A 72,089-nucleotide genomic window follows, 5' to 3' on the forward strand; every position below is an offset into this window, starting at 1 on the left:
GAAGCTTGATTAGAGGTACTTTTGACAAAGCGGTAAAGATGTAAGGAGTTTTATTTTATCATGTAACTCTGAAACACAGCACAGCTCTCCCCAATATGTGGATAATCATCGCCGTAACCACCACTAAAATGCAATTGTCTCTCAGGGGACTGTGGTCCATGTTTCTCAGCATACTGCAACAGCACGTAACAGTTTAGGACAAGAATTAGCTAAACATATTGAGCTGCTGATGCTCCTTCCCAAGAAACTTTGGTTTATATGTTATTAGCGTAGAGGCCTCAAGTGAGAAGATAAATTAACAAAGAAACTGCCAACAAATTAAAAACAAAAGCCAGAGCTTCCTATGAAAAAGCTTATTGGTACTGTCTGAATCTGTCCTTCCCTTGAGTTTTCCTCTCTGCAATCCTGTTGCCATCCTAATCACTTTATATTTTGAATATTACAGTTGCTTCTTCTATGCTCTTACTAAATCCCAACTCTTCAAACTTCAGGTGTTGAAGGTAGTGAAGATAAATTATATACTGCCCTGGAAAGGAACTATATTCTCAGCAGCACTCATTTTCTTTACTTATAAAACAGGCTTAAGTTAATTCAATGTGACACCACCACCCTCCCCGCCAACAAACAAACAGTCGCCTTGTTTTGAACTCTTATCACTTTTTGCTCATTATTTCCTAGTTTCAACTGACTCTCAGTCTTAGCAGCTGTCCCTCATAACCTCATCCATAATTTCCCCCCCCCCTTTTCTTCCCACATGAACATCACAACTCCAAAACATAAAAGGAAACTCTTTTTTCTCCCAGAAATGCATTTCAAGAGGCCTTACACTTCTAAGTCACTTCAGTTCCTGAAAATTTGACTTCATATCTTCCCCCTTTTGAGAGAATACATTCCTTATTCAATATAAAAAAAGGTGAAATGTAAAAAATTTAGAGTACTCACAGGAGTGAAGAAAACACAGCTAGCACTCCAGCTGCTAAGGAACCACTTAAGCTACAGCTGCCCACCTCTCCCAAATTTAAAGGGTTAGCCTGAAAGGGGGTGGAGGGAAGGAGAGGATTTCTTCTCTCTAGGAAAGATGGATAAGAAATATGCAGACTTAAAAAAAATGGGTTTTTTTAAGAAACTATTACTTCTCTGTATTAAATGACAGAAACTGTTGAGCTCTTCAATTGACAGTCTTGCTCTTTGTTTTATATAATTTCCCAGTAAACAACATTTTGCATTTTGTGGTAATGTGCACAACAGGGACTCTGTATAGAAACATGCATATTCAAGCTCTTTATGTTTTCACTGGAAATTAGTATTGATCATGTTTTTTAAGCCAACATTTTTTTCAAAGAATCACAAGCATAGATGGAACTTGCACCCAAACAACAGCAGCAGGACACTATTCCTCTTGTTTGCAAGAAACAAGATAGTTAATAGACTTACAGTAAAAAATATATCTGTCAGTATAGCTCAGAGTTCTCAAATTTAAATGGGCATTTGTGTATAGTGATTTGGCAACCAGCTGTACAAATTCTTCACTTGCACACCCACATCTTAATTTACTGTGTTTATTAGGTTTAGATCTATGGGCATGTCCTTGTCTCAGAGTCAGCAATAATCTCCAATTTACATTTTAAATGAGTAAAATTGGACTAGAAAGATGGTACCAAGGAATAAAATGACTTCTATAGATTTACTTCTCAGGTCAATAATGGAACTGGGAATAACACCAAATTCTCCTGATCCCTGGTCTAGTGTCCTTATCACAGACCCAACTTTAATTTTAATCAAAGTTGTTGGAAAACAGAGCAACACTTTGAGCACACAGAGTCTAAAATCTGTGTGTCTCACCTGAATGCAAAAATGCAGTCAGATTTCAGGCTTCATATAGCCATCATATTTGTCTACAAAGGCTCGTGCACTTGTTATATACAAACGATAATTGCCATAACTGGGAAACGCTGATCTCTAACCTGAGTCTTAGGGAACCAAACTGAGCTGGGTGCAGAAGCACAAGGGCTACAGCCTGCATCAAAGGTATAATCGTCCTGACTAGCGTAGTAAAAACTATTTAGGTCACACCACAGAAGTACTCAAAAATCAACACTGCCCTGAATGTAAAATGAGACTAAAACCAATAGTTTGCCTGAACTTTGTTCACAAATTCAAATTACCAACAGTAGCGATGCCAGCTCTCACTGTTTTCTTTGGGACTGTTGTGATATTTGTTATTCTTCTTAAAATCCCAGCACCTGTGGTCAAGGGATTAGGTGATGATCTCTGCTTTCTTCTAAAATAAAAGTAACTTTCTCAGGTTTGAGGAAATGCTTCTAAATGTTGCCTGGGCATGGCAGGCTACAGACAAGTTCCTCCCGTGCTCCAGATTAGCCAGACACAAACCAGCTCTGAAGCAGAAGGCACACCACCAGAGTGCTGCTTAGCCTGTGTTACTAACTCCTGCTGAGGTGTAAGAGCTTGAGCTGTCCACTATTAACATTTTTGGAGAGCTGCTTTCTTGCGTCCTGTTGGCCTAAAGCATAGGCAGAGCAAATTCTTGTCTACCTGTTAAGACAAAAAGGCAGAGCAAGTGAAGAAAAAGGACCTCACCCCCCTGTTTTCTCCCATATTTGCTCCAGTCTCATGATTTTCTTACCAGGTGAGATGTATGTGGGATGCAGGATGCTTCTGTAGTCTAAGAGGTTGTGAAAACACACCTGATACTGAATATAAGAAAGCTTTCCAGTGCTGTCCTTTCCATGTCCTGCTCCAAGAGTGCTGTACGAATAGCGCACAGGATACGGCTCAATTTTTGGTCTTGCAATTTCAATCCACTTACACCTGTAGTGGGACTACAACACAATCACTTTTCTAAACCTAAGCAGCTGAGGGAAAGAGGAAGAAGACGATTTTGGCTACCATTTGATAGGCACTCCAAACAGATGCTGTTCACAAGATACATAAACAATATAAAATAGAGACAAGAAAAGAGGAAGCATCCTAAAAATATTTTTCGTGAGCAGTCATATGTGCAAAATTTGCTCTTAGTGTTAATTTTGCAAGGACTGGCTAGTAAAAGAGGACCTTACAGAAATCAAAGACTGCAGATGACCAATGGAAAGAAGAACAAAGTATGTCTTCATATATCTTATATTTTGCATTGTGTTTTCCTGGAAGGACCCATCTGAATCTGAATAGTTTTGTTTACTATGCTTCTAGAGTGAAGAGTGTGCATTTTCCTATTCAGTGTATAAACCAGGGCTTCCTCTTACCCATGAAACACTTTTTGGTTTTTGCTGTTTGAATCTCCCTTTAAAACAAAAGATTTAAAATATGAGAAAAAAACAGAAGTTCAGGAGTCAGATTCTAAATACTTGTCTGATCTTGGGATCTGTGACTTTCTTTCACTCTCACAAAAAACCTTGTGACCCCAGTGAAAATGGTCTGGGTTTTCATCTTTGTAAGCAGTTCAGAACTGATTCCTGCATGAAGTGATAATATGTATGTTAAACATGATCCACTCTGCAAAGCTTGACTCAAAGTTATTCATGTTCAAGGGACCATCATCAGAACAATCCTAACTCTCAAAGTTCAAATTCCAATTTTCACAATGTTTGGAAGAACCATATTATTTACCAATACCTTTAAATGCAATCCTGTTTCTGATTTTCACATAGAGCTTCGTCCTGGCACATATATAAATCTGTCTTTCAAATACTTTTTGCTCTTGATAGCCATTTAATCCAAATGAAATAAACCGGGCAATGCACAGAGTAGATTTTTACCTGCTGCTCTGAGGCCAGATGTGAATATAACCAACACTGGGAAAACACATTTTTAATTTTGCTGAACCACAGGACTAGAAATCAAATGAGAATCCCCATTCAGAGAGAGCAAACTTCCTTTTAGGACATGAAGTGGAGATGTATGAGGTAGGAAAAGTATATTTGGGTGTTGTCTGCCTTGATTTTACCATCTTTTATTTTTTCTAAGGAATAGCAAACTATCTGGCTTGAATTCTCAGCAAGTTAGGCTCACAAATATTACTGAAGTGTAATAGCTCCCCCTGCCAGGTTTAGATTACAAACTACATTTCACACACATGCGCGCGCACACACACACAGACACACACTCTCAAGAAATAAATTAACACCTAAGTTAGCATTTGCTGTCACTGCTTTACTCTTCAATGATTATTACAGCAAAAGAAAAAAATATGTGCACTTGCTACATAATGTGTATTAAAGTAATTTTATAAAACTTAGAAAGAAGTAGTTGTTAATATTAATTTGCATTCAGTGTGGGTGGGAGAAATACAAAATTATTCCAAGCAGAAAGGGAGAAATAAAATAAGTACAAAAGCTTACTTTTGCTTTAATTTACCATTTACTTTTCAATCTTCTATCAAATTAACCTATTTTTTCTCTTAAACAATTTCATGAATGGTAATTGTAGTCTAAAACTGTTGTCTGCTGGCACCCTAGGACCAAACTGTCTCTGTGTTGAAATGTGTTCGATCCATTTTTGGCTTCAGTAAAGTTGATGACAGAAGTCGAGAGCTAACAGCCTCAGCCTTCAAAAACCTATGCGTGTGACTGATACCAAGAAATCTTATAGGATTGTTTTGAAAGTCAAGCTATTCAACTAAAACTGTATCTGAAAGGGTAGAATTCTAATCTCTCATGAAGTCCCCAATCTTAAAAAAAGAGTTGACAACTCTATGGACACATGGAAATGTCTAGGAGTTAGAAGCCTATGGAAATCAAATCTGTCTTTCCAATAGCACTTATTAATGCAATCTTACAAGCGATGGATTATACTACACTGTTGCACTTGTTATTTTCTGGGAAGTCTACCAACTTTGATTCACTTTTACAAGAGTCTTGGAAGAAAGGTAAGTAAAACCACATTTTATAGGTAGATAAATTAAGAAAAGCTATTCATTTAAAAGTATAGGGTAATTTAATCTGATATATTTTATATTGTGTCTCTGATATACAGAGGAACTCCAACAGCATTGTCTGAAACACAAGGAAGTCAATCTTTGGAGTAAGCTTTATGTAAATTTAAATAGCGTTAATTTCAAGTAACATAGCATACATGGGACACAGTGGTATACACCAAATAAAACACCAGGCTGCAACTCAAGAACAAGGGATATTTTCCCAAATCTGGAACTTGCATACTGGATTATTTTACATATGTATTTGTTTCTTCTACAAAAGAGATATAATGCAAATGACTAGACTGAAGTCTTGAAAATCTGTGTGTGAAAGTATCTCAAAATAATAATATGTACTTATTCAAGAAAAAAACATTATTCTGCCATCCTCTGCTTCTCCCCCCACCCCTGCCCCGCCCCCTTCATCCCACCTTGGTTTATGCATTAATTTAAACCCAGCAAAATGTTTGATAATCTTGCAGTTAATTTACAATGAGTCAGTCAGGCATCCTTCACCTTCAAGGTAAATTACCAGTGTATATGATGAATGAATATTTTATTGCAGGCTGTTTATACCATAGCAGATTCAAAGTATTCAGGAACAATAAATGAGGTCCCATGGAAATCATGGGGTTGTTTAAGAAAACATGGTTATAATGTCATAAAAAAGCAGGTTCTTCAGTTTTTACCTTTTCAGCTCTTGCTAAGTCACTTATTTGAGATGCTTTTCACAACCCTGGCAAGAGATAAGATTTTCCTGTGAGTTCACCAAGTCCTTAAATTCAAAGTTGTATTCTGAAAGGAGTTGGAACCTGTGGTAAGGATGGAAGGGGAGGGTATGCCATGGCAGTTGTGTTATTGGGTAGCTGTGGGAATAGAAAAGGTGTTTGCTGAAAAAAAAAAAACCCTCCAGGAAACAGCAGTTATGATTTTAGGAGAGAATACACTGGAATACCCAAGTAAAGTTGGTGGTGGAGTCTCTTTTATTATCTCTGTAAAATATGTTAGAACGGAAAGTGTTTATATGAAACGAAAAGACCACTTTGATCTCACCGTGGTGATGGAGGTGACAACAGCAGTAAACAGTTGCAGAGAGTCTATCTGTCATGATTTTAGATGCTGAGCTTTAGGAATACACAAGAGTAGCTAAAACTGAGATGAAGATAAATGCACTTATTTCCTCATGGTTATTCCATTTCACTGTCTGTAGCGCGGGAATTCTCAGCTACAAACACCACCACATTCAGAAAAAGTTATTCAACAGGCACATATTTTTCAAGGCTGTCCATTGCTAAGCAGTGAAGACAAGGCCAAATTGTAAACTTTTTTTTCCCCATTGTTTCACTGTTATTCCTTTCCACACTTTTAAGGAGAAAAAGAAGAAACAAATTCCTTTCATTTAATGCTTTGATATTAAACCATTAAACACTTCTTCTGAGGCTGTGATCAATAGTATGAGTATGGATCCCAGAAAAAGCTGCAGTAAATTGAAGCTAAGGAATTTTGTCAGCTTGAAGTCTTGTGTCCTTTTTAAATGAAATGGTTTTTTGATGCCTGTTGCTATGAAAACCAAAGGCAAAGCTCCTGTTTGACACTGATTTTTAAATAGGGATATGTTTTGTCCATTTGACTAGAAGTTTGAGGAGTGAATACTGACTTTGAGTACTGCCAAATAAAGGAGCTCCACTTCCAGGAAATACTGGAAATAAAATTTTACAGCCAAAATTCCATACTCTCTATATCATTAGTCACTTTAGAACATCTTGCCTTTCCCTTCTGGCAGCTGGTTTCAAGAATCTACCTGGTAAGGCAGAAACTCATAAAAACCAAATGGAATTACCAAATTAAGCAGGCATCAGAGAGGAACCTTGTCTATTATGTGCTTTGTCTTTCATTATTAATAGCATTACAAAGACAGAGAATAAAACAATACATGTTGATTTGGGTAGAGGACAAGAAGCCAAGAATAAAGAAAACCATCTAAGTTTTGATGAGAGGTAAATGAAATGCATAATAATTTGCATATTATAATGATCTGCTTTCATCATGAAAAGACTTTAACTCTCTTTTGTATGATTAAAGTACATAGGTGTTAGAATATAGAAAGGTGAAATAGTCAATAGATGAACAGGAGGAATGAGTGCAGAGGTAGAGGACGAAGCACTGCTGTCCATGTCTAGAATAGATTGTGCTTCGGTTTGATTTGAGTTTATATCTGTACTAAGTACAAGAAATTTTGTAAATGGATAATTAGCATGTCCATTTGACAGCCTACATGATCTGCCAGTACATCTGAGGAAAAAGATCAAAGCAAAGAATTCACAGACTTGTGCATGCAACTATGAAGTTATTGTATGACGTTTTTCAGTTTAACTACAAATTCTACTTGTATGTAAAAATGGCATTTACATTTTTTGCAGAACTTCTTCTAAATTAACTTTCATTATTTATTAATTTAATCTGATGATGTCTTATAATTAGAACTGCTGAGAGATTGACTACCGTATGGCACTTTCCTATAATTAGAACTGCATTGTTCATGATTGTAGAAGTTTTTAATATATTCACTCACACCTCTGGTTGCTTGAGGAATGAAAAGCATGAAAAGAGCTAAAGACACTGAAAATACGATCACATGTAAATACACATAAGTGTAAATTCTTTTTCCTAAAATCTGAAAGAAATGGCAAGTTCCATTTGAGGGAAAGAGGAAAGAAGAGATAAGGGCAGAAGAATAAAAGAAAAGGATAATGACCTTCAAGTTGAGAAAAGGTATCTGAACTTTGGTAATGTGTTCAGTTCCATACAACAAGCATATGGACAGCTGCATTTTCATACACAAGTGTTAGTATTTGTGTTCTGTACTATGTTACTGCTTGTTTGCTGGCTCCTGAGCTGTCCCAGGCCCTTTTACACACTGAGCATGAAGGTCCTTTTAACATTGTACAAGGCATTTGCAACAGACGTGGAACCAGTCACGTAGCCAGTTGCTACTGCTCCGCGTACAAAAGGTAACCAATAAACACAGCAACCTATTTACTTTCAAATATTAATCTGTATCTTCAAACAACCTTCCTCTTCGGTTTTTATACGTCTTGGTCATACCTCATTTTTAAAGGGGAATTATGCTGCTACATTTCTCTTGACTTACAATTCAAACACAAAATTTCACAAGTTTCCATTGGCATGTCTTTGGCTGTCGCAATAGGCAATAAAAAAGTGCTACTTTAAAATTCTCACATGGAAAATTAAGCAATTATGTTTGTTACTGGCTAGGAGTTTGCCCATAGTTAGTTATCACAAGTGGTAAATCATTAATACATGTTAACTAGATTACGTACAAGGGACATTAGTCTGTAAACTCTGCAAAACAGGCTGTGCATCAGAACATCACTGTGTGGTTATGAACACTGTGACTTTGTGCCCCTAAGAGGTAATAATGGTTACAAATATAGGCCAAGAATAGTCTATTTTAAGTGATTTAGATGGCAAAAAGTGATTCTGACATGGAAAGAAACAGTAGTAAAGTGAATGCTAACCCAGACTGTGTTAAATTATACATACACATTCCTTGGAGGTCTGGTTATGTAGCTGTGCATTTCAATATAGGAATAATGACAAATGATAGTTGCATACTATAGTAATCATTGCTTTTTATTTATAGTAGTATGCATTACCTCCATTTTATATTGGAATAACAAAGGCATAGACCTGGTCACTGACTTTCTCCAACAGCTCTTTCAGCCAAAGAATGGCAGAACGAGAAATGACTCCTTTTAAAAGGAAAAGAAATCACGGAGTAAAGAAATCGCCAAGCTCTGTCTCTAACTTGACTCCCTTTATTAGATATCTGACATATTACTTTGTGCATCTGAGATTTTAATGAGCCCAGCAAAGACAAAAGAAAGATGTTCTGTTCTCACTGACCTCCCTGGCTACGACAAATCCCTGAGGTGCAAGGCAGGGAGGTGGGAAGAGCAACTGAAGTTTTTCAAGAAAGCTAACATGCTGGGATGGCAAGGCAGCAAAACCTTCCGCTTTCCAGATGGAGCATTGTTAATATTCTGGATTTGTGGCACTGCGCTATTTTGTAACAAATAAAACCAAGCAATAAAAAATGAAGTTCATTTGCCATATGGCTGTTTATTTCTCTGTGCTACAGCTCAGAGATAAGTAATGTATGGTTTCTCAATATGGCACATACACACACACACTCACCCCAGGTGCATACAATATAGCACACCTAGATTAACACAAGCCAAAGTCCTTTTGATTTCATTGAACATGTGGCATCGTGGCTTAAGGGATTTTCTCCTTCAGTTGAAGTATAAGATACATTTGACAGCCAGGACAGGAAAAGATGCATTTAGGACTGAACAGAAGAGTAAAGGGGGAAGAAGCAGGTGGATGTAAATGCACAAAAGATAACACACATGGTTGGTTGTTCAACATTTTCTATCTGAAATTAGTGCTCAGGAATGATAGGATTCTGACAACCCAGATGAACAAAGATTTGTCTAAAGACAAAGTGAAACATGATCAGCAACATCCCTGGCTCACCACCATCAGGAGATTTGACTGGATGCAAATTTATGGTACCCAATAGAGAATGACTAAAGAATGTCAATACTCCCATTACACCTCAAACACTTACAGTTGTGTTCGGGAAGGGAGTGAGGGCCGACACGCATGATCCCCCTGGCTATTCTAAGTCTGTAGCACAAGGAAACGCCTGTGTTACAGGCATTTCATGGCCTTCGAAAGTCACAAATAGAAAAAGCAATGTCTACCTAATGTTAAGTTGATCTCCAGAGCTTTCCTATTCAGCACGGAGCAGCCACAGCCTGTCGGTCTTTCTCCTCTCCGCTCCTCTCCACTCCTCTCCTCTCTGCAGGTGTGCATTCTTGTACGCCGCTACATGAGTATAAAATCATGGTTGAGGATACCAGCATTACATTGTAGGTCATCTTATCCTTGCAATAGAACAGTTCAAATCCAGAACAGGTAACTTAGAGCAGATACTCAACCTTTTATCTTTGTTAGTCCTGACTGGAGGTTTTCTGTCTTACTTCTGGGGCATGACTGAGGTTCTCATCTGGAGCAGGAACACTACACCATTGCCCATAGACACAGAAGTATACCGGGGGATGGTCCCAATTCCAGTCTCACAGGACACTCATGTAAAATTCTGGCAATGTTAGATGACTGAGGCTTACCTTGTGCTGACCATATAATGCTCATGCAAAAAAATATATGAACTGAGAAGTTGACTCCCAGAGCAATTATTCTCATATTTTCTCAGTGCTGTTCATTTAGGACAGTCATTTAAGAAAATCAATGATAATATATAATATCCTTTAAATGCCTTTGCAATCAATGAAATCCCAAGAAGAGGCCTAAAATAAGGAAATAAAGATGTGGTGCCCACAGCAAACCCAAAAAAAACTTCTTCCCCCCCCCCCCCCCCCCCCGAGATGAGACCTTAGAGATCCTGTAGATTTCACTGTGCAGAAAGTTCTGAGTAGGCATCAAGAGTAACTTGAGGGGAAAAAGCATGTGGCTCATCCATTTTAATTCTGGATAACAAGGCAAAACTTATCTCCTGATAGCTCTCTAGCTATTCTGTTGATAGGAACCTCAGTACAAAGCACTTACGCATGCACTTAATTTTAAACCCAGCAGTAATCCTGATTGAATCAAGACGTCTACCTTTGTGCTTAAAGTAAAGCATGTGCTTAAGTACCTTTTTGTATAGGGGCCTTAATTACATTATGTGTGTGAGAGGATATGATAATTTTAGTTGGCTTTCCCAAGAGAGCCTTTAGTTAATAAAATAACTAGGTTTAATACTCCACAGAGTCGTATGGGAACAGAATTCTGCTCCTCCTTCTATAGCCCAGCACAGGGTAGACTGTAATTTAATTGTTGGAAGCACAGAAAGTGCTGAAATCCTGTATGTCTTAATATTGTACTGCAAGAGCATGTTTGTTTCTATTATGGAATACCTTGGGAAATCCACTGTGCAATGCTACCACTAGTTATTCATAACAGCTTTTGAATTTACTGACATTCAGTACCACACTTTAGCTGCTTTACTGGATCAGATAAGGGAGAAAAAGATCTAATTAACAGGATTTTTTTAAAAGTGAAAGAATTAAAACAAAAACAAAAACAAAACTCTTGTTCTTTCCCACCAGAATCACCTGCTCCAGTGAGGAAAATTGAGAATAATAAAGAGTAGACCAAAATAAAACTAGGGCAGATAGGTTTGCAAATAATTCCTTCAAATACCTTTGTTATGATTATGTTTATGATCTGTTTATGTGTGCAAAACAGTGTGTAAATTCAGCCCATGAAGTGCATGACTATGAGAGACAGTAGTGAGCGGGGGAAGAACTGTTAAACTCATTGTAGATCATCAGACATCATTCCCCTCATAAGCAAAATTGTACAGATATCAAGGTGTCCATTTCAACCTTTGATTCTCCACTATAAGTCACCAAAATATTTCCTACAGAATCAGCTGCTCCCAAAACTGATTATAAGCAACCTTCAAGGTAATAATCTGAGCTGGGCAACTGCAGGCAGGTGGAACCCAAGAGCCAGGTTTTTACCTGAACCTTACACTGCACAATTTACACTGACAGCTGTGGAGTCTAGTAGAGTTTTTTCCTATTTGGTGGGCATATTTCAAGAGGTCATATGTGCATAACATGAGCTTTTGCATAACATTACATTAAGTAGCGCAAACCAGAGCTTCTTAAAAGTAGGTTCCCATGTGGTAACTGACGATATGCCACTGACTTCAGAAGGTGCAAATTCCAGTAACTGTTTCGAAACAACTAAAAAAAAAGCTCATTCGTATCAGATGAGGATCTGACTTTCATTTTTCATCACTATATTTGTTCTCAGGAGGAAAGATGATTATGCCTAAATGGCAAAGAGCAACAATTTCTACTACTTAATTAATACGTACTTCGGGTTTATACCATAGACAGGTTTCATGCTATATTAATTTGACAGCATCACAGTGTGTTTTTGCTTAAAAGACAGTCCTCAGCTGGAAAAAAAGAACCAAAATGTTTTGAATAACCAGTAGAAAGATATTAAAATAATAAAAAAAAAATCATAACAAATAAGTAAGCATGCAACATTCTGTTATTTTTTGACAGATTTTTTTAGTAGAAAAAATCATCTTTTACCTCAAGGTAGAGAATGAGATTCTATCCTACTATTGTAATTTAGCATTAAGATTTACAAAGCTAAAGATTAAAAAAAAAAAAAAAAAAAAAAAAAAAAAGTCCATTAGGAATTGTTAATGATAATAGTGGCTTCCTAGAGTTTTCTTCTCTGTTTTCTATGGGCTTGCTTCACAAAGGGGTTTAGGCACCTAACTACTACCTTACGCACCCAACTTGCACAGTTTAGCTCCTCATGGTCTATCATCAGATGCCACCTTTTGGCCATCAGCTTGCCTGTAGCTCTACAGGAACAGATATTCCACATAATTCCTAATGCTTGGGATGCAGTGATTTACACTCATTCACCCTTCTCAGTGAAGGAGGAATGACTTAACAGCAGTGACATATTTGTGTGGGTTCCCATACAAACCCGAGGTAGCTGCCACTGTGGACCCCGCAGGTGTGCAGTGTCAGTGCAGGTCTGGGCTGCAGTCACTTCCCAGACTGCACCGCAACAGAGAAATTACTGGTTTAATAGCTACATGTTCAGAAGTGTCCTCCCCAAAACGTGGGCAAAGCTGACTGCTTTTCCAGCAGCATGTTAATAGTTTTGTGGGTGTACAAGCCCTCACACATGATTTTAGGGGAGAGGTTTGATAAAACGAGCCTCAGTGTTATTCAGGAAATTGCAGTTAAAAAAAGTGATTTTCAATAATGTTATTATTTACAAGCTTAACCTTGTTTCCGTCTGAGTCAGCAACAGACATCCAATGATTTCAATACTGGAGGCTAAAGCACTCAATACCTTTCAAACTGTAAGGTCAGAACACATATTCTTGATGTATAGATGTATAGACCCCCTGCTGGCGAGGGAAAGAGGGGAAGAGATGAAGGTCTATAACATATACGTTCAGAAATTCGAGACCTCAGTTCATCTGCACCAATTTTCTATTTAAATAGGTACAAATTCCTAAGCAACAGAGGAACTAAGTTGGCAAAGTACACTTATATTAGCCTAAATTCAGATTAAGTTCAGATATATGTAACAAACAGCACCCAACTTCAATCACTTGAGTAGTTAAAGTACTTGAATGACTTAAATTTAGACATATGCTTAAATCTCTAATGAACAGAGCCCAGACTGGCTTTTTTGCAAAGTTTTACATTTCACATTTGCCTAAATACTGACTTAGGCTCCAGGACTTAAATCTAGTGAATAATTTTAATTTAGAAAAGACAGAGGTAGAAAGAGGGAGGAAATTCTTTCCTTCTTCTGAAAGAAGATGGAAAATCATAGACCAAAAGGGACCCTGGTATTCCACATAACACTATCCTCCCCCTTCTACCTTCACTGAAGTTTACTTACTGCCATTCACTTCACAGGAATCAACTAATTTGAAAGGTGTTATTACAGCGCCGTTCAGTTTTCTGATCTTCAGACTAAACAAGCCCAGTCCTCTCAAATTTTGCTTGTAAGACATTTTTCTATAGGTCTTTGATCATTTTTGTCACTTTCCTCTGGACTGCCTCTGCTTTCTTCACATCTCTTTTAAAATGTAGTAACCTGAACAGGAGATGAAAGTTGAGGGCTTTACCAGAAGATTGAAAAGATTACTTACCGTGATTTATATGTGACACTTCTTTTTATACATCCTAGTACAAGTGGTTAAAATTATTGATTTATGTACAGATTATTATCCCCTATAACCCCAAAACCATTTCTGGCAAATCTGCTGTGTAGGCAGCCCTCCCTCATCTCCCATTTGTGCAGAAGCCATGAGTTTGGTCGGGAAGAATCAAAATAAGCATAGAACCTTGGTCTGGGCCTTATTAAACTACCTCTTATTTTTCCAGACTACGATTCTAATTTACTGAGGCTGTTTTGAATTCTAATCCTGTACTGCAGGGTGTTTGCTACTTGTCCTGACCGGGTATAAACCACAAAAATTATTACATGTGCTCTATTCCACCCTTCATTACTGAAAACGGGGAATAATACCAAACCCAGGACAGGTCAAAGTATGACTCCTCTCTTTCTTTTCTGCATTGCTCCTGTTTAACAGAAGCCCATTTATAACTATTTTTTTTAAAATTCAGTTTTCTAACTTGATGTGCTTACAGTACCTGCCCATTCTGCATTTTCTTGGTTTATTTATGGTAACATCTTTCAAATCATGTCAGAATCTGATGGTGACTCACAACTACTTCATTCCACAAATCCCGTTACCCTGCCATTGAAGGAAACGTGATTGGTTTGACAGATTCTTAGTCTGATGTATCTGTCAGTTGTTACTTATCACTTTTACATCCTTTGCTTACAGGTGGGTTGAGTATTGCTCCTTATCTATTTGGCCTAGAATTCCTTTATCTGCAATTCTCCCCTGTTTAAAAATCAGATACTACGTTTGCTCATTTCCTGTATTCTAGGTTTCCAATCATTCTCTCATTTTCCTATTCACCTGTTCTGGATTATTTCAGCCCATGAAGAAATAATAGGAAAAGTTCACGTTTGTCAATGTGATCTCTAATTTATTCTTCGCTCATACGAGTCTCTTATTTCTTTGTGCTGGACATCTGAACTTTATTTTTAGTGAAGAATATAGCAAAAAAAACCCTTGGGAATTTCAACATCATCTTTTAGCCAGTCCAGTAACTAATGAAGGGACTAATGGGGGATTTTACTGATCAGAATCAAAACTAGCAGAATCTATCCTAAACATACCCCAACAACTTAAGCAAAGGCATGAGGTTTACTTTACTGTTTTTCCTATTAACATTAATCCTGTCCTTCAAATCATCCTGTCAGTGGATTAAAAAAAAAGCTTTGTGTATTTGATCTTGTTTTGTTGGTGTATAAGACAAAGAAGATATTTTGCATTTCAAAGAAGACACCTTATTGCTGAAGCCTGGTACTGGATCACAGTAGTGGGACACCAGTTTAGTGCATTCACGGTACACCAGTTCACAATTGCATTGCAAATGTGAGCACTTACTCAAATGAGCCCATTTGATCTCATTACGGTATGGACACACACATATACAAATATATATAACAAATTGTATACTGAACACTTGAAAAAAACAAATTAGCAAGAAGATGAAATAGCTTGAAAGCTATTTCAAAAACACCTTCCAACATCTGTAAAATTATTAAAATCTTGGAAAAAAATGTGTTTATACTTTTTCTTAGAAATACAAATACAGTAATCATAGTTCTGTGCTGTAGTGTTCCTATCCTATTATAATAAATATTTTACATCCTTTTTTTTTTTTTCCACTTTCTCATTTATTGACCCCTATGCAAAAGTGAATTTAACATGAAAGCAGAAACATCAGTTAGGCAAGGTTCTCATTTGCATTTGGTGGGAACAGTTGATATATGCTCCATTGATGGCTTCTCTACATTCATGTGTATATTGTAACGTTTTAGTATATTTTATGAACAAAGGCAGTATACATGTCAAAGTGTTGCTATAAACTTGGGTACGCTGTAGGGTTTTTACTTTTTCAGCCTGATAAGCAGAGAAGAAGAGAGGTTAAGGAAAAGGAGGGAAAGGATCCGTAATAAAGGGGTCATCCAACACCTTTGGGTGTAGGGCACAAATGGAAAGTGTTAAATTTGCCAAAAGTAAAAACCAAATAAAACCCCATGACTGTAACTCTGCACTATCACCCTAAGTTTCCAAGCCCACTTAAGACTGCACCCTGGAAACAAGGAGTTCATAAATGTTAAATTAGACAGACTTTGCTCTGTGATGCAAACCATGGCTGTGACCTAAAGCAAGAATATACAATGCCTTTCAGTTAGAGAGTCTGTCACTCTCATTCCCTTTGATGCTCTTCCTTCACTCTCAGGAAGAGAGCACAGGGAGTTAAGGTTTGTGGCCTGCTCCCCTGTTGTCCCTCATTTTACAGGCACTGAAATCCAGATGAAACCTCAAGCCGCACAAGAAACACACACACAAAAGCCCGTTCACTTTCATCAGTAACTTTTTCCTCTATGAAAGTTTCTATCAGAGAGCCAGTGAGCCTTATTATACAGTCATCCAGCTCTAGTTACCACATAGTCATTCAAAATGAAGCATTATAAAGACTCCCATAAAAGGTTTCTTCATCTGAACGAACACTCGCCAAGGTCCTTTCTTCCTCCCACTTTGAGGTGCAGTAGAAGTGAATAAGTCTCTGCGGGCGCTTTGGCTCCTGTAGATCACAGGGGCCTCTGTGGCCCCTCGTAACCTTCTCGGTTATCTTTACTCTAGCGACAGCATCCCTGTATAGATAGGGAAGGCTGAGTCAGCAGCTTAGACCTATCATCCCTTTGTTAAAAACTTGTCCATAAATATTAGCTGTAGGCCTATGTTTAGTTACCCTGTAGCAAACCTCTCTGTGGCAAAATTACACATCTTTATCACATGCCTGGAGTTTCTGGATAAAGGTGGTACAAAGCTTCCAGTCTCTCCTGTAACTAAAAATAGTTAAAATCAAACCAGGAAACCGGACTTGGATTTGGTCACAACTACCTAAAACACGTGCTGTGGGGGGCTGACCCTAGCAGAGAGAGAGGTGGTTCACGGCCTCCTGTTCCTCACTGAGTATAACACAGCTGGGCCGTATTTAACTTACCAAGGGCACGGGGCAACTTCAGATACCAGCTTAAGATGTAAACTTGGGGTTTTTCTGTGTTTGCATCCTGAGTGGACTGCTATCTGTATTGTCTATTCTTTGGCAAAGGTACCAAGAGCAATAGCATTGCTTTTTGGGACTCATGGGAACCTACTCCGTAGCGTTAGAGTACATGGCAAAACCTCTGGAGCTCAGTCTATGCTAATGCCCCTACTGCTGCTGCTGCTTGGAGGAAACAACTGGAGATGAATTACTGGTCTTAACTTCCCTAATTAAGGAAGAGCTGGAGGGAATACATCATGGGCAGTAGGAAAGAAACTGAAGAAAAAGAAATTTTTCTGGTTTATGCTTCAAATGATTCATGACTTGCGATACATCATATGCAGTCCTGATTCAACAAGATTCTTAAGCAAGTGTATTGCTTTAACTTGTGACCCTCTCTGAAAACTATGGGAAAATTGAGTAGTGCTTCACTTCAAAAATGAAAGACTAAGTGAGAACAGAATGTAGACCCAAGAGGAACTGGGTTTGTTATATTGTTTTCACCACTTTTTAGAGACACTTTTTTCACATTAGTCACTTGTAGCTGATCCCCTTCAGTGGAACTAAATATTGATGTGTCTCTCAGTTCAGAAATATGTCTTGTTTCACCATGACTTTAACAAAGTTTTTAGGGATGCAGAGCTCACAAACAAAATGGAATTAACCTACTCTGAGCTGTGGTCATCTCTATGTCCACCTGAATAGATGAGATAATCTCAGGGTCTGTCATATATAAGTAGCATCTATATGGCATTGTTCACAGAAAAACAGACCTAGAACAGAATTAGATTAATGTTTTCCTTCTCTTCTGACATAATTTCTACAAAACTTGTACCTTGCTGAAGAAGGCTTCAATTCAGCGCTCCTACAGGGAAAAGCACCTGTCCATGTCAGGTACACCACTCAAATGTAGCTCTCTCTGGGAGAGTATAGCATGTACTGACAGACATGGGGTACTGTACAACAGTTGGTCATGAAAAAGATGAGAAAACAAGCTCTTGTTGGAAATGGAGGAAGAATTTAGAGAGGCAAAATTCAGGAAGATCGTACAGTGTAATTCCTTACATTTAAAGAAACCATAACTGTGACACCAGGATTGCAGTTCATCTTGGAAATAATAAATGAGAAGTGGTCAGGAATCATAAAGCCTACTACTGGGTGTGGAAATACCATGTCCCTTAGCACACAGGGACGGTGTGCTAACTTCTTAGGAGGATAAAGGCCCTCTATTAATTTGGGCTTTTGTTCCGATCCCCAGAGCAAATCCTACTGGAGTAGCAGAGCATTTCTAGGGAGGGTGTCTTGCTTAAACTGATAATGCCATTTTCAGCAACATTTTAATTTTTTATATTTCTGGATATCAACTAAATCTCCTTGCCTAGATAAACGCGTGAAGACATCTTCACCTAACAGTATTTTTTGGGGGTGACCTGTTTTTTATGATCCTTTAATAGACTCCAGAAGTTCTAAGAAACATTGAAGGATCATAATCATCATCCTACTTCCTCCCTAAAAGAGTCTCAAGAAATATCTGTGACATGCAAAAAAAGCTTCCATCTTTAAATATATGAAATATGTTCAAGTTCTTCTAAGAAATAGAGCATTCCACTTGGGTTTTCATTTAAATATGATTTCTGAAAACTAATAAAAAAATTAGAAATGTTGATGCACAGAAAAATGACAAGTGAGAAAAAATTTATATAAAAATATCCAAAGGGTAGCACAGGGAACTAAATGGGGGGAAATTACTTTCACTTCGGAAAGAGCATTATGTAGGCAAGGCAATTTTATTAACACGGTTGGATAAAATATAAAGGGTTTTCCTAATCTCAGAAACTTCAAAAGAGACTATTTTGGAGACAATATTAATATCAAAGCCAGTTGTCACTATTATTAAAATGTTCTTTGCTCTTCATTAGTCACAAATGATCCCCTCGACTCACAAAAAGGTACTCGGTAAATTAAAAGCTTTTATGTAACACTCCAACAAAAGTTGAATGACTCCAGAGTTAAAAGGCAACTCTTGTGTCTGCCAATATTCAAAGTGGTACCCAATTTCTTCCGTTTTTTAAGGTAGCAATTTCCTTAGGGTATTTATTCAGTTATAGATCTATTAAGAGACTGATTAGGAATGGACGATTAATGAAATGCTTTGTCGTTCTGAGTTCTCACAAGCAATCATTAAAGGCCTGATTTTGCGTTGTGGGCAGCCTGCTGGTGCCATGTAAAATCCCTCTGGAGGATAAACAGGTCCATCCATCTACAGGGCTGTGTGAAGCCCGGATTTATGTCTGCGTGAGGGCAGAACAGTAATTCCTCGCGCTGGGTACTTTTTCTAACGCACTATGTCTAAGCACTTCAAAAGAGTTTGTTTGCCGTTCGCGTTAGCCAAAACACAGCTCATCCCTCCAGTGGGCTGCATTGTGTGACTCTTAATCGCTGCTTAATTGCAGTCTCACACTGCTGAACTTAATGGGAACTTCTCACCGACGTCCATGGTGAAAGACTGGAGGATAGGATTATGAGATTTTCTTCATGTAAAACTGAGAAATACCACACATGATGCGGTGAAGTTATCATACCTTGCCCACCACTGAATGCATGTGGTAGCTTGCTTGAAATAATGGTCACGGTACCTAGAGATTTCCTTCCACTGAGCCGTATATCTTTCAGAGGCTGGGATTTGGGGACTGAGGATTCACTGCTGTTTTTCACTGCAGTCATCTGTATCTCCATTTTCAGATAGTGCTGTTGGTGGCACCTTTTTTCTATTGTATCTTTGCTATGCGGTCAGGTTGGTGACAGAACAGTGGATGCAGCACTGAGAACCAGAGGTCCAGGATAGTATGCCTGCCCTGATACTGATTTGCTTTGTGCCTTCACTTAAATCACTTGCCCCTTCATGCCTCAATTTTTTTATTTATAAAATGGGAAGAGAAATGGTGGGCTAAGGCTGAATTAATACCTTTAGTCTGCAATTGAAAGGTAATATCGTAGTACAAAGTATTAATTATTGTATTATATCTCTCTCCTTTTAATGGATTTATATTTAATTCAGTTACAGAGAGATGCTTTGTTCGCATAATAACATTTTCTACTGCCTTTGAGGCTCGTAGGAGCAAGCTTGTGGGAAGGAAACTGGTAAGTGTTTGAATTTAGAAATGCTGCTAGTTTCAGTGTATTTAAAATGCTGTTGAAGTCGGGACGATTTAAATGTGTGAGATTTCAAATGTCTCATTGACACACATCGCAAATTCCTTCATTGCCTGAGGGAGCTACAGCAAAAGGAAAAGTTGGAGTCTTTTAGTTTCACAGTTAAGGCAGCTTTTTTTAAAGTGAGTTAATGATGGAGCGTTTGCCTGTGTGGTTGTAACAGAGCAATCTGTCACTGTGAGAAGACTCCTGGGGTGACTACTAAGACATGTTAACTAGCAATGGTACCTCCATTTTACATGACCCATTGCTCACCCCAGTGTAGCAATATACTCTGGCCAGGTTCCTGTGTGAGTAATGTGAATGGATCCATGTTTCTAACAGAGACACAGGCCAAATTCAGCTTGTAAAAATTAAAGGTAAGGGAACTATGCTGATGAAAGCAAGTTGAGGGTCTGTCCAATGTTCTTTTTCTGTTCTTGTCCTAAGCATTCAGATAATGTTGCTGTGAACAGAGGTGCATCTGTTGTGTTTTGTCATGGAGTTGGCTCCCTCTCACTTTCCCTTTATTGCACACCTCACAGCGCACTGCACTCAGGACATATTGTACGTACACACTCATTGATCTTTACTCCATATGATGACAGGTACAAATTTGCTGCCACTGCACCTTATGCTAATGTTCAAATGAAAATGAATAGTATACATTGCAGCACTCCAGGTTGTGCTTTACCTTCCTGTATGCCCATATGCATTTATTTGGGAATATGATGGTGACACCAGCCTTCTGGGCCCATCTCTGTATCTCAGCTCCAGAACAGCATGAGATTTTCATGTATATGAGATCCCCTACATTAGGACTTGTTTTCTTGGCAAAGGAACCAAGGATTCTGGGCTGGAAAAAGCTACAGAGAGGTCTGACAAAATTCTCAGCCTGGGCATAGAAGAGTCAGGACCATAGTTTACACTAAACACAGATACTAGTCTATTTGTTTCAAGGTTGCATTTTGTGTTTAAATGAGACTGTAACAATCTTTTAGTTATGCTGGATTGAACATGATTGACATGGACTCTGCCATTCATGTCTTCCATGATAATGGAATATTAAAGTGGATGCGCTGGACATTTGGCACAGAAAAAAGCCAAAGTGAAACAAGAAAATTGGTCTCCTACCTTTCCACATTCATTTGGTATGTGATGCAATTGTAAATGGTGTATGGCTGGAGAAAGCAGATCTCAAAAATATGCAGGGATTTCCCATGTGAAATTCTCTGTTACAGTCAACAACCAAGTCCCCCATTTGATTCACCAAAGCCAGAATTTCAGCTGATGTCTATGTACAAGTAAAAAAGCCAAAGTCAGAAATGAAACAAATGCAACGTATCTCATATACTGCTCCGACTCCCAGAAGAGGAAACATCCTGTATATCTAATATTTTTTCTGGTTTCTGAACTGGTACTCTGGAATTAAAGATGCTGGTTGTGAATGACGTTTGAAATGAGACGACCCTAACCCAGATCTCAGACAAAGAATACAGATGGTGCTTTGTGGCAATGCCAAAATGCAGTCATGTCCAGCTTATTCTGTCCTAGGTGACTTGGAGCCAAGAATAAATATCCTAATACTCTACCAGGACAACAAAGTCACCACACTTACTAAATGCTTCCAGTTTGACAAGTATTTTTCTGTCACAGGCTGTAGCTGTGACTCAGTATTGTGGGTATCTTTGCTGCTAGTTCAGCAACATGAATATTCAGGCACAGCCAATGCCAGGTTCTAGATTACCTGATGCTGTACTTCTGTCCCTGTAAACTGAAATTCAGGATAAGGAGATTCCTTCTTGCGTCATCTCTACTTTGTTTCTGTCATGATCCTGTTCAAGGACTGGAAAGTGATTTTCTTTCCATGTCACACTGCTCTACATCCAAAGAAATTATTTGTTCCATGTGCAGCAATTAACAAAGTGTCATTTTATGCAGAATTTTGTCCCATATCCTCTACAGATATCAACCTCAACAAACTCATTTTCTTTCCATCCCTCTCTTAAGAGCCCGTTCTAAACTCATTGGCACATGTCATCCCACTTGCCCAGTTCCTCCCTGTGAAATGACGATGTTTCCCCAACCTGCCCTCAAATACCCTCTTGCTCCATGTAGTCTATTCACAGATTCTCCATCTACTTTGTGTCCCCTACCTGAGTTTCTTTGTGGCTCAATAAGAGACAGCCCATGCCATGGCTGATCTGGTACATTAGGCACATTGACCGATGGATTCGCCAGCCAGCTGTGATGAAACAGCAGGGATGGCTGCTGTTTTCGCCATCTTTCCCTCAAGGAAATAACTAAAACCACTACTCTTCCACCATCATTTGTGGAAAATACCAACTACCAGAAGACCTGAAGGAACTGAGGCCCCTATCCAGTCTCAGTTTTGAATGAAGTTGGCTCATAGGTGTGACTGACAGAGACATGAATCTATTTTTATTTTTAGTGACTTCTCTAAGAAAAAAGATCAAGTTGCAGTATGGTTTAGTCAATGGGACTTTGAAAAGAAGATCAAGGACCTTTGTCATTTTGCCTCAGTTTTTTACGCCAGCCTTAATCTGACATAACTAGTTATACTCTATGTCTTCTGATATGGAGCTGATACATGGCATTTGTTTGTGTAGGACTGAGTATTAACGGGCCCTGAACTCTGCTGGGACTTCCAGATGTCACTGTAGTAAAACTAAGTAAAAGTAACCTTACCAAAAGTTTCTCTAAGCTGTAACACTTGCCCACACCTGAAGGGAATGAAGGTACTAAGGTACATTACAAAATTACCCAGAGTATGTTGGAAAGAAAAGCAACGCTAGGGGGAAACTTGCGTTGTCTCACTCTTCGGTTTTCCCAGTGCAAGTTCTCTTATCGCTCTGGACCAGCCCATTACCTGGGCGTTAGGCATTGCTTAACCAGCGAAATCATCCCCGCTTTCTCAAAACCAGAGATACTTAATGCCTGTTCATACACCGCTTGGTTCAGGCTATCTTGCGTTCTAATGAACATATCACAGCAATAGCTCAGAGCTCCCCATATTTCCAAAAAGCATATGTTAAACAATGTAAGCAAAGAGAAACCATAACAGGCTTCACTTGTCCTAACAGTCCATCTGTTTCCTACTCCCCACTGAGCACATCTCTTTTCCTGGTTCCCTTTCAGGTGCACTCTTACCTTATGTAACGTGCTTTTTATTGGAGATTCATGCTGTGACCCTGTCAGAATTGCTACAGCAGGGGTGACCTCGGTAATGACTGTCCACAGCCTGCCAAGCTAAGTTGGTCAGTGTTAGCTGATTAAACTTTTAACAACATCCCCTGTGCGATAAAGGGCAAAATGACAACTTTGCCCATCGTCAAGGTGTCTGTATAATAAACTAATTAGTAAACCACACAGTCTGTGGAGCTTTTAATGAGTGCTATCGTCTGGCCTCTGTAATAAAAACCCAGTCTGCCCCCTTTTGGGATTCAATTAAGGCACAGACTGTCATATGCTTGGCCTGGCTGATCAATGAATCCATTCCGACCTTTGTCGGAGCTGTTTGCAAGGTCAGCGGCAGTAGCGAGGGAAGCCAGCCTGGTGGTGGGGAGACATACCCAACAGCACCCGACAGGCACCAATATCAGCTGCTAATGTCCTCCTGGTCGTTTGACATCAGCAGAAGTTTCTCTTGCACAAAGGTTAGCTGAAAGAGAACGGTGGCAATATGCTTATATATAAAATTATATATGTATGGGTACTGGTATTTCTGAACAGAAAAGTTCCCCTGTTATTTAAAATGTTCATTAGTGCCTTCACGTCTGCATATACCTAGGCACCTGTGTTTTTATCCTGCACCACCATAATATGCTATGAAATGTTTGCTCCAGCTATACAAACAAAACAAACACAAAAGAGTAGCCCTAGATTACACAAAACACCCCCTTTTTCAGGTCCTTGCATACCAATAACACTTATCGCTGTATAATTCCAGAAGGGGTTTATAACCATTGAAATAATCTTTATGACACTCCAGTGCAACAAGTAACTACATTTTAATTTTACAGACAGGAAAACTCAGGCAGTGACCAAATCAGATGCCCAGGCAGGACAGCGAAGGCATCTTTAAAAGTGAGGGTTTCAGTCCTTTCGCCTCTGAGTTGCATCCTCAGGAGGATAAACAGGAATCATGGGACTAGCAGACCAAAGGCAAAACCTGTAGTGCCATTATCATCTGTCCTGACTAGTGGCTAAATACCTGAGCTCCAGTCAAGCCTATCGATAGGCATATAGTGTGTCGACAGCGCACTGCCACCGCAGTAGAGCCAATGATGCAAGGAGCATTGGTTTTTATTACTGCTGTAGCAGCAGTATAGAACCAGTGTTGCCTCCAGACCTCACAAACAGAACTTTCTTCAGCAAACAAGAAAGCACTGCATTAGGTTATACGGCAGGGCCATTAGAGATTGCATCCTATTGTAAAATGTGGATGCAACCATATGAGCAAAAATCCAGTGGAGTTTGTGTCTTCACTCTTCCCAAGTGAGAATCCTAACCTCTAAACAGAGTGCTTTTTCTCTTCTGTCCTCTTCTTTCAGTTGAATTGAATAATCTTTGTTCTGCCACCTTCTCATAGTATTTTACAACCTGGGGGCTAAGGAGGTGTCTGAAAGGTGGTTTTTAACTGCTGTGATGCAAAAAAAGGAAAAAAAAAATCTGGTCTCAACTGTCCTACTGATTCAGAAACTGAGCAATCTCCGTAGGCATAATCCACATGGATTTATAGCCAGAGACCAAGATCTGTTGGTCTTACAAAAAACAGAAACACAAGGAGATTACAGTGATACAAAGGTGATGCCTAGTATTTGCGTTCCTGCTATTTGCATTACATTAGAGGTGGAAAACAAAGGAAATGCAGAACTATGCCTTTTCTAATTTAGGCAAAGTAGCACTTATCTGCTATCCCTTGACTATCCAGTTACAGCAAGCAGAGTTTACTTAGGTGTCAAACAAAAAGCCTATTAAATATATATATATATTCTTCTATTCTTCATTATCACTACTCCAGTGCCTCCATCCTGTGCCTCTCTGAGTCTCTTCCTATTTTTATCTAGCATTTCTGCATGCAACCAATCTTGCATTGTTTACTGTGTCTCAGCTGCCACTATGTTCCTCTCTTACCAGAGCTGTTACAAGTCACAAAGACTGGTGGTATTTGAGACAATTTTCTGTATACCAATTCCTTTCAGTAGACCAATTCCTTTCAGGAGCAATAAGCAGTTCTCCTATTGAGAACGTTTACTCTTTCCTATCCTAGCCCTGAATCAGCTAATTCGACGTTATGGATTCTGGTACAGCTTGGATACCTCTATTCAGTTCCTTTCGTGATGAACAAATCACATTATGAGTGTAGTTCTATCTAAACCCGTAGAGAGGACAGATGTATCCAGAGTCAAAAAATTATTTTGGACTATGAATGATATATTCCAGTGAGAACTTTGTGTCACCAGCCAAGTCCCTAGTCCCAGCTCTCCACTGGGGCAGCACACTTTGCTAGAGCTCAGGAGTACCCTGCAGTATTCCTTCAGTTATTGCATCAAAACTGCAAAGGAAAACACGCTCACAGCCCAGGCTGGTTCATGAAGGAGAGGGCAGGCTAAGTGCTAACTAAAGGAACATAATTTTGCATTTCTCAGGCAAGCTCAAACAGTTATTTTTGCTGGAGCAAGCCTTGCTTTTCTATACTAGTCTATCATGTACCAGCAGGAGGTTTTTGTATCTGGTGGATGTCACTCTGCTTTCCTCCTTCCAAACACAGCTATAGCAATTAGTTTCAGAATTTAGCCTGTTAAGATGATTGAGGGTGTAAGGAGTCACTGAAAGGGGATATTTATAAAAGAAAACTAAAGAAAGAAGAATAGAAAATACCAACTTACTGAAAATACATCTGAGAACTTTTTTCTTAATTTTGGAATTCAAGCAGGGAAAAAAAGAACACTTTTAATTGAATATTATGATTTTCTCCTGATTTATTTTTGCCTATTTGAGGCATTCAACATTTAAACCAGGAAATTACTGATTTTATAATATATTAAAAATAACAGAATGAAATCTGGATTTAGCCTTCAAATACCTCAGATGGAAGATAGACCAGCCTGTATTTGTCTCTGTGAATTTTTCATGGAAGATATTCATTTTGGTACTGCCTTCTACTGTTTCTAAGCATGTCTATAGGGCACTGGAATCTATTCCTTTCTGTTCTATAATTTTTTCCAAGCAAAAATCTGTGACAAAATAACATAGCTTGATAGTTCTAATTATGTTGCTCTGTTTTGTTGAACGAACCCTCAGATCTATAAGACAGGCTATACTATAAGTTATGCCTACATAATCTTACAAACCTCAAGATTCTCGATGGGTATTTTTACGTGTAGTAGTATATTATATGCTTATAGTGAAAAACTTAGACAATTTTGCAAAGAAATAAACAGTGGAAAAGTTATACATAGATGTAAAATAATTTTAAGATTAGAAAAGTTTTGTTGTAAACGTGGCTTAAAACATTCTGAATGTCATTCTCCCTTTCATTCTACCTCAATAATTTGAAGCTATGTTTGAGAGAAAATAAACAATAAAATATAAAATAATTTTATAGTGTTTCATTGTATAATTTCTGAGTTTCTCAGCTCTCTCGTTACATCAGCTGTTCATTTATAGTCCTAAACTTAGAAATAACAAACATATTATATTTAGACACTTTCAAGTTAATTCTTACCAAATGCACAAGGCTTTTATGAAAATTTACCGGACCAGACCCCACATTTAATCTCATAGTTTTACTAAGGAGATGACTGGGTGAAATCTAATGGTAGCTTTTGCCTATGATGAAATTTACTTCTCCTTGGATTTGCTGATGGCTGGAACAGCACTTAGAAATGGAATAATATGCAAGAAGGTATCATGGAGCTCTACCACTTGCGGCTCACCAGTAATGCCTAATAGTCACCCACAGACCTTGACCAGTCTGACTTTTGGGCTGGTGGAATTATCTTGAATATTCATCTGCAACATGACTGCACCCACTGCTAGAGATTGGAAGAAGGTGCTGAGAGTTCTGCAGGTTTCCACTGTACTTGACCATTTTTCTCTGTGGATCTTTCCTCCCCAGTCCCATGAAATCTAGCTCTTCTTCACGGTCATGAGGATTAAGTAGCAGATGAGAGAATAATAAAAAATCTTCTAGCTACCCTTTTGATTCACATTGCAGAATAGTGGAAAATATTGAGGAAAACTCTCTGAAGAAGCATACACATCAAGATCAACACAGTGAAAATAAATATCCCATAAGCAAAATATTTCATTGTTACTCTGCAGGGGTACTTTGCATCAGCCCTTACGCAGCTGTGGCTGTGCAAGAGGTGGTTTATCTGCATAGGTCCTCTATCCACAGAACACATCTGGGACAGGCAAAGCAGGTCCAGTTACTTTTGATGACTAGCATGGGAGATGTGATGTAGGAAGGAAGCATGGCAAGAGCATCCTGACTCGAGAGAAGGCAAAATATCTTAGCTAAATATAGATTAGATGAAGTCTTGAAGTTGCTCCAACTTTTGAGAAGGTCTGGAATGCCCTGACTGGTGCTCGGAGACTGCCTGCTGCTTGTGGTGTGCCATGCAGGTCCCCAGGATAAGCATAATCTGACTCCGTGTCATTCAAGTGACAGAAAGCTCGTTCAGTGATGTACAATGCACATTTCTTCCTTTTTCAGTGCTCTTTTCGTGGACAGATATTCGGTTTATAGAGCTAACATTTGACCACAGTTTCTTTGGGTAGAAGCTGAGCCAGAGGTTCCTGTGAATATTCATAATAACTAGATTATCACTAATCTCAACTGAGTTTGTTAATTTGGGATCAGAGTGGCACTTCAGTTCAGAAGTAGCCATGAGAATTGATCTAGAATTTTATCTGGCATAAGATTGATGAATGGGTAAATTGTGTGTGAGTGTGTAAACACAAAGCTTTTGCTGTCTTTATTTTTCTTTAAATGAATGTTGTGTAGTATTTGGTATGAACAACTCATTGGGAAGCTGCAGCTAGGTAAAAGGCAAAAAAAAGTAGAGGCAAACAAGTATAAAGGAATTGGAACTTTAACATACTCTCTTCACTCCAGTATTTCAACAAATCTCTGAAAGAAGGCTGCTCATATAGATTTACTGATAAAATCAGGAAGTTAAACTTTTTCTCAAGTTAGCTGTTGCTTCTTTACAAGAAAGCCTCAGATTTTGCTACTTCGGGTTCAGTATGAAGGAAATGCTTATAAGAGATTAATTTCTTAATCAAGGGCTTATGTACAATTCTGATTTAGCATTCTTGAAATTTCACCAATCATAGTTAAATTATATTCATCAGTCTGCTTTTTAGCTCCTGTGAAATAACTCTAAGTACAAGAAGCTGTGAATTTGTAAATCTTCAAGAATAAAAAGGACTGCTGAAAAAGATATGGGCTGTGATTTTCAGTGGTTTATCAACTGGTGTACTAACAGTTGCCTTTCTATTGAAAAGCTAAATGCCATATAAAAATTGACCGTTTAAACTTCATACCACCTCAACAGGCCGTATCACTGTCATCCTTTTAAAACAGAGATGCTAGGACTAGAATTTTCATAGGTTGGTCAACATATTTTCTACTCCCATGATAGGACATTGGAGGCCTGATTTTCAGAAGTACAGAACATCAACTCCAGCACAAATCTGTAGGTCAAGAAGCTGCTCAGTGCCCGTGGAAAAATCATGACCTGCAGATGCTTTTCAAATGTGACCTTAGTGATTGCCCAAAGCCAGCTCGTGAGACGTAATTGCTGCTGAAATAAAGAGTTAGTGACACTGGGGGGTTTTTAAATGCTATTATGTATTTGTATTGTGTTAAAATTGAAAAACACTATGAAGAGCGGGTAACCTCCGAAAGACATTTTCTTACTTTTGTTCTGGTTTTCCCTTACATTTTTCCTTCTGCAGTGAGAGCGTGATGGCGCTCAGTTGTGGTGCGTGACATGAGATCCACAGCCAGCAGGAAGATGTCTGGCCAGAAATCCAGGTTTCGGAGGGGAACTTGTGTCCCTTTGGACCCTTTGTAGGGTCCGAGCTGATTCAGCAGGGCACTGTGACCTAAGACAGCATTTTAGTACACACTTAACTTAAAGGGAGCTTAAGAATGTGTTTAAAACCAATTGTAATTTTAAGTGCTTATTCCAGAATTCAGGCCCTGGTATATAAATTTTGTTAATGCGTAATCTACAAACATCATGAATATATATCTATGTGCAGGTAAGGGAAGAAAGGCATTGCAGAATATTCACGTCAGAGAAAATAAGTATACTTCTAAGACAAAATCACCCAGATTTTTTTGGCATGAGCAGAAGGGAAAGAACATTTTCTTCAGCAAGCCCCAGCAATCCCACTTGTATCGCAGGGCAGTGGTTAGGTGCAGATCCAAGCTGCGTCCCAGGAAAGCAGGCAGAACGTGCCACATTCAATGAAATGCATGTCTGAATGTTTTCCCAAATCGGGTCCTCAAGGAGGAAGTTTCCTTTCCCTGTCTTTGAAATGACTGGCAGATTATTCTTTTAAAATTCTTCCCTATCTAGTGTTTAACCACTCTCACTTTCTTCTGAGCTGGCTCACAAAGCCTTTATCTTATTTGTCAATGTTTGATATTAAAATAAAAAAGGTATTAATCTCTGCAGTGACCTTTCTGCTTTATTTCTCCTGGAAAGGGATGCTGCATCTTTTGTAAGTAACTTCAAGGCAAGATACTATGCGACATTCAGACATATGGCTTTTATCCAGTTAATCATTGTGCATTACCTACTTTCATCAATGTTCGGAAACTTAATTCCAGGATTACTCATCCCCCCAAAAACCCAAATAGGAAAATCAGAAGAATAGACCCAAACAATAGAACTTTTATACCAGGATAATTAGAAAAGGAACCTATTACCCAGGATTATAATTACTGACTAACATATTAAATGACCTTTAACATTTACCTTAAGCCCCAGATTTCTAGAAAACCAGAAAGGTTATGAATGCCATATTAGTAATCTTTAATCTTTATTACTGCTGTGGACAGAATTTTAATGATTTTTAAATAGGCAGCGGTCACTAACATATCCCTATTAAAATAAAAAAAATCTCATAAAAAATTAAATGGATTAAGACTTCAAATGTACCATCATCAAAAGTATTATCTAATTATGGAGTTCAGTGAACAGGCCAAGTGAAATGGTTGGTAATATTAGTTACTTACCACATGGGAATGCCCGGGATTTATGCACAAATAGATTCTGCTTCTGTTGCAACATAGTAATTAAGAATTTGTCAGGGAAATTTGACCCTCTAGGGTAGATATTACTTTGTAAAATAAGAATGGCAGAGCACTAGTCTCCTTGCTGCACATAATTTAACTTGATTATTTATACATCAAAGGGAGTCTGCAGTGACTGCAGTATAATATTTAAGTAGAGGGATATTAGAGAAAGAAGCATCTAGTGAAATCTTTTTCCCAAATCTCCGTGAGAAAATAGAGGAAATTTTCATAAAGCATTTCATTTTGCATATAAATTGGTGCCTAGATTGTGCCTGTGAATTTACTGCTGTCAAATTTAATTTTTCTTTAATTCTTCAGGCCCAGATGTGAAAAGCTCTGTGTGCAGGCTGCAATTTTCAATGCTTACAGGTAGCACCCGGATCGATAATGTGTCTTTATGAGAAATTACCGTTAATGTTATTGAGTATGCATTTTGCTTTATAGGATAATAAGGTAATATGAAATGCCAATTCATTCATTAGGAGAAAGCTAAGTGCTTAAATGAAATGGGTGACAGGTCTGAAAAAAGATGTAGTTGTGGGCAGGAAGTCAAGAATGGATTTTTAATGACCTAATACCAAAAGGTTTTTACCACTTATTTGCATTTGCTTCCTATAAACAATATTAACTTTAAAATAAAAGTGCTTGAATATTTAAATTGCAGTAAGTGATTCCACTTGAAGAGGCTATTTGGAAATGCTAGGTTTCTGGGAAACTCTGCCTAGCCTTTTTGAAGATCACAAAATGAACTCATCTGGCATAAAAATTAAAACAGAGCTCATTTAAATTGACAGGCATAAAGTGAACATATTGTGGGCATGGCCAAAAGCCAGAGGTTAGTATGTGAAAAATGAAAAAAAAAAAGCTTTAGCTCTTTGTTTTAAGTACAATGTACTCCCAGCTTGGTAAGGTAAAACCAGCAGGTATTGAAACCAAGACCCAAATGCTTTGTCCAGAGAAAAAATTCCAAACCAAGCCCAGACCCAGTTGTTATTGTTCAAAAGAAGACTGCAGCTTCCCTAGAGTACAATATAGTAAAAAAAAAAAAAAAAAAGAAAAAAAAAAGAAAAAAAAATACGTGAAAGTTTCTTCATAAAGTGAGGAATTCATTGTTTTCTATGTACGTGCAGTGTCTGAAACCACAGCCATATGAAGGAAAGTTAATGGACTTTTTCGTGAACCCTCGCTCAGTTCTTTATCCTCCTCAGCTGAGTCCTAACTCGCTTTTGTGAGCCCTACAGTTTTCACTGGGTTGTTTCCCTACGTTTTCTCTGCACTGGATCCCCCAGGGACGATCCCCGGGGCACGGACTGTGCTGGCTGGCCCTGCCAGCCTGACCCAGCACAGGCTGGAGCCAGGGGGAGGTTTAGAAGGTCTTTTCCAACCTAAATGTTTCTATGATTCTATCTTCCTCCACGGGGACAGAGCCTTCAGGAGGTGACTGCTGGTGACTCCTGTGCCTGGAAGCAGGGCTGGCTTTGCTTGGAGCAGTCCTCTCCGTTAGAGACATGGCCCCATTCCCTGCTCCTGCCTGCCACAGAAAGCCTCCACCACCCAAGCAAAGGCTCCTACAAACTTCTGACTTAAAAATGCCAGGTTTTACCTCACTGATGTCATTTATTAGGACAGAACCCACAGCAGGAGAAGGGAGGAATTCATAAGTCTACGTGGTGAACAGCACCGTCCAGGTGCTCCAGTTTTCCTCATTCCCACTGCGAAGCATTATCCCCGTTACAACTAAGTACATGTGTAGCTTAATGCTGAAGTTTCCAAAGCTGCTCTTCTTTCTAGAGAGGTATGGGTACGTGGCTCCAGTTAAAGATGATGGCATTGTCTTCAATTAGATAGCCAAATAGTCCAGAATTCCTCAACAATGATTTTCCTAAAGTTTTCGTTTGGTCTTTTATGGATTCTACATTTTTGCTCTTCAACAATAAATAAGATACATTATTTACTATCATCACCTTAAGACAGCATTTTGAAAGCAGAAAGGTTTTTTTTCTTTTTTTCTTCCCCTTTAAATAGCTAACACTGTAAAAACAAAGGACAGATACCACAGATACCAGAAAAACCTTTAAAGATTTATTTTTATTTCTACTTTAACTTGCAATGGCTGCTTTGCCTAAACTTTTTTTTTTTTTTTTTTTAACTTTTATGTAGGACGATTTTTCTGTTTTTTTTTCCTTGACCTTCAACATCTCAAACTACAAAGAGAGGACTTTCTCTAACGCTGTTTGAATATACTGTATTTTTCTTTTAAGGAGCCTTCCACTGATTTTTATCCTTCAGGGATCAATGGTTCCTTCAGTTCCATAATCTGACAAGCTATAGTAAAAGCAAAAGGCCCCCACTTCTAGAGCCATAAGTGTTAACGTGAGATGGCAACGGATGTATTTTCACACTGAACTCACAACAGCCTAAGGAGAGCTTTAAAGTATCTTAGCCTAAGTCTCTGTCTTTGGGAGGAATGAGATATGGGAGGAACTTTAGTATTATTGTTAATCTGTATTACAAAAGCACCTAACAGCCTCTGCTGAGTTCAGGGCCCCATTAAAAGCAAGGACGGATAAAACTGGTTCAAATGTGTATTCATTTTAGCATAACCTATTCATGCCTTTGCTTTCTGTTAGTCTGACTGTTTTCCACAAAAAGCTCTTGTTAAGTTTGGAAAGGGGGAAAAAGAAAGAAAATAAAAATGCTGATTCACTACTAAATTAAGCAGCACTCATTTAGCTGCTACAGTTATCAGGAAGAAACAAAATTCATTGCTTTAATGTCAATGTAGTCAGTTGATTTCCAAGGGACTTTTTGATCAAATTCATCTACATATCACCCCATACTTCTTGGAATGACTCCTTCCCCAATGTCTCCCCGTGGCCCTTTGCGCAGAGTATCAATACTCCCTTCTACTCCATCACATACTATATGGAGAGTTCGCTTTCTTCATTTCTTCAGTACTTCAGCACTGCTTACTTTGTCTCACTGACGTCCAAACACCTTGACATGATGCCAACCTTTCCTAAAGACTGAGAAACCAGCCAGGAGGTGTACCTGGAGGAGCATCCCACACAGGGACCACGTAAAGGGAGGACGGATCGGCAAGCTGAGGTCTGGAGGATGAGGAAGCTGCCCTCCAACACTGGTCCTCCTACAAGAAAGGCTCAGAAACCTGGTTGGTAAGTCTCTAAGGTGGTACTCTCTGAGAGCAGCCATCAGCAGCAGTATTTTAAGTTCCCAAGTGGGCAAAATGAGGGAAGTGGAGCTGGGCCCCTGCTCACATCTTGCTCTGACACTATCGTACTGCCTCTAGAGCATGCTAGCTTCTAAAATCAGAGTGGCATCAGAGGGATGTTGATAATTTAACAGCCCTTTGATATAGGCAGGTGCTCACACTGGGATGGTACAACTGAGGTAATGCTGTCACCATTTCAGATTTGTCAGAGTTGATGTTGTAGTGGAAAAAATACTAACTAGGGTTTAATGTAAAGCAGTTAAATGGGATTCAGAGGGAAGATAATAGCATATATTCACAATGAGTCATATATTTATGTCCATTTTCTCTAGAAAATAACAACATATTGCAACCAGATTGTGACAGGTTTAATTTACATACGCCTCTAAGCTCCTGTCTTCAGTACTTGAACGATAGGGCACTCCAGGCACTCCAGTTTCTACTTCTAGCATCAAGGTATATGAAAGCCTTTGGCTGGGAGTGGGTAACAAGCAGCCCTGGCAAAAATGAAAATTCATGTGCAAAAATGAAAATGCGTGTAACTAGCAGACCCTCTATATTTGCTTACCTTAAGAAAGAATTACATTACCTCTCCGTCTATCTCATGTGGATATACAGGCACTACTCTTGACTTCTTTGACCTTGCTTACTATGTTATCACTTTTTCAAGAGCATCATCCTCTGCTGCAGCCAGGGCTTTGACATTCCAGCTCAGTTCAAGTCTGCTGTTGAGATCTCATGATTTCTCCTTCCTACTGTTATTTTGAATCAAAACATTGCTGAGCTATGGTTTCTGTGACACATCCAAACAGTATTGCTCTGAAAAATATAGTTATCTTCTAGCAATCAAGTAGTCCCACTGAAATAAAGGAAGCTAAAAGACTGAGTCAAAGGCTATTAAACTCCCTGGATATTTACTCCAAAGAGTTTTGGATCAGGCTTTTGCCATACTTCGTCTTCTATACATTGTCTAAGGGTCTAACAAAGATATTTACGACCAATTACTAACAGTAATGATTGTAGAGGTTACTGATGATCTATAGACTGCAGTGGGACAATCACTGTGATAAGATATTCTTCTCTTCTCTTCTCATTGCAGTCGTCTGGGTAGTATTGTTACATTGCTACAGTTAAAGTGGTTGTGCAAGTGATTTCTCTTAATAATCTAATAAGTGCTTTGGGATCTTTCTGAATAAATGGATTTCTAGAGCACATGCATTCCTCTTATTATTACTTATCTGCCTGAGTACTGTCACCCAGAAATAGGGATTCTCTCCGTTTATTCGGTTTTGAAATAATATATAATCAGTTCAGCTATAGATCTCAATCATGTAATGGGAAGCAAAGCACTATCTGTTATAATATATTAGCCAAATGTATTCAGACAAATGGATCCAACAGCAGCTTAACACAGACAACAAATTTCTCTAGTCCTTTAAGAATGTAGGGACGTGTGGGGTTTTTAATGTTGTCGTTGCTGTTCTTATTAAAAAGCACCTAGTCCCATATACAAAAATTCAGGATAGTTCCTCTGTCTCATCTGCACAGGCAGTTACTCAGTCTCTTTATATATTCACCTGTTCGGACATTGGATGTAGTTTCACACGTTCCTTCCCTAAAATGAGGCCGACATTAAACACATCTTCCCTAAACTATTATTATCTCCTATGTGTAGTTAACTGAAAATAGAGCAGCTAGTTTGAGTATAATTATTCATAATTTGCTGAGAACTGATAGCATCCATCATTCTTCTGTCAGGAGAGAACTTGATTCCTACACCAAAAAGCTTATCAACAAAATCAAGGAAATTTATGATTGATACTAAAAGTACGAGCACAACATAACCCCCCCCCCAATTATATCTGTAGTGAATTTTGGCTGATATTTGGCTTATTTTCCTAATTTAGGCCGAACAAGTCCCATATGTTAGAGAAATTCAGATTTAGATCCTGACTTTGCAAATCTAGTTTATAATGGCATTTAAAATATGTGAAGCCTAGGAGCTTCAGAGAGGGGGACAGAAGTCTTTCAAGATAACTACATGTTCAGTGCATGCTGAAAATTCTAAGATAGCAGAGCCTATTTTTCTCTTGTTTTAACAACCAGAGGTAAGTATGATGCAAATATGCAGTCCTACTCTTGTGTACACTTGTGTGTCTATATCTATACAACTACTTAATATTTTATATTTGCATTGTAAGTCACACAGTGAACTTTTTGGGGGGGCTTGCACAGTTCTGGCCACAGAGGACTCTTCATCAGTGACTTGAACTTGCAAGCACTGCCCCAATGCAGCAAGTGTAAAGGGCAACATGGAGAGAAGTTCAGTAAAAAAAAAAGACTCTTCAGGTTTAGTCTAATTTTCAGTAGAGTCCAAGACTTCTCTTCTCTTTTCTGGTTTGGTACTTTAGTGGCTTCAGGAATGCCAAAGGGTGCAAAAAGTGTATTTAATGCCTGTATATAGCAAGGAATATGAAAAAAAAAAACCAAACAAAAAAAAAACAAAAAAAAAAACCAAACCAAAAGCATTATAAGTACCTGAATGATGCACTGCCAGTTAGTATGGGTGTTCCTTTGAACGTGGGAAAGCTATTTGTGTTGATCTTGACTCTACTTCTTTGTACTGGCTATTTGCATGCAGACACACAAATAATGTTTATTGGCCTGGTTTTCTGATAAACTGCTATTCTTAGTGTCTTAAACTGTCTTTCAGCTGAGTACCAGTTGCCCTCCAGTTGATACAGCATGACTCACAGTTCATGTGAGCCCTCTGTGTGCCATTCAGTAGACCTTACACAGTGTCACTCACTTTGCTCTGGGTCCCTGGCCTTGACAGCAGTGTCTGCATGGGTAAACATTCACATCCACATCATCTGGTATTTCTATGGAAAAGAGTGGTCATTATTTTATAGCCTTGTTTTCCTGCTTGAAAATGTATTTATCCAGGTAGAACCAATTCCATCCAAACTAAGGAACCAATTATGAGCCAATGAACAAATGCTAAACAATTGAAAAAACCAGTAATAATGAACAAGAAATTAGAAAAGGGACAGTGGGAAGAAATCTTTGCATAGTCATGGTGCAAAGATGTTTTTACTGGCTGGCCCTGCTTCCTTACTGAGGCTGGATCTGGCATGTATTTGTATAGCAGCAAGGAGCAGTGGCGACACATACACAGCTGTGGGTTTTTCACGCCCATTTTTTGTGTGTGCATATTTACTAAGTTACTGCTTTTCTAATGATTAATGAATGGCAAAATGAGTCTTTTTGCATGAGACCATACAGACAAAGATTAGCAACATCTAACCTATCACAGGAGAAAAGAGAAAAGATTATGTTTAATTACAGAGTTAATCTAAAAAACCAGGAAAGTCTCCTTCACTTCAGGGAGGAAAGAAAGGGAAAGTTCTCATCAGATTCACAGCCTCTGAAGAAGATTGAAAACTCTTTCACGAAAGCATATCTAACTTTTTCTTGTCTAAATACTTACACCTTTTACTCTTGCACTTGATGTAAAAAGCTGAGATTTCTTCCTTTCAAACAACCATCTCATGGAATGAGACAATGGAAATTAACAGGGAGGAAATAAGTGAAGGAAAGACAAAACTTCCACTAAGACAGAAAGTTTGTCTTCTCTTGACACATCTATTTTTGAAAAAGGCTTCTCATCTGCCTGAGCTAACATCAGTTATTAGTGTCAGTAAACAGTTGTTGTTGCCTTACCTACCGGTGAACCAACAAGTCTGTTAGGCACCCAAGTCCTCCTCAAACCTCCATCTTAACAAAATCTTAGTTACATTAATAATAATGCCTAGGGATTCTGAACTAATTTTCATTCAGTTTTACAAGATGTAAATTCAATATACAATTTAGTGGGAAGTAAGTTCACAAGACGTTGCCCAGTTTTTGGTTCACATTTCAATCCAAAGGAGCAAGGAGAGAAAGGTAGGGGGTGAAAAATATATAATGCAGCCATTCTTTCTTTTGCACGACTAAAGTATGAGAATTTGAGACAGCTGTTAGCAGTCACAAACACTTTTGTGAGCAGGCCTTGTGGGGTCTAACTCTTGAACAACCAAGAAAGCACAGGGATCATTTTTGGTGTCATTTGCTCAGTTACATGGGCTAGAAGGAACGGTTTCTTGACGCTGAGAGGTTTTCTATGTATTACTCTGGTGTATCTATCTCCTTTTGAAACTGGACAGAGCTCAGAAACATCAATAAAATATGAAATAGATTTTTCTTCCTCCTCCTTAATTCTACACCACCACCCCCCAACACATCATTCAGGTTTTAGGTGAAGGGTTGAGTCATGTCCCCTCCATCAACATTTTCGTAGATTTGTTTTCATGCTTCTGCAAACCGTATCTCTTTCCATTGCACAAGAAATCAATCACAGTGTTGGGAGAGTTGAAAATATGCCGCTCCTCAGAAGAAAGAACTGTATGGCTGGAAAGTAATTATACAGAGAAAGCTGTTCTGGGTGGACAAAGCTAACCAGATCACTTAAGAGTGTGACAAAATGCTAAATTGATCTGAACTGTCTGGAGACAGCTTAAAATTTCTTCTTGGGATGTTCTGTTTTAAGACCTTATTACTGTAACTGCTCAGTGACTATATGTCACGATCATGAGTTACTCCATTTCAATGTGTATTTATTTTCTGTTAATGTTATAACTTAGGAAATTCAAAAGGATGGAAAGGGTACTTGGTTCTATCCCTAAATGTCAACCATGTAAGTGCTTTGACTTTTATTTTCTATTTGCTTTGGTCAGTGTAAATTTCTATGGGTTTTGCTGGTTGGGGGAAGGGGATTTGGAGATGTGCAGTTCTTGGTTATTAATATTTGACTTTGTTAGTGCTATCTGTTTACCGTATGGCTTCTGGAAAAAGATAGGAAATATTAGCTGGTGAGTCCTTAAAATGCATGATGTGTGGGCACACTCCTTGTACCTGCACATTCTTTGCACCGCTGCTTGATTTTGCCTGTGAACTACCATTCAGGGTTTTGATATTGGGTTTTTTGATACTGCTTTGCTTTTAGTTCATTATTTCACTCTTTTTACTTTTAATACATTTGGATGGTCAAGTTTGTTTGAGTGAATTCCACGTGAAATCCACATGAATTTATAGAGGCTGCTTTTTTGCCATATTTCTGGAATAGAAAATATGAAGGCTGTTTTTAGCCTCTGTTTACATTCACAAGGCTGGATCCTGCACATAAATGAGTTTTTATACAAATGCCTGAGATTTTATACAAATCCCATTCCCCTTTTGCTCAGAACGAGTTACAAGACAGCTGTCTCCTAAAGCAGAAAGGGCTGTTGTTAAGAAAGTGATATTAGGCCAGGCTTAAGATACTTAGCAGGCCTCCTTTATTTTAGGACTTCTTTTACCAAAGGCTGAGATGAACCCAAAGAAAATATCAAATATCCACTAATACCAAGGGCCTGGTACTCATATTTGGCAGGGTATGATATTTGTTTCTATAGGAAATTGTCTTGTTTTACAGAAAACTGAAGCTGTGTGAAGGCTTTTTTTTTTCTTTTCTTTTCCCCAAACTGTATATGAAAACTTTTGAGGGTTGGAGGTGATGGCATACAGTACTGTGAAAAATTGATTAATGCTCAAATGCCTTTTGCAGTCACAAAATGATGCCTCATCTTTTCTTGCATGAAAAGCCAAGAGTCACAGGAAGTTTCTCCTCTGGGTTTTTTGCTGAGACCATTTGTGCTTTCCAAAGCTGGATCCAGGTCCCACCTGACGGAGTAGGACTGTCACTGCCCAGGCACTGTCCTGCAGTGTGTTTTCAAACAAGCCATTTTTCTCGTTTATGTTTATTTTTCCCTCTAAAAAGTCACAAAGAAAGAAGAGGACGTCGATGTCAGTTAGATTCACCGACATTCCCTGAAATGCTGCTGTAACTTTTATTATTTCATTGCTACTAAGGAGGTTACGCAGCATGCAGCGCGCTGTGTAATTGTGCTGGCAAGCCACTGGGTGTCAGCAGGAATGTAAAAGCAGCAAGGCAGGGACACTGGCTTTCCCCTCTCCATAAAATACCTCGATTCACATTACACTTGTAACAACGCCGAAAAGCAAATAGTGGACAGAACTTTTTCACCCTGGAACATGAATGGGCAAGTGGCCCCTACATAACTCAGCACAGCCTGAAGAACAAAACTCTGTCAGTCCTTCTTCTTCATCATCCGCTACCTTTGAGAGCTGATTTTCAGCCAGTTTTTAAAACCAGACTATGAGCTCAACCCGATGCCTCAGCTAGCTAGCAGGATAGCTCAAAATTAGAGCAAAATCATCACTGAAATGCATGCTGGCGCATACCACAAAGTCTTTTTAGCACATCTACATTCCAGAGAGTAATGCAGAGTTCGATTATCCTTATCACTAAACTGTACCAAAGTTTTGCACAGCTTTCACCAGATCGTTTTATACGCATTTCAGTAGCACCCACAGATCATGCTCTGCTCTATGTAAAGCCTGCTCTGTTCAACTGTTATACCAATACAGAATAATCCTTTGTTAATTTGGACCTCAACCCCCATAAGCCTTAAGGACTCATCTTTCTTTGGGGTCCCACAAAAATTGCAACAGAAGTTTGGTCTACGTGTCTTTTTAAGATTTGCCTGTCTGCTGTTATTGGTACAATGGTCTGGCTGGTTGTGAAAGACAGAAACTGAGACAGGCACCACACTCCAAATATCAAATTCAAAATAAATTCAACTGGTTTTGAAACATGAGCGCTAATACTATCTTGTAAACATATTATTCTGGGTCCCAGTGTATGTCTTCTCTAAATCAGTGATGGAAACAGTAGGATGAAACAAGGAAGAAGCAGCTGCTGACATTTCTGGTTCTTCTGAAGGAGGAGATGTTTACAGCAGGAAAATTTTGGATGAAATATTTTCCCCTAGCGAATTCTAGACTCACTACCGCAAGGTAACACCTGAGGATCAAAATCCCGTGAAACACAAAAACGTCTTGAACCTTTGTGGTCTTCAGTGAGAATGGAGAGTACCCAGCTTCTGGCACAATTAGGTGTTTACCCGCATACATGTTCTCAACACATTTCTCTGTAAATAACACAGGAATGCTGTCACAGTGGACTCAGTCAACAGCTGCTGAGAAAATGCTCTTCCCCTTAAGAGGCATGGCTTTCAAAATACTGGCAACAAAGTATTAGCTCATGTCTCACTCTGTGGAGTGGCCTGATTTAAATAACTATACTTTATTCATAATGAACAGGAATGCACCGATTTACTCTCTCTTTTCCCTCTCCTCCCCTTTCATTGCCCTTTTAAGGTGCAGAAGGTCATTTTAATTCTACTCAGAATTACTTCTCTAAAAATGTTGGTAATTCTGACAAAAGCATCACACTTTACAGTAAAGGCACCCAGTGAGCAACACTATGAAGGTTACAGGAGAGCACCAGCTATAGCTCTGTTGTTTTCATTTGCATACAAATTGTCAGCCAGAAGCAAACATTTTCTAACACTCTGAGTTATATAAAACCAGCTTTTTGGACTGAATTTTAATTTTATTTTTATCCACAAGAATTTCTAAAGAAATAACTTTTTTTTAAAAGCAGGAGATCTGAACTCAAGGTAATTTCTCGAAATGACAGATATTTTGAAATTGTTTTATAAGTTCTTTGTAATATAGCAGCATTTGAGGACTAGCAATCAGAGATTAAGACCCTATTATGCCAGGTGGTCTACAAATGAAGACAGTCTTTGGGCCAGAATTGCAAAAATAGATTTATGACAAGAAAAAACCCAGACATACGGGAAGACAGCAGGTGGGAAAGTGAGGAAAAAGTATAAGGGGGGGTGGGGGGGGTGGGGTTGCATAACAGACAGTTTATCACCTGTGCTGAAACTGACAGATGATAAAGTACCACAATGGAGATTTTAGAGGTACTGGAAGAGACTAATGTTTTACTTGGGAGCTTAATAGATATGGCTACGAAGCTTCCTCTGTTTCTTTCAGCCTGCACAGGAGAAACTACGAGCTGAATTACTTCCTCTCCTCCCTATGAGCTTTGCTTATATATTTCTGACAATGAGAAGCAAACATTAACAGCAAATAATAAGAAATAGCAGATAGCAGAGAACAACCTGAGTTATAACTTACCTGCTTTATCCATCTACAGTATGCTGTTACATTTACGAGAGCTTTACTTCTCACAAAGGCTCTTCTGTGTTCCCCATGAGATAATGTGAAATGGGACGTGGCTGACTCCTAAGCCACCTAACACCCATTGTGATGATGGACTCTAAACTCACCTGGGGCTGCTGATGCTTTTGTTTAGGGGATCAGTAATACCTTGTTTTTATATAAAGCTGCAGGCTGTGGCTCTTGCCAAAGCTGGAAATCAGGAGCTTGTGCCTGGGGATGGAGGCGGTAGACATAAGGGTCTTGTCACAGGAGGCTGCTTATAAGGTTATATGGTGACTATGTGTTGTGCAGGGTAATGACATTTGGTTACTGCTGTTTTTCACCAATAAAAGTTGGTTACCCATAAAGAAACTAAACAAAACTATAGTGTTATACAAAGGAGTTTTAAAATATTAATCAGTGTTAAGCCTGTGACAAATGAAGGTCAGCAAAGTTTAATGTCATATTGTCTACTTGTAGTGGTAATTCTAATAAAAATATCAGTGAAATACTAATTTAAGTGCTTTTTAAAAGCTTGCAGCATTTTGACATTGTACATTTTATTTTCTTTGCTCTTGGACTGTGAAAGATTAGGCACACCTGCACTAAACAGATAAAAGTTTGCTCGGAGAGATTTTATTGTGGTTCTTTTTTCTATTTGTTCTTCCTTCCTTCCAGAATAAAGACTAGGGATGAGATTTTCAGCTGGCATAAATTGGCAGAGCTCTCTGCTTAGGGAACAGAGCAGTGCTGCTCCACAGACATTCAAAATAAGGTCTAGAAATCTGATAGCTGCTGAAAACCTGGATCTGTTGGATCTTTCTCAGCAATGTATGCATATTTGCACACTATCTCTTTTCCCCACACTTTCAGGTTACCATGTTATTTCAACTTGACTATTGCTGCTATGCAATTCACCTAATTAATTATGTTTTTTAATGATATTTGTAAAGTTTATCCCCCTTGCTCCCAATACGCCCAAATATTTTATTTCAGTGTGATATACTGACTTAAATTCTGTGTCTATCCAAACAGGCCGGGATTACTTGGTTTAAAGAGCAAACTTCTTTTATGTTTGATGGCCTACTGAGCTTAACAGTTGCAAATTACTCACTCTGTGCAAAATGTGTGTGCATGCATGCATGGGTGTGTCTGCATGTATGTAACATCTAGAATCTAATTTACAGCATTCCATAACCTGAACATGTTCATTGGCTGACCTTGTGACCATGTTAACATTTGAAAGTTGGGAGAAACCAGTCGTTAAAATAGACTTGTTATAGAGTGCTCTGAAAAGCTTCTTTAACCCAAAGATTGTCAGCTCTGAGCTGAGCCCCAGCAGAGACCTCTTCATAGGCATCACATAATTGGCTGATCAAGTTTTCAAAATTGAAGGGTACCACATAGATTTCACTTTGTGGAAGACACTGCACTGTAACTTTGAGTGGGATCCATTTAACCAGTGGTAAATGTATCAGCTGCTGACATCTAGATCTGATATAGCCACTTAGATACCTTTTATATTCGCTGGAGTGATTTTAGGATGCAAGGATTGGAAATGTCTAAAATGGGTCAGATGAGTTATGAGCTAAATGTGCCTGTTCCTCTTTATCGAATAGAAAGGGCACTGAGGATGGCTGGCTGAGGTGTAAAAATTTATGCTGCAGCCATCTAAGTCTAGGTGAGGTGAATCTCACACTCACTGTCTTAAATAAACTCATCAAAATAACATTGAACGAGTGTCCTTAACACTGAGCGTGAGCAAATGCAAGGCTCTGAATAGCATCTGTGTTTGCTCAACTTTTCATTTGAAATTGAGCACTCCAGTATATCATCAGTTGAACAGAATAAAAGATTGGCTCTGCCTAGGAGTATATTTTGTGGAAACACACTAGTATACTTGAAAAACACAAATCTTAACTGGTGAAATGAAAAAAACACCCCTCAATACATTCAGGTTAGTATTCTTAAGACATCATATGAAACGAAGAGGCCTTTTTTTGTAGGTATTAGAGGGACGGGAAGGAAACAGATCCACTGTATCCACAATGTGCCAACAAACCGTATGGGCCTATCCTTTAAATCTCATTCAAACAGCCCAGGAGAGAGGTCCTGTGGAGCTACGAACAGACGCACGATGAAGTACCAAATTGCAAGGCAAAAGTATCTCTGAGTGGTGTGGACCCCATTCTCTGCCCTGGGCATTTCTACATACATCAAGTAGAAGCTGCTACAAAACCAGAAAAGCTGCAGTCCTGCAAGCTGCTGTGCAAGGAATAATAGAAATTCAGATCTTTTGACTTGGAGACAACTCTCCAAGAGTGCTATCGGTACGCAAACATCAGCACGTGAAAAGCATTGCACAAATACCTGGCTCACAGAGTGAAAAGGCATGTTATCTGACTCTGAAAGCAAATTCCTAGCTATGAAGATGTAAAGGGAGAGGGGAGGAGAAGGTCACTATGTAGTAGAAGACAAACATATCTGACGCATGCAATCAAGCAGGGTCTGTAAATTAATTTTCAGCTCTAAAAATTGACTATCTCCTGGGGAAATTCTATTATCGAAAAACAAGATATATTCCAATTAGGAGAGAGGTCATATAGAGGGCAGGATAGAAAAGAGAAAAGGAAGAAGACCAAAAAAACCACTTTACATATTAGAGCTCTAAAGGTATGACCGTCACTAAATGGGACAAAGGGGAGGAGGCTCTTAGGAACCTTAATTTGGAATGCCCTTGATTTCTGTCATTTTAAGTTAAAGCCTGCATATTTTAACACAGTGGTGCCTTACAGAATTCTGGCACATGGTGTGTACTGCTACCTGCTGTGGATCTGGACCTTGGATCACTGCTCTGTCTCTCAGCATGACACGAAACACTAAGGGATACATTTTCAAAGCAGTAAGTGGGGATTTCACTGCATGATTCCCACTGAAGTCAATGTAAGATGTGTAGCTGAAGCCCTGTGGAATGATTTGAATATTTCCCATATGACTTCTTAGAATTGCCCCAAACATTTCTGGTATATCAGGGTACTAGAAGTTGCCAGGGACCTTTTCGATTTCAAAGCCTTTACTTTGTAAATTTTGGGCTTTGATAGGTTTTTGGAAGTAACCAAATATTGTTACCATCTGTCTTCTGTAGGTGTTGTCAGCTGATCATCTCATGATGAAATCCACTAATTGTTAGTGGAGACAACAGATACCCATGGAATGCTTCACTGTTTTGCTTCAGTAAAACTATACACACATTGAACATTTTGGTACCACCTTGACTGTCTAGTTTGTTTTATAAGATTTTATAGTATTTTGGATCACAAAACGGTACAGAAAATTCTGTGCTAACCTGAGTTTTGCTAAACTTCTGCAAAGAGGAATTATTATTTTTCAAGCAGCCTTGTCCCCTTACCCCAAATGCATACTTTTTAGATTTTTAGAACAGAATGATTTTTTCTTTTCCCATGGAAAATCAGAACTTCTGGAATAGAATAAATAAACTTTAAATTTCAGAGAAAAAAATTAAAATGTCATCCATCATCTGAGTGGGAAACTGACATCAGCTTTTAGGAAAGGTAAAAATATTGAGCAGGTAAGGTCAAGGCAGGAGGCTGAGGGTTTGTATAGGCAGGAAAAATAATTTTAATTTATTTCACTGATGCAAAGTTAAAAATGTTAATGTGCTCAGATAAAAAGAACTAGAGGATCATTGTAGCAGACTCTGGAGAGAGCTGGTACATGGAGTGAACGTTAATGTAAACCACCATTTTTATACAGAAAATAATAAAATTATTACCTATATTGAATACAGGTAATGTGGTAAGCAATATGAGCAACTACCTTCCCATAGATTTGAACTCAAGAACAATGTAGCTTTTAGACAGAACTGGGAAGACATTCCTACCAATACCATACCGTAGACAAAGTGGTGGCTAACGGTAAGACTGACGTGGGTTGTTCTGAGAAGGAATGCTTTAAGTTGGCTTAATTTCATACCTTCACTGGTGAACCTGACGTAAAAAGGAGCAAAACAGTAGAGAAGTTTGATGACAAATTTGGGAGAGATGAGCAGTATGGAGCAAGACTAGAAACACATCTACAAAAAAAGTGAGCAAGTAAGTTGAAGTACAAGGTGTTTAGAAGCCAAAACAAACAATTGCTCTGTACGCTTTGTATTGAACATGACAAAGAGAAAGAAGAGTGACTGTGAACCACAAATGTGGTGCAGCAACAAGACGGGGAAATATAGACATAGGATGTAACAGACATTTGAGCTGGAGAAGTGATTGATGATACCGTACAAATGTAGAACACCTGAAGAGACCTGAAATGCTGTATACAATTCAGTTCATTCTCGTACAAGAAATATGAATGCAAATTGGAACTGATATAGCAAAGTACTAGTAGGTTGGTCAGGAGAACGGAGACCCTACTTCATAAGAGAAAATTAAAAATGCCCTAAGAAGCTGTGTGTCTGTGCTCCAAGCTGCTCTGTAACAGCCACAACAATACAGTGCTGGAAGTAAGCTAATATGTCCTTCCACAAGGGTGAGTACATTAGGCTGAGCACTACACCACTGTAGCTGGACACTTTTTAATTAGCTTGACGTGTGTGAACACAAGTTCCCCAAAATCTTGAACTTGACTTGTCTAACACAGTGGTTAAAGGGTTTGAATATTTTTATAGATATAGTGAAAGGATGAATACCAAAAAGCTAGATGAGCTAAAGTTCTTAAGTTTCAGAGTATTCTGGCAAGAGAAAAAAAAAAAAAAAAAGGTCACTAACTGCCCCTGGAAAAACTTTAGCTGAAAATTTACAAGAATCTTTCTAACCACTGGTGGGAGTTGTTGAAGCAGTTCCCAGTAAAACTAGTCGAGAACAACTAATTAATTTTATGATGAAGTTTGACAGGTTTACATATTGGAGTATCTAATCCCAAATGACTTTGGGATACCTCTGAAAAAGAGGTTATAGGCATATCCCTGACGAACAAGGCAGCCATACACAGTCCTACACAATTGTGAGAAAACAAAAACATTTTTCTCCAATTTAAATTAATTTTATTTTATATTACCCTTACCTTTTATTAAAAACAAACAAACAAACAAACAAACAATGAAAAGTAAAAGCCCTTTTTAGTTATATTTCTTAAATTAAAATGACTGGTGGAAAGTTTGTTTTCGGCAAATCAGCATTTGAACAATGGAAGATATTCCACCAGAGAGTGTTGACAAGCTCTAGTTTCCTGGCTGTAGCTGTAATGCTAATTCTTACAGCTATTTTGAAATAAATATGCTGAAGGGAGTAATAGGAAAAAAACCACAGTGTGCAGCAGATGCTAAGTCTACCCCTTGCAGTCTCTGCTGCAAAGAAAAATCTTGTAAGTGGGGTCAATTCTTACATGTTGCAATTGCAAAACAGCCTGTTACCCTTATTCAGTGAAGGAAGGAATGATCCCTGATCAAAGCATGGAATAGGGGTCAGATTTAGTAGCAGCAGAAGGCGGACACCTAGTCACTCTTCTATGTATCTGGCTGGCAGGACCTGTCCCAGTACTCATTCTCTGAGCACGCCTGCTAGATTGGCTCCATTCTTCTGTTAAATGGGTTCACTGATTAGAGTATTCATATGGGAAATGTGGGTTCAATTCTTTTCTTTCTCTGAGCATAAACAAACCTGCATCTTCCAGGGGAAAACTCCAACCATTATGCTAACAGGTATTCGGGAATGATGATCTCTCTCAGTCCTTCTTGTTGAAGCTTTGTATGGAATAATAAACATACATTAGGCCACAGAGGAAAACGATGTGTGAGCAAGACTTTATAGCCAATGGTTAGCAGACTCTCACAAGTCTCTGTGCAACTATGCATGTGTATAGATTTGTAGACATACTGTGGTATTTAATGGAGCAGTGAGTAGCCCTCGGGTTTCTCTGCTTCCCAATAGCTCCCATTGACAGTAGAGAAGAGAGCCATGCTAATCTTTGCTTTTTTTCCCACCCTGTTTCTATTATTTTTAGTTCTTATATGCAACCTGCAGAGCAGGATGAATGGACCACTGAGACATCCACCCAGGAACATGCTTTTGGCTGACAGGTTCACAGAGAGTCGCAAGTTCAAAACCCTTTTGACAAAGCCAGAATACAAATCCAGATCTTCCACTGGCTAGGTTAAGTTCTCTGGGCATTTATCAATGTGATACCAACAAAGGGGTAAAAGTGGCTTTTCCTTCAACATGTGTTGTGAGGTGAGGTGGACACCGATATCAAACTTAAGAAGACTCATGGTTGGTCAAGGCATGGAAAAGGACCAGGGTTTAAGTCACTTCTGTGTCCCTGGCAGTTGGTAGTGACTAGTTTGGATGACCAAGGTTTCTTTACACTTATATATACCTTCCTGGACTCAAGTTTTAGGACCCCATTGTCCTCATTTTAAGCACCCTGCAGTCCAGTTGGGGTTGTACATTCTTCCGGTAACAGGCATTTGAGACTGGGGGTGCTGGAGACAACCAGCATTGTGATCTGTTGTGAATTTAGCCCTAAATGAGTGCTCTAGATCTAGTCCTGGGCATGTATAACCTTTTGAAAATGTTGTTTAAGAGACTGAATAATAATTCAGTAGTTATCAGTTAATTACCCAATTGTGAAAAATGGAAGAGCAGATGAAGAAGTACTCACACAAAGCCAATGTATTCACCTCAACAGCTACATTTGCCTGATAATGCAGTTCAAAATTATTTATTGACGCTCATATTTGCACTGCAGAGTATTAATAAATGTTGTGAAGTATTTTTTTTAATAAAGAATCAATCTCACTAAATTTTTGTAAAAGTCAGGAAGTTACAATTATGTGAGACCTTACAAAATATTGTATCTGCTATTAAATATTTTCTGAGAAATGGTGAAGAAACCATTGTTTTTTATGTCAGTTTTATGGAATATGTGGATAGGTAAAATGCAACTTAGTGAGCTTTTACTGTATTGCTTACTGATTCCAGGCATATAATTTATAGGATTGGAGGATAGATTTGCATACATTTGTCTTATTACATAAACCAAACAGAGATTTCTTGTAGATATCAAACAAAACCTGTTTGAAATATATTCCTATGGCTGCCAAAAGGGGGTTTGTAATGTGTTGCTAGATTACGCTTGTCAGTGGTAAACAAAATTCAAGAAAACCCCAGTGAATGTGCAGAAAAGAAATTTGAAGGTACACTCTCTTGGTAACAGTTACATTTTAGTGTTTTGTGAACTTGTTGATAGAAATTTTCTAAGCAGCCAGTTCAGGGAAACCTCTGCTGACGATCCTCTCTGACTTGCACTATGACCAAACACTTTAACAAATCAGGACAGATGGCCCAAGATGTGAACTTGTCAGTGGAAAGAAAATGCAGGACGACAGTGCATGTCTGCTGTACAATACTGCAGGAAGAATATTTGACAATGGGCAGAGTATCTTTTTCCCCCTCAGCTTTGTAGGGCATAGCCGTAGGCCATCTCTCCATGACATATTACCTACTGGCATAAAGACAATAACATGTAAGATTTCAGAGAGACATCACGATCTCATTCACTGAATTTAAAGAAGGTGAGAGAGAAAAACCCGCAGACTGGCAAGAGGAAAAATGAACGGAAATTTTTAACAGTGATGGTGGGTTTTTCTTATGCAGCGAAGTAAGAAGCTGGAGCTACCCACAAATCACACCACTTCAAGAAACATGGCGTTTGTCACAGCTGATCAGACAACTACTCTAACTTCTACCTCCAGCTGTGGCCAATACCTGATGCTACCAGGGGGGTGGGGAAGCCCCATAATACATTTAAGTCAACTGAATGGAGGGAAACAATCCAACCTGACTATTACAGCCCAGAGCATGAGGCCAGAATTCCCTTATTTACCTGCGCTGCCAGAGTTACATCAGCTGAGTGCAGTATGACATTTTTTGCACATTCAACCCTTCCTGTTGAAGTCAGTGGGAATGTTGAGCGCACATGAACTGCAATGATCATAAAATTAGTCAGACTTATTAAAAATCCACTCACAGCATTTAAAACTCCATGACCATCTGTTGAAATACATTCCACAGGCCAACTAGGGAAAACTGAATTTAAAAAAAACCAAAATCAAACCAAACACCACTACCAGCAAAAATCCAATCCTTGCTGATTCCAGTTGGCCAACTGAAATTTTTAAGCTTCCCACAACTGCAGGAGGTACAAATGGCAAGCAGGACGAAAGAGTACAGAGCAGGAGACAGAAGAGAGCCTGATGGCCTAAGTTGCAGTTTGAAGAACGTTTCTTTCAGGAACAGGTCAACACAAATAGCCTCTGAGACATCCTGCCTCCCACCATTACCACATGCCGTCCCTCTTAAATGCTCATGCAACTGCTTGGGGTTGTCTGTGAGTTATTTATAACCTAATGAGTTCCCTGACCCAGTTCAGAAGTAGCCCCACAAACACACAGCAGAAGGGAAAGCATGGGGATGGGATTAAATGGCCTGAGGGCCTGTGAGGTTTTTGTGACCTTGATCTCTGTAAGCATTTTACGAATTTAGACCCTTATAGTGCTTTTGAATTGTCAAAATGTAGTTGAGACTATGCATTTATTTTTGGTTGTTTAGCAAACAACTGTGCGGACAAAGAGTAGCATATGCTGTGCTCCCACTCCCGTCGTTAGGAAGCCTTGCTATGCTGCTTCTGTAGAGTGTGACCAGTCAGCTTCAGTATGGAGTGTCAGATGGTACCATGCCTCTTTCCTCGATGGAAATGTCAATCACCTTTTCTGTTAGTATATTGGTTGTTCCGCTTATTATGTATAATTATTTGATTAAATCTCTTTCCTAAATAAAGTTTTTTATAAAATATAGAACAAAAAGGACTTACCTATGTGGCTGTGAGAAGCTAGCTCTATGAATGTATTACCAGTTGTGTTAGTATCTGGGATACTTTTGTTTCCTGAGGAGATTCCTGTAAAAGAAATGTGCTTATCACCTGAAGGCTCCTACATGAACCAATACAAGGGATCACAACCACCAGCAGAATGAATTGATTATCTTTGTACATAAGAATAATTTTTTGCTCTCCTTATGACAGTCTCTAAGCTCTGTCAACACAGAGTACTGAAATTTCCTCTAGAACAATCTACAGGTGCTATTACACATTAAAACATGGTAGATGGCATCTTAGAAATTTGTATGCCCCTCTGCTTCCTGAGCATGTCAAAATCTCTAATTAAAATATTTATCCTTACAACACCTATATAAGCCAGAAATGTACAGTTTTGGCTGTAATACAGTTGGGGAACCGAGGTAGGTAAGATTAGCTCCAAGGAAAACGTTTGTTCTGCCTACATAGAAAGCAAATGCTCGAGTTCACAAATCCTCTGTATATTCCAGTTTGGTGCATGAGAAACTGTAGGAAGCTGTGTTTTGACTAATATCTTTATTAACTGGACTAATTTTTACTCAGACTACTGAAGTTCTGCTATTGACCAAAACAAGGCTGTCTCATCTTGGCTGAACTGAATATCTTGTCTCAGGTGAGGGTCCCCTATCAAGAAAATCCACTGAGGACCACGGATCAGCAGTTCAGAAATCCCGTGGAGCCTCTTCCATTCAGCGTGTGCCAAGAATCACAATTCAAACCCACATCACCAACATCCATTACAAGACGTAATGTAAATATGTCATGGTCATGCGCTTTGGGAACTGTAGTTCTCTTACCTTGTGCTCCCAGACTACTCAGAGGTGAGTCCATGGGAGGGCTCTGGTACTGCCAGGTTCTGGGCACTCTGCTCCTGCTGAGGGGCAAACCCTAGAGACATGGGAGATACCTCCGTTTAACCTTCACTCCCAGCAATCTTCTCTCTTTTTTCAAGTGATTATTTTGTGCGAAATGCATGAACACTCACTAGAATGAATTAAACTTTCCTCAATCTATTAAATAGTATGGAAAAACCCCTATAAAAATTAAATTGTGAATCCGTTCATGAAAAAAAGCTAAAGATATATGACACCTCTTTATGCCACAGATATTTTCACAGTGTGATAAGGATCATACCGGCATGAGCTACTGAGAAAAATACACTTTTATGCAGATAAAATGGTGAGAAACTTACTTATATGTTCTTCAGAAAGATTTTTTTTTGTTTGTACTTTTATGATATTCTTAAATATTTATGGAAACTTACCATATTTGTAGAAATTTCCGTTCTAGGAATATAACTGTTATTGCAGTCTATGACTGAAAGAAGTAACTTTCAAAGAGCTAAGCAGGACATGATGAAAACTCAAGTTCTAGCTGTTCCTGCCAGGAATAGAGAGCTAATGCACAGAATAGATGTATTCTGTGAAGGGGAATACCTCAGGTGGAAGAATTCATTTTTGTTGCATTCTGAAGGGGAGTAAAAAATTTTCATGAGATTCTCATTGCAGTCATTTAAAATATTAATAATTCCACTTTAAAATGAATGCATTTTTCTCAATTATATTGTTTTTCCTGTGGGAAATTATGTATTCAACTAGAGGAATCTTTGAGCATTATTTTTTCTTTGTATCAAAAGTACCGGTTTTCTTACCACCTAAAAATACTGATCTTCGCTATCACAGTGCTTCAAGGCAACTACAGTCCATGTCGTGTTTTCCGTCATTCCGAAGACTGGTCACTGTCTTTTCCCGTAACATGTAACAGTATGGAATTCCTATTAAGATGTGTTCCCTAAGCAGGGAGCTGAGGTATTACAGCAAATATTGTCTGAAAAGGAAGTTGGACTCTCAATAAGAAGTGTTGGAAAGGAATTCTACTGTGAGGAACTCCAGTGGCATTTCTAAATCAAAATATTCTGACCTTAGATGAAATGTTTTTATTTTCATTATTTAAAACAAAGAAAACCAACAAAACCTTTTTGGAGCAGTGTTAACAATGAGTATTTTTTTTATTTTCACTGAGATTTTCTATCCACAAAAAATTTGACCAACTCTCCATGTACTTGAAAACCAATAGAAAGATCAGCATTCAGGTTCCTTCTAGATCTATGTATATTAATACATTCAATTCAAAATTCCTCTGGCTGAAAAAGGTGATAAGAAATAGGTGAGTGAATATACTAAAGTAATGGAAATAGATATTTCATCTGAAGTAAAATTTAAACATTGTGTGGGATTGTTAAGTAACAAGACAGAAAGGACTGAGGCTTTTTTTCAACTGCAGAAAATGAGCTCTGCAGGTTTCCCAAGGTCAAATTAGCTATTGAATAAAATGTTCTTCATTGAAGTGGGAGAGCAGATTATTGCAAGACTGATATTTCTGCAAATGAGGCACTTTGATGCCACCATTGTTATGAAATGTTGTGATGCTCCTGCAAGTCCTTGCTTAACGCTATCAGTCCTCTCTCTGAAGAGACAGTGCTGCAGCCAAAGTGCTGAAATAGCACAAGGAGGGCTCCACTCACTACATCCACAATGTAAAATGTGCGAGAACGTCTTAGGGACAGTCACAGTGAACTTCAGCACACAGCTCAAACAATGTTGAAAATAAGCTGCCAGGAGGGAAAGGGCAAAGTACACACATTCAAGAACCTTTCCACAGCTGTCATTAATGTTTTTTACTTTTGTTGGTTGACAAAGAAAGATGGCAAGATGCCCTGCACTTGGCGGCACTTTTTGGAACCCTCAAGAAAATACCTCTGTGCTCTTAAGCAATTATTGACATCTACACAGGGTGTGAGGAGAACTTTTATCAAAATGCAGCAGGGATGTAGCCCAGGGACTCTGTAAATAGACAGTAAGCCTACAAAAGCAATTGAAGTAGGTTTTTAGGAGGGCTTGACAGATTGCAGTCTGGTGGCACTACTGTTACTTTCTCAGTGGCAAGCTGGCTTGATCTGATTAACAACAAAGGGATGGAACAGCACAAAACCAACACTGAAATATGGCTTAGAAGCCATGGAGCTTTATGAGGTTTCTTTGTTTTTTCCACAGAAAAAAAATAAAGGAAAAAACTCTACAGACTTAATTAAATGAAACACAAACTCATAGTTCACCCTTACCTCTGTAGGGAGAGCTAGCTAAGATCAGCAGCTTAGACTCTACTGCATGTTAAGCAATATCAACAGAATGGCTTCCATTCCAATAAGGTCTATGTACACAAAACTGTGAAAGAAGTCATGCCATCAATTGTTTATGCCATATAAGGAAACCTGAAGTATAAGTGTCATGGCAAGCAGCCTAATTTGGCACAGAAAACCCTTCTACTAACAGGGGAGAGGCTGTGCAACGTTAAGAGCAGCATTTGAGTCTGTCAGACTAGCAATTAAAAGAAAAAACTCTTCATTTATAGACTGGAAAGGTTTTACGAAGAATAACTAAAAAATGTTAAGCCTGGTGCTGTGTTAATAGAATCAGATTGTAAAGTAGAATACTTAATATAAGTTGCATGCATCACGTAAGAAATACATGGTACTCCCAAGTATGTGAAATCAGAAAAACTACAAGACTATCTGCATATGCGTCTTTGTTATCTGAAGAGTCAAGTCCAAACCTGCTCCCAGTGAAAGAAACTGGAGTTCTGTCATCAAATTCAATGAGTGTAAATGTAACCCCTTTAGGTCTGTTGTGATTTAACCCCAGCCAGCAACTCGGCACCATGCAGCCACTCGCTCACTGTCCCCCACCCAGTGGGATGGGGGAGACAATTGGGAAAAAAAAAAAAAAAAGGAAAACTCGTGGGTTGAGATAAAGACAGTTTCATAGGACAGAAAGGAAGAAAATAATGATAATAATAATAACAACAATAATAATATAATATGACAAAAAATAATAATAAAATAATTGGAATATACAAAGCAAGTGATGCACAATGCAATTGCTCACCACTTGCTGACCAATGCCCAGTTGGTTCTTGAGCAGTGATTCCCCCCAGGCCAACTCCCCCCAGTTTATATACTGGGCATGACGTCCCATGGTCTGGAATATCCCTTTGGCCAGTTTGGGTCAGCTGTCCTGGCTGTGTCCCCTCCCAACTTCTTGTGCCCCTCCAGCCTTCTTGCTGGCTGGGCATCAGAAGCTGAAAAATCCTTGACTTAGTCTAAACACTACTTAGACAACTGAAAACATCAGTGTGTTATCAACATTCTTCTCATACTGAACCCCAAACATAATGCTATACCAGGTACTAGAAAGAAAAATTAACTCTATCCCAGCTGAAACCAGGACAAGGTTTTATAGTCCACATCTATATTTTAACAGACATAAATTCACACTATCCACTAGTTAGAAATCACCTTTTCTCCTGTATAGATTTACTATCTGATGGTGATCAACTTTATATAGATGAAAACCAATGACCTAGATGCAGGAGAGCTTTACCAGTTTAATGTGTTTCCTCAGGCTACTTGCAATAACTACTAAAGTAAAAACCAAACAGAAAACAAGAAATACAAGATCAAGAAACTGATTAAACAGGGCAATATGTTTGTGTTTAAGCAGGCTCAGCAACCTCCTAGGAATAGCTAAGTAGATTCTCCCTTTGGGAAAAGTGGTGAAGAACACAGCCAATTCATGACAAGAGCCACAGGAGAGGGAGAGATTTGAAATATCAAATGTAAAGAGCACTGATAAAGTTTTAAAGGGCCATAAAATCATTAAGATGCTAAGGTGCTAGCAGTATTATCAATAATCCCCAGGTTAAAAATTAATGGTTAACATAAACATCAAAACAAAGTTCCGTGCAGTGTGTGGAAGGTGGCTTAAAAACAAGTCTTCAGGTTTGTGAATGGAACATTTCTAATTTGAGCAAGATTCGGGCACAGTGCTTATATTAGCAAAAAAAAAAAAAAAAATCCTTAACTGGAAGGCCTTAAATTTGCAGCACATAGCCACTGCCACATATACATATTTATCTTTGAAAAATATTGGAGATATCCACTGAGAGGAGAGTATTCCCTCTGATCTGCATGAAGTAGAACAGACTGGGAGGTATGTCAGAATGAGCGAGACCTGTACACCCGTAGTCACAGAACAAATTCAGATGGTGCTGCTGGCCATGGATTTCTAAAAAAGGGAAAGAAAGATCCATGGAGTAAAACATTAATACCCTAAACAATTTCCCTGTCTTCAAATCAAATTCAGAAAATGGAATCTCTTACACAAACCAATCATACCAGCAGCAACAATAAAAAAAATTAGACAAGCTCTGACACATGCGGGAGGATTTTCTGCTCCTCTTTTGTTACAGCTCTGGTCAGTCAAATATAGAGAGAACTCAGACAGAAAAATAGACAGAAAACAAACAAAAAAATCCATTTCTGAAATCGACCTTCTCAGGAATGCAAAAGTGGCTCTAAAGAAGATGTTGATCTTTGGTTTGCATAATGTTAAAGGTGATTTTCAGGGGGTTTTAGCTTGAATTTTAGGTAAAATTGTTGATTTATCTTTTTTGCCATGTAATTAAAGCTTTGTTTTCAGTAAAAATCTTGATGTCTATTTCAATAAAAATGTTGACAAAAAATGTCATGACAGATTTCACAACAAGAATTTTGGGAAAGATGGGAATTTTATATGTAAATATATTCATTTCTGAAAAAGGTTCAGACTGATTGTTTTGCAATAAGTACATGCAATTTTTTTACTGCTTTTATTTTATTGGAAGAACTCCAGACTGTTTCAAAATTTGGATCTATGTTTGCATTTTTTTAAATTCAAGACAGCTGTCAGTTTTCATATTAAACCCCCCCACCCCCTCTGCTGAGAATTTAACAGTATTTTAGAACATTGTGAAAGAAGGAAAACATGCAAAATGTTTGCTTAGACACTCCATACTTTCTCCTTGTATCTTTCATGATATAAATTTAATTTTTTTCAAATTTTGATGCTTTTGTGCTAGCTGTTTTGGTTAAAGCCTTGCCATTATTGAAACACTTAACAATTCTGGTGAAGTCAATGGGAACTTTTCTTCAATGCCCTGAAGAATCAAATTTTTATGATGTTACTGAAGGAAAAAGAAACCCAAAACAGTTTATCATGAGGATAAAAAGAAAAATTAACTTTTGATTCTTAAATCTCTGCAATACTTACAGTAAAATGAAAATCAATGCAAAATTGAAATAAAGTGTAAAACTGATATTAACAGAATTAAAAAGAAATACATTCTGCACTGGCATACATTTGGTCACGTAAGAAATAATAGTATCTAAGATGTATTCAGGTCTATGTTAGAGTGGTTACTTGAGAAAATAATTCTGGTATAGTACTGATTCTCTAGTTAATCTATCACATTACGTAACAATTTGTAACACTGCCAAACTAATACAACATACCCAGACTCAGGTTTGGTACTGCTTTACACCCATCTTGCACACACACGGCAAACAAAAATATGAATGCATAACCATATAGAAATAAGTCCATTTTTATCCCCTACAACTTTATGAATGAGTAACTGAATTTCTAGCAAACTCATACAAAGTACATACTGAGGAACACGGAGCTGGGCTTTCATTCCTTTTTGAATTTTATTTATTTTTTTAAAAATTTCCAAAAGGCAATATTACAGTTCTCCGTTTCTTGAAAGAATTTCACCTTTTTTTTTGACTGTGGAAAAGGTAAAAAAAAAAAAAATTGTTTCCAAATCCCCAGCATATTATGTAAATGAGACTGAGCTTCCTGACCAACTCTCACCTCTACCTAGACACGCTAGGTCTCCACAGGCAGTTCTCTGGTGTCCAGGCCAACCACAAAGAAGCCTTATTATTATGGCACTGTGACTTCCCCTCTTTCTCGCTTCCAAGCATTCTCCCTGATGCCTGGTTTTACCTATTCAACACATGACTGGTATCACAGAGAAAGGGCAATACCAGCTCCAAATCTCAGCATAGCAGAGATACACACCTTTCATTATACCCACTTTTGCCATCTTTCAGCATCCTGTGCTAGGGAGCTCTGAAACAACTTCTGAAGGGCTTTATCTGATGACTGTTTGCAGGGCAGTGAGGACTTTCCTATGTACATCAAAGAGTCTAAATAATGGAGACACATTGTTGTGTGCAGATAATTTGCCAAAAGGAAAATGGGAGGGAGAGACAGATAAGAGGTAGATAAACAATTTCTTCTGATTTGTGAGCATGTAAGGACAACAGTTCTTTACACATGAATGTGATATTTAAGTTAGCCTAACAAAATGAAGTCCCTGATCTGGTAAAGATTTAAGCACATATGTAGCTTGACACACATGAGCAGTCCTTTGGGATACGAGCCTGTTAACATTCAACAAAGGAAGCTCTTGCAGAGCAATTCACCCGCAATATATTCAAACCAAACTGAGAAATCTGAAAAAGGAAACAGCTGAGATATGAATATTTAAAACTTTGCTGCAGCAGTGGACATGTGTAATAACTTTTCAAAGAGATTTTCAGAGGATTTTTTTTAATACTGTACACACAGCACTTGTCCTAAATACATATTTACATGATGGACTGGAAAAGCTCTTTTAGAAACTGTTCTGGTCTTCTGGGTAAATAATATTCCTTTTAAAAAATTATGAATACATACTTAACTGATAAACTAGAATGACTCTATTAGGCATATCATAAACAATTTTTTTAACTGTCTAGTGAATATGTTTACTGTAGCACAGAAAAGGATCCAGATTATTTAACCTTCTGTAATTTTCAACTGCAGTTCTTTTGCAGTTTTAAGCCCCCTCCCCAAAGAAAAATAAAAAATTATCCTCCCTCCCCTCCTTCCAGTACTGTCTGGTATGAAGGTAGTATAGGTAACTGAAGGAAAACAAGAATTTTTCTGTGAACAGTACTGTTGAAGTAGTGTGTTCCATGCCATACATCAATCATTTTTGGCTCCTAGACGTACGATGTTTAAAAAACTTGTCATTTCTGTCAATGATATGGGTGCTCTGGGGAGTTAGAAAAAGAGGTTGGAATAGTTTTTCCTTCTACCCCCAAATAGAAAATATAAAATCCCAACTGATCCCAAAGAACCTAGTTAAGAATGGAACTCATCTGTATGAAGCTCCACAACTTAGTGCCAAGACAGTGTTGGTTAAGCCATTTATATTCAACAACAAAAAAAAAAAAGACAGTTTTGCCTTTTTCCACTAAGAAACTATTTAAATAAAGATTAGCAAAAATGGTGACCATTCATAGGAAAAAAAACAGTGAACCAACCATTCTGATTCATTTATTTACTCAGTTTTGCTCAATGTCTGCACTCTTTGTGATGTGTAAAAAACATGTCAAGCTGGTACAGATATCCACCTTATCAGTAAGCATATTTGGGCATCATTCTTCCATGGCTATTAACTACTTTTAATGCAACTTTACAAATTACTCGATTAGGTAGAGTTTAAAGCTAAACTTTGTTCACTTACAACTATATACAGGAATATAGTGTGACAAATACCACCAATCTTAATAACATGAAAAAGAAATAGAAGATATGGAGAAGGAAAAAAAAAGTTCTCCTCTGTAGGACAAATTTCCAGAAGGGATTTGAGACAGATATTCATGTGCTCAAGATTCTTAATGGCACCACATTTTTAACAGAGTCCCAACTCCATTTAGACACCTATAAGAGTGCTAAGATTTTCAAAATGCTCCTTAACCAAAAGGTTCTGTAATGATATTTCGTAGTCATATTTTCAGAACCACTCAACATTCAAAGTGCTTTTGGAAATGTGGCCCCAGCTGTAGGCAGTGACCTCTCCTGAAAATCTGTAGGGATCTGGCATGAAGGCATATGGAACATTGCATTTAGTTGCGGGAATCTTAATTACCAAAAACATATTGACAAATTAGAGAGAGTTCAGAGAAGAGAAGCAAAAATGGTCAGGGGACCAGAAGAATTTACATATGAGGGAAGATAAAAAGAGCTATATATGTATGGCTCAGCTATGAGATAATTTAGAGAGGATATATGTTAAGACTCTACAAGTGTTCCTAATCTTGTGTGGAGAACGGGGAGGAACAAATTAAATGGGATATGAGGTTATAACTAGAGCTGCAAGTGAAGAAGAAAAAAAATAATCACTGGGTCTTCAAAAGAGCACGCTGGCAGGGAGGTCAGTTAGGCTGTGAAATGTGGTCTGAAGAGACAAAGTCCCATTGCTAGGGTTGTGTGAAAGTTTGCCTGTGGGATACAGCTCTGAATGCTCCAGAGAAGTCTCTTCAGATTCCACTTTCAAAATAGACAGTAATTTGGGGTTGTTGGCCTGAGTGGAAGTCTGTTTTGAAATAGCTAAATTTGCTCTGATGGGATTAATATAAATTCCTGGAGAGGATCAGAAATCGAGCAAACTTTGGGGCCAATTTGTGTCATGTGTCAGGTAGCATACCAACTACTGGCTCCTGTATTGAGTTATAACAGAGACATACGCCATCCGGAATTTAGAGAAAAGAAGTGAGAACACTGAAAAACAAAACCAAGAAGTCAATACACTAGAGGAATTAACTTGTGAGGAAAGCGTACATGCAGAAAAACAGGTAGTGGGCTAGGAACTTGAGGGGAGAATATTCCATTTAAGTTCTTCAAACCAAATCAGTGCACACTATTTCAGAGACCGTCATGTTGCTAAGGCACATCATATCATTATTTTAAAATAGTAGTAGGACTTTTGGCAGAAAAATCAAAAGCATATGTAGGGGCAGGTTTTGGAGGACCATGTGAGACTCAGTGCTAGCCAATGTAGTTCAATGCCTTGAGATGGAGGAATGAGGTTTGACAGAGGTATGACAGAAACAACTGTGTTCATTGCCTGCTTCCAACATTATTCTGCCAGGTCATAAAGAAAGAACTCGGGTATTTACAACATTCTCTTATTTCTTTACTTTTCATTCCACATGCTTAAATATTGCATATAACACCATTGCTCTTACTACTATCTGTTGAACGTTACCATTCAGTCTGGTCATATGAGTGCCAAATATACATGATTTAAGAACACTTACCCAAATATCTTCCTGGACATCACATTATCAAGTGTTTAGATTTTTAAAATATTAAGAAACAAACCCATTTGAGAAAAAACATTGAGAATATGTTTTCCAAAGTATAAAATAGTCATTGAGTCATCATATTTATTAAGGCTCATTCCATTACTTAAAGTGTTATAATATATAGTTGTTGTTGCCCTGATCACAAAGGAAATACACACCAGATCCTGACCACAAATAGTACTTTAGAACTATGGGAATTAAGAAGAATAGCAAATTGTGATCCGTGAGGTCAGGCAGGTCACCAGAACCCTGGCTCAGACGAGGTGGTAAGCGTGTGAATTTGCATACCTGGGAGTAGACATACCCTTGTACAGACAGCAGCTAATTAGTCAATATACCTAGGTTTACAACGTAGACAATCACTACTAACCTTGATTGATAGCTCGAGGAATTAAGGCAGGCAGGTGAAGCGAGCTGACCTGGGCTGCAGAGGGAGTCGAATCAGCCCTGTGCTAGTGGCCTTGCCCCACTCCATCTCACACCACGCAGCCTCTTGTGCCTCGTGAGCGTGGTGCATGGTCATCTCTGCCAGCTGACACGGGAGGAAAGGCTAACTCTGGGTGCACCGAGAGCCACAGTACTTGTCAACATGCAAACTGTAAAGAGCCCTTTAAAAAGCCTTAAGAGGTTTGTATCTTTGGGACCCCAAAGACATCCCTGAGACACAGAAATCAGAGACAATCCTTCTCCTTGAGACTCTTGTTTCCCTCACCGCCTCAAGCCTCACTTTGCAAAGAGAAGGGCTAAAACTACACATTTGGAAAAGGAAAGGAAGAATCTCATTTCTGCTTCTAATCCTTGAAGCAGAGGGACTTCCAGAGGTGGCTTCCAAAAGGGCAGCTCCCAAGATCTCCTTATATATCAGCCTCTCAGGCACTAATCCTACCACAAGCATGGCACAGTGGCCCTGCAGCAGAGGGGTGCCCAGGGGCGTCACTGAGGTTCTGCAAGGAAGCTGGAGTAGCGTGCGCGGCGCTCACAGCAGTGTGGTGGCACCAGCTTTACTGGCATTCACTGAGAATGACTGCTAGCATCAGGCCAGACTAACATCTGCACTACACATGCTCCACGTGGGAAAGAAAAACAGTCCATCTCAAGTAATTCAAATTCAGAGTCAATTGTTTTTAAAAGTGACTTTTTGCTGGAGGCCTCTAGCATCAGCCATTTTGAAGGAACGGCACACTTTTACCTTCTCTGGTTCTAGCTCCAAGGAGGGGCAGCGTTGGGCAGGACTAATGACACTAGAAGCTACAGAGATCACTCAAAATAGACAGATCAGAACATTCTGAGGCATTTTGACAGTGAGTTTTTATTCAGCGATTCTTCGCCTACCTTGGCTAATTCTATAATCAATACAAATAAATTTTCCTCAGCAAAGCATAGTCCAAACCCGTGGAACCAACTGCTGCAGGAGGTCATCGAGTCAGATACTGTAGTCAGATTTAAAAAAGGGCTGAATACATTTTATGGCCAAACAACATCTGTACAGTCATCCAAGCTAAGATAATGGTGATGAAATTTCATGCTTGAGTGTGTAGAATGATTGCTACATCACTCAGAAAGGATTTTTTTTCTTCCCAGGTAGAGGATTACACAATTGAGAAGATGCATTATAAAGAGGTTTCTGAGCTTGGGGTTTTTTTATCTTTCTCCAAAGAGTGAAAGATCAGCTCATGAACCTCACAGAATAATAACTTAGCCTTCTAATTCTTCTCTTCTTAAATATAATGAAGCTCTTAAATGAGATGTTTCATTTCAGGGCCTCCAAGTTTCTTTCATTCTCTCCACGCTAACTGCTCTCACATGCAGGTAAAATAACTGAAGCAAATCTTAGCAGCTGCCAAGGTTACTAATTCACCCTCGTGACCCCAACAGGTGAGAGACGGTGAGTTTGTGTACAAGCATGGAGAGGCCTGCACGTGATATTTGATGCAACAGCTGGCTGCATTTCTCATGCAACTTGCATTTACTGTACATCTGGCTTCATTTAATTAGAAAACAAAACAAACAAACAAACAAAATCGATCTTCCCTCAGTAGTCACCAACCTAATGATAATTTTGACCATTCTTTCCTGTTTTCATCAGCTCAATTTCATTTCCAGACCTTAATCAAGGAATGAATTAAGCAGGGACACAATATATATCTAACTAAAGATTTCTGTGATTTCTTGCAGTAGATTTAATTCACTGGGATTACATAAGGGAGGAAACTGTGGGGTGGAACAATTGCCGAAACACTTAAAACCTCATTACCGCATATCCCCACTTCACCCTGAGAGCCCCCAGCCTGTCCATTATTGGCCTGCCTCTACTTTCTGTGGGACTTTGAAAAGAAAAGGTTCAAAGAGCAAGACTTTCATGCTCCCTTTTCCATGTCAAACACTTTCAACTCCTGATTTCAAAGTGCCACTCGCTTGCTGTTCAAAGGCCTGTGGACACGTAGGGGGTGAGATAGGAGTAAAAGGTTGCACTACAAAGCCTGCTGCATTCAGAGCAATACCCAGCTCAGAGATACAAATGGTAATAGAAACTCAAGTACCTATCAATAAAACTGCCAATATATGAAAGGAGGGTTGGAAAAATTCTAAATGGCCCTTTTCTGCCCCCTCTCCTGCACTGGCATTGTGTTGTTATTGGTTTGGATATAAGCCTAATTGATATTTTGAAGTGCAGCTTTTCCCTCTGTTGCAGTTATGACCAGGGGACTGCGGAAGCGGGAGAGAAACCCAAACCCCAAATAAGTTAGCTAAGAATACCTAAAGAAGTTCCTACCAACATCTGAAAAACCTGCCTTGCTCTCGTTGAGTATTCATCTACCTCCCCTTCTCTCTCTGTATCCTTTTCATCTGCCTGCCCACAAGATTTGGAACACCATTAATTGGTCCTCAGGGAGGCTGACAGGCCTGCGCTTTTATGACTCGATTCTTTGTATTGTACACATGTGGGCATCTCTCAGGAGATAAACAAAGGGAAAATGTGCTGAAAAGGGGGGCAGAATTTGTATAAGACTAAACGCAGAACAAACCGCCTCCTCAATTTACTGCTAATATCCTAAATTGCATGAATAAATCCACCCCCCTCCCCATCTTCCCTCTTCCCCACATCTGCTTCTCTTAATCTGCTTTTCCTGATCGCTACAGGCTCGTCTTCTGAGGAATTCCACCTCCCATTTGAAATCAAACAGTCTAACTCTTTTTTTGCCCCCCCCCCCCCTTCTCCCTCCCCCTTGCCAACAAAAGAGTGAGGTGGTCTTATGGGAAGATAAAAAGAATAGTTGATCATAAGAACTAACCTGGAGCCAACACCTTGGTCTTTCGTCCCTTCAGCAGTTTCTAAACCCTAAGCACCTGCAGCTAATTCTCATGGCTTCCAGCCTTGGTCTGGATTTGCTGAGAGGGAGAGACTTTTTGGCACAGCTTTCACTGCTCAAGAAAAATAAGCCTAACACACTCAGAGACACACCGATGCACAAGCATGCATGTGCACAAGCATGCTTGCGCACATGCGCATTTGTGGAGAAAGCAGTCTGCGTTGTACAGAGGTAACCGTAATTTTAAAAAATGTGTACTTAGCAACATTTACTGCTAGCCAACAACATGCCAGAATTTCCACTGAGTTGTTATATTTACCAATGAAACAAGCATGGGACATTGTTTTCTCCAAAGCCGGACATTTGCAAAAGAATTCTGGACCAAGTCCTCCTGGCTTTACTTATAGCACGTTTGATAGAAAGACAAGGATTTACCCTGCTCTCAGATCTAAAAGCCACTGAATTTATGAATCTGATTCACAACTGGGAGGCAGGTGCACGAGTGCTTTTCTGTGCACCTCAGCACATCCTAAACATCTGGTCCTTAGTGTCCATGCTTAGAAGCTAAAACAACATACACAGAGCAGGACTTGGGAATCAAAATCCAGAGTTTTCATTCCATTTTATTCCTCCCCTTTCTCCCTCAGCTTGCCTATATCCTGCCAGACATGGAAGCGCATTTGAAACTGAAAATACAGAGAGACTGAAAATACATCTTTCATGGCTGGGAGGAGCGCTCTGACTCCTAAACCTCTGTTTAAAATGTGGCACCTTCTTGTACACTCCAATTTTCAAAGACAGAAGTGATCGGTTTGAAGGAAAGGGCCTAGGTAACCACAGTACTGAGTATTGCCAAGAAAGGCATCTAAGAGAAAAATGAAATTTGTTGCACTCTTGTCCTGACCTTTCTTCTTTGTTATGATATGGAGCTCCTTGCTCAACGTGCCAATTTTTGTGAATGATGGTCCAAGGCAACTAACTCTTCCTTTTATGCAGGGACTGCGTAAACACTGTGAATGCATTTTGGGGGTTGGACCCTTAATTTGAAGATGATGGAGGCAGAATGTATTGTAATGACATAAATCAGTTTTTGATGCTAAGACTTTAGAGCCTAGATCCTGTAGGACTTTTTGTAGACCTTAGCTATGTGAAGGTCTTAGCTATATCTCTGACTCAGTTTAGAAATCTGAAAAATAGTAAAGCATTTACCAGTAATAAACAATGCTTTAAAATTCTTAGGGAAAAAAGAAAAAACCCCATTTGCAGCGTGTTTGTTTTTTTTTAAATCCACAAAGAATGTTTTTATTCTTAACCTTTGAATATATACTCAGCACTGGGGTACTATGGCTTGTTTTACGTTGTTTCAAGGAGGGCTGTGTATACTTGGCATGGGGTAATTTTTAAAATTTCTTTATATTTTCCCAGAGGATAGCCTGTGAAAGCAAATTTCTGCAGGGAAACTAGAGGAAAGGCCACAGCAAACACTTTACATATGTCAGTTCTTGTTCTTCCAACCTTTTACTGAAGCACAGCGATTTCTACCTGGCTTTCATACCATACTCAACAGCAGGAATTTCAGTGTGGGTTGTAAAACCTGCTTAAGAGCCTGTGTAATTTACCTCATGTTGATTACCCTGTGTGGAACAGCTAATGGTACATGAGTTAATTAATCTATAGCCACCTTGCCTGTCTGTGCTAATATAGTTGTAGTTGCTATATCTTTGAAAATCTTGAGATACAAATTTTTTGATTGTTGCCAGTGACTTTGCGCACCTGGCAGAAATAGGTATTTAAATGACAGGGTGGGGTCTGATTTGATCCCAGGTCTAAAGACATCTGTAACAGGAAAACTTCCTCAGAGAGATTTATAGTCCTGCAAAGCAGCCGCCCCTCTCAGCCTGAGAAAACCCTGCAGCCAGGCAGGGCAGATTTCAGTACAGGCGGAGGACAGCTAAGAAAGGCAACAAGCTGCAAGCTTTTGGTCCTGTATTGTTCTCACTATACTGGCTTGAAAACTAAAGGGCAGCGTGAAAGGCCCCGTGTGTCAATACAGTTACATGAAATACTGTCACAGTTAATTTCCTCTAGTTTCCTGGAAATGAGCCAAGCAACCATTACTAAGCAAGGCTTCTATAAAACAAAAGTCACCATTTAAATCTACTTAGCCCCGATAGCATCCCTGCTATGGATAACGATACAAACGCAGTCCAGCCACGGCCAGCCATGAACGACCCCTGTGAGGAGCGGTGCTCCTCCCCGCTGCCGTGAGGAGCAAAGCACTGCCATTCAAATGCTCACAAACTGCTGGAATTATTTGCAGTTCCAGACCTCCACGTAGCACCCATCAGAGGTGTGCCCTGAAGCGACAGTGGGGAGGATAGGGGAGAGGGGCTCAGCCCAGCACCGACTGATGCATGGGACCTACCTCGCGTTCCTCCTGAGACCGAGCGATGCTAGAACCAGACCGGGAATGCCAGATGCATTTTTCAGCACACGGCTGGAGTGCTGGCTCCTAATGCCACCCAACACTTCTCTGCAGCTCAAGACTCCATGTTTTTCTGGTTTGAAATCTGTAGTTCAAGACAGAGCAAAAGCGGCAGAGATTAGGTTTGCATGCTGACTGTGCTGCTTGGCCATGCGCCTGTGGGTGCCAGAAAACCACTGTAACACGCCTTTATACATGGCAAAGAGATCACTCAAATATAGTCATTTGGCACTGGCTTATAGCCTTTCTGGCATCCAGTCCCAAAAATCAGTGTCTGGAGCCTGACTTTCAGAGATTGTGTGCCACGTTATGTGAACAGGACTGGTGGCACAGCTTTTCCTTTTAATGCTTAAGAATACATCCTTGCACGAAAATAGTCACTTTTCAACCCCAGCTGAAAATGCCCCTTTGGGGATTCTCAGCGTATGGATAGTTACATTGAAAATCAATTCTTTTGACATTCAGAGCTTTCTTTTGGAGAGGTTTATTTGCTCTAATAACCATTTTAAGCCTCTGTGGCACCTTCTTACTCACCATAACTGCTGTGCTTAGTATCCAGCTCATAAGCATTATTTGATTTCAGTACCCTGTACATTGTGTCACCTTTTAAATTAATATAAAATTGCTTCAGCAGTCTCCTTGTTTGTGTTGGTCTTAAACCACTCTTGTAGAAACATGAGTGGTGATGGAGAGTGTAGGGATTTCGGGCGCATGGTCCCCATCTCCTCTGGAGTCCTCCCTCCCGCGGCGCAGCTGTGGAGGGCTCTTCTCCTTGAGTCATCAGGTGTGTACCAAAGACGCATTCTTCCACAGTGGTGATGAAAGAGGTACATGGCTCAGCTCACAGGTCCATTTCTGCTGGACCATGCAGGGAAAGTCATCTAAGGGAAAAATAAAGGTGCAAAATGTTGATTTTGAGAAAGCTGGTTGAATCAGAGTGGTTGTGGAATGTCACTCACAGGACAAAATACAGGCCACAGGTTTACTTGCAAGATGTCATCTTATACTAATAGGCCATAGAAAATATAATGGATTACTTCCTTAGGGAAAGCTCTTTGAGCTGAAGTGGTAGTAGCTTACTTTGCAAACGAAAATAATCTCTGGTAACAACTCTATTCTGCCAGTGTTATAGCAATGGCATATTTTGGTTGCAGGTTTCACCATTGCTCCAATTCTGTTGTGGACCAGTTAAATCTGTTCTTTTAGTTCAGTTAAATATTTTCTACCAAACTTTTTTTTTTTTTTTTTTTTTTTTTTAAGGAGAAGCTTCCATCTGGTGAAATCTTTCAGTGTTTTCAAAGAAAATAAAAAAGAACAAAAATATTTATAGACACTTTTATTTCCTGAAACTAATAAAAAAAAAAACCATATAGATACCAATTCAGATCTTTCATATTCTAAAAATAATAATAAAAAAACCTTATGAAGTAGAAGCTTATTTAAAAAACAATTAAGTTTGGTTTTTTTAAGATGTTTAGAATTGAAAATTCTCCTGGAATAAATGAGATTTCAATTTACTCCTCCGCAGAAGAAGCTGCTGTTGCACGCAACCACACTCCCACTTCAAACTCTAATGTTCACTTCATCTGTAGATTTTCAAGGCCTCTTGCCTGTAACTAAAAACATGGTTAGTTTTTCTACAGTCAATGCTAAATTGCTACAATGCTCTGAAATTGGTGAGTCTTAGATGCTAAGAAATAATGTATCAAACAGCAGGCATCTTGAGACATGCTGGACATTCTGTTTTTTCATTCAGGTATCACCAGCAAGAGAAAAACTCAAGCACCTGTTTTGGAAGATATGTTTTATACAGCTACTGATATAGTTAATCCTTTTTTTATGCCAAACTGGTCCAATCAATACAAATAACACCTCAGTATCCATAGAACAATAAACTATTTAAACATTTTTCTAGTTCATTGTTAAATGTCTTACTGTGACCTTCTTCCCTATTGCCCTCACTACCCTACTTTTTGGCTGAAGTCTCTTTAAGAAGGGGAAGTTACATCAGCAATTTCACCTACTCTGAAATCACCTCATTCTGCCCTGATTTATACCCCATGAAATCCTATTGCCCTCAGGGGGGTTCTGCAGAGTGTAAGGCTGGGCAGAGTTTGATCCAGAATGTTAAATACTGGAGCATCAAAGTTATAGGTTTATTGCAATTATTATTGGTCCCCATTGGTTATTTACTTATGCTGTATCTCAGCTACAGTTAAATTCTATGCTACAAGGTATGTGGGGAGAAATAAAAGCACAAATAGCAAGTGAGCGGATTGATTTGGAATGGGTTTGAACCTATTTTTATGCCCCAGGACACGGCAGACATGGAGGGATTTTCAAGGCTCCCCCCAAAGTGACCTGAGAGTTGGGATTCTGAGTGGCCCTAAAAAGCTGCACTGTAAACTGAGGCAGCTCAGCTGCTGACACATAAGGGGCTAAACTTTCTTGGTCTCGGGGGCTGGGGTGGGCTCTGGGAGCTCCGCAGCTCTCCCCGCTGTGCCTCACTCACTGATGAAGCTCTGCGGAGGGACAGGCACTCACTCAGCCACATCTCCACCAAATCAACGCCAACAGTTCTGATTCCTTCGGCACCCCTGGTAATGTGTTTCTGAAGTCTAAGAAGCAATTCCTGGTCATATTTCAATTAACTGTGTCAGGAGGAGGACTCCATCCTAAATTACCAAACTTTTGACTCAAGGTTTTCCATATCTGATCACAAATTCAATAATGTGGTATTGTATGTAACTGGCCTTTCATTATAGATTCCCTCAATCACGGTCCAGAAGTTAAGACAGAATTGAGAAACTAAAATCCTACCTAATTATGTACTATCTCCACCCTCAGAAATTTTTTGTAGTGTATGAGCCCAATATCACTACAACTATTACAGGAATTCTCCATCACGTGACTCAAAGGTAGTCATAACACACACATACATCACTTCTGAACTCGAGTGCCTAACTGAAAATCTAAAATCAAATGTTCACATGTCAAAGAGATATTTTGTAAAGATGGACTAAAATAAAATAAAATAAAACTAAAAACAACCCCCCGCAGACAACAGTACAAATACCACTGTCCCTCAAGCCCAGGGGATTTTACACTTCCAGCTTCATAGGGTTTTCCCTCAGCAGTGTCTGGGCTGACTGAGATGGTCTAACCCGGTTCTAAGTGTCACAGACACAGAACGTACTTCAGAGAGATGAATACAACAGTATAACACAGGTCACGCTTTCCACTGAACTACCTTAGAGCTAATCACCATTATAGGAAATCTATCAATATGCAATGAAATTTAAAATTTCAAACTTACAGATTGAGGGGCCAGACAAATATGCACCAAAAATAATGACTGTTTTAAATTTACGCCTTCTCCTGGCTCATACCATGTATGAAAAAGCAACCCAGAGTCCTTTATGGGTAGCCATATATCTTACATCAAATGGCTGCCTGATGTTTTCCCTTCTAGACTTTCTAGTTGGACATGTGGGCCTTCAACACAATAAAAAATGTGTATACCATGTATTTTTTTTCCTATAAAGACTTCATTTTTTTAATCAAATAGCTGGAGCTAAGAAGTGCTCCAAATTCAATCTCTTCTTTTCTTTCTCTATGAAAAATCAGCTTTTTCAGTAGTTAAAAAAAGAAATGCATTTTACAATCAGTTCTACAGCAATGATTTTTCAGGGAAGGAAATTTCTAGTTGAGTGCGAGAAGGACCCAGTTATACCACTTTATGCATGGCGTCTCAGTTTGGCCCACACTATCTTGAATTTATGATTACCAAAAATTAACTTTCTAATTTAGCAGTCAGATTTGCTTGTCATAATGAATAGCAAACAGAATGACATGGAAAATATTTGTCCTGATAGTTATTACCAGCCAGCTTCTCAAGACTCTTTTACTGGTCAACAAAACAGTCCTCTCTTCTTTTCTTATTGCACTCACTAATCAGGATCTAGTCTGCCTCACAACAGTCAGCTGCCATTGTAACAAGTTACGGGAAAATTATAATGCTTCCTAAGCATTTCCACAGAAACAAATTTCATGTGTGTGGGTGGATGGTAGGAGGAGAATAACCTTGGGAAAACCACAATTATAAACAGCTGCAGCATGCATTAAATGTAATTATGATTGATTCCTATAAATAATTCTTTGTGTAAATTTCCACTTAAGCTGGATTTGCTGTTCGGGTGCAATGGACATTTCTGCATTAAGTGATTATGTCTTTTTATTATTATTAAAAATACAGATTCTTTTCACTTGGGAGAGGAGATGGGGAAAGAAGACTTATTGTACCAGCATGAACTGCTGAAAATCTGGACTCTCACAATTAATGGTTTAACAGCCTGGACACGATGAAATTGTTTGTGCCTGAACTACAAAGAAGGATTAAAATGAAAAAGAGCACATCATCCAAAGTTATTGTCAGCAAAACCTCATAATACTATTTCAACAAGATAATAAACATATAATGATAGATAGCATCTGATCAACCACTATGGAAGAGCTGACTATATTAATAGGACTTGACATTTGTTCTGTTTAATGGAGAAGGTGCTGAGCACCTAGCTTTCTGCTATGCTAATTGCTTGGTCATTTGAAAAAGAAATCAATACAACACAGCCCTCACAGGAGAAAATCTTGACTGATTCTCTACACTTCGTACAGCAAAAATACCGCTAAATCATGATCATTAATTCATTTGACTAATTCAACACTTCAAATTTCATTCATCCTCATATAAGGTTTTACAACTGTATTACATGAATGTACAGCAGTGGTAATGACAGGAAAGATGATATAAAATGACTAGGAGAAGGAAGAAGGTTTCCTTTGGAAGCTTTATGTATCACATTCCTGATCCCACTGAAATTAATTACAGCTAGCCATTTACTTCAGTGAGATAAGACAAGGGCTGTGTACAGGCCTTGGTACATCTGTGTGCTCTCAGTTCTCATTGTATGTGTGGGAGCTACTAAGAGCTGCTCAGCGCTTTGAAAAACAAAAAGATCTTAAAGCAACTGCATTACCAGAGCTGCAACACTGATGTGCTGCAGCTGACCCTCCACCAAAACAGGAGGGTCTAGCATCATATTCAGTTGGATATTTAGTCAAGCTCTTAATCACATTTATAACCACTTCGCCTTTAAAGATCATAGAAGACAATGCTCATGCTAAAAGTTAAGCAACTGCTTAACTAATATGATGGTCCAAGGCCATGTTTCTACTCTATGTACCTCCTCATCAACGTAGATTTTAACTTAGACTTCCTTTCCAGCTGGGATATATCCTTAATTTTTTGAATGGAACACACGGATACTGCAAAGCATATCAACATTTGTAAGAGAAAATTGGAAGTATAAGAACCTGCTTTTCTCACAGATATCTCTAAAGGTGTTTGTCTTTTAATCTTTTTTACTTCCTTGACATCTTTCATCATGTTTTTTTCTGTACATCTGCAGAGAACTTTATTAGCTAACCAAGCGTTCCCCGTATGCAGTAGGGATGGGGTAACCATGCCAGAGATTAATAATTTCCAGTTTAAAAATGTCACTCGGGTGGCT

Source organism: Accipiter gentilis, chromosome 18 (genome assembly GCF_929443795.1).
Source record: "Accipiter gentilis chromosome 18, bAccGen1.1, whole genome shotgun sequence".
NCBI lineage: Eukaryota > Metazoa > Chordata > Aves > Accipitriformes > Accipitridae > Astur > Astur gentilis.